We start from the raw sequence: 60335 nt of genomic DNA, 5'->3' as shown, positions 1-60335 counted from the left end.
CGGTCAGTCAGTCTTGTGTCTAGTTTGGTCCTAGGGGTATGTGCTTTCTTTGTTTTTTACTTGTTTTTCATGTTTGTCTATGTGCGTTTTGTTCGTCTATGTGCGTTTTGTCTGTCTATATGCGTGTCGTCTCTTACAAATGTTACTGAGGTATCTTGTTCTTCGAAGGCTGATCCCCTTTTTAGAACATATATAAGCCAACGATTGTGAGTCCAAGCTTCTAAGGAGGATACAAGACCACAATTTAGCTTAAGAAACAAGCAGTTCGTCTGAAACGAACTGCAACAAAGGGAAAGTCCGATCCACGCGATAAAACTCGCCGAATTAGGACAAGGGAAAGTCCGATCCACGCGATAAAACTCGCCGAACTAGGACAAGGGAAAGTCCGATCCACGCGATAAAACTCGCCGAATTAGGACAAGGGAAAGTCCGATCCCCAAATTAGGACAAGGGAAAGTCCGATCCGAGCGATAAAACTCGCCAAATTAGGACACAAGCTTAGTCCGGTCAAAGAAATTTACTTCATAAGACCAAAGACGAGTCCGGTCAAAGAAGTTTACTTCATAAGACCAAAGACGAGTCCGGTCAAAGAAGTTTATTTCATAAGACCGAGGACCAAGTCCGGTCAAAGAAGTTTACTTCATAAGACCAAAGACGAGTCCGATCAAAGGAGCTCACTTCATAAGACCGAGGACGAGTCCGGTCAAAGAAGTTTACTTCATAAGACCGAGGACGAGCACGATGAAATTTTTTCGCTGAGCTGTAAATACGCAGTGATAGAAGCGAAATGAAGATTTCATTTATTAAAACTTGTTCGGCATACAACTCCGCTGCCCTACGAGAAGGCGTTACGCTATTACAAAGGACTATTCTACTGTTCCTGGTTGCTAAAGTTGAGCCATCTATTCACAAAATCCTCGTGAAGCCGAGTTCGGGCGTTCCGGGCAGCTGAAGAATAAGCAGGTCGACGAGATGCTCTGATCGACCTACCGCCTCTTCCTTGAGTCCGGGAAGTACTGGCACCTCGGCGGCGAAGAGTCTCTTCACGAAGCATTTGTTGATCTTGCTCACTCATAATCACAGCTCCTCTACGAACTTCAGTCCGTCCTTGTCTTGACGTTTCCGGTTGCTCCTGAGTTCGTTGCTGATTTGGAGTAGGATTTTGAGCAAGTGGATCAGAGGTTTGAGCTGGAGTATGAGCATCTATTGGCGGGAAATGCCTAAGGAATCTCTCGATTGAAGGACGCCGGGAAAGAACGATGTCGTACCGAGAAGCCCAGCGCCGCAATGATTTCACAACTTGTTGGCAAGCCGAGCTCTCCAGCGCATTGTTCCTCCGGAGTACGTGATATTCCTCCCACAGTTCGTCAACTCGTTCCTGAACTTCAGAGATGGTCATTCCCCCGCGCCTGCTGATGAAATCCTCATACGCAGTCCTCTCAGCGACGGCAGTGTTCAGCTCGGCCTCCAGATCTTTCTTTTCGGACTCTAAGTCCTTATTGTCGGCCTCCAGCTTCACTAAACAAGCCAAGAGTTCGTCATTCTTCATCTGGTCAGCTATGGCTTTTTTCTCAGCTTCGTCTAAAGCGGAAGAGTACAGCCGCTTCCAGTGAAGTACCTCCAGCTCCTTAAGAGTTAAGAATACAAAGCAGCTATGTCAGTTCGGCATTTCAGTTTACTGAGCAGGTAGTAAACCACAACAGGAGTAAAAGAGAGTACGAAAAGCTATACGAAGACACAAGTGCAGAAAGAAGAATTTTTTCATTCATAAGAAAAAAATTTTACACAAGGAGGGCTTCAAGGCCATTTTACAAGAAGGAAGAAACTAAACTAAGAGAAGGGAGACGAAATCATACTCCGCCAGCTTCGTCTCCGGCTCCTCGGTGAGGTTCAGCTTCCTTCTCCTTGTCTGCCTCAGCTTCAGCCTCGGCCTCCCTGCTCCCCCCAGCCTGCTCGGTGCCCCCATCACCGATCAGCAGCACCTCTTGCTCGGCCTGCCTGTCTCCGGTCTGCTGATCAAGCTGCTCGGTCTCACCCTCTCCGTGGAAAATTGGAGCGGGTGAAACTGGCCCTAAGGAGGCAAAGATAGCCTCCATATTCTCGTCCCGGTTAGCTCGGCAACTACGAACTCGGTCAGCAGAAAGCAGGACCGAGGACGAAGCAAGCTCCTCAAGGAGCGGCAGACTCTGGAGACGAGCTGCTATCTCTCGGCCGTACAGCGGCAGGACGACTTCGGGCCCCTGCTCGGCATTATCGGTCATCAGTTTCAGCAGATCACCGACAAAGGCCGAAAATTGATTGCTCAGAAAGAGTTTCTCCGCGAAAGCACGGAGTACCTCCCCTTGGGCAACCACGGCGGCAGCATCCCTCCGTTTCGTCTGCTCTCGCTGGATGACGAGCTGGTTTTTGGCAAACTGGGCTTCATCCTGGGCCGAGATCCTAGCAGCTCTGGCCTTCTCAAAGTCTACCTTAGCCTGTTCGGCCTGGTGACGAGCAGCCGCCAACTTCCTCTGCATCTCAGCATAATCGTTGGACGCTTTGGAGAGTTCAACGGCGACGAGCTTGGAGAGCATATCGTTCCTCTGAAAATGGAAAAAGGAAAAAGTCAACCGAGGGGCCACAAAAAATACAGGAAAAAAGCAAGGCCAGAAAATCAAGAAGAGAATTCACCTCGGCGAAGTCCGTGGGCCATAAAAAGGGTTCACAGATATGTTCCGAAGGAGGCGCCAAGACCACGTCTTTCTCCGGCGCTCTTGGGGGCTTCTGGGTCTTCCCCTTCCTATTTGCCGAAGTCGACTCCGACTTCTTTGGATCCGAAGAGGTCTTTTGCCTCTTCGGATTCTTCTCGGCATCAGACGCCGAGCTGGTGGTTTTCGGCCTCTCCGGTTCCTTAGATTCGGAGGATTTGCGACTAATCTTGTTCAGCAAGTTCACTGCCAAAAAGCAAGAAAACAAGGTTAGTTTTCGTCGTCAAGGCAGTAATGCATAAAAAAGAATTCCTCACCCTCAGTCTCTTCGTCCGAAGACGAGGAGTCGAACACGAAGTCGCCCTTGACGAGCTCAGACTCCAGGTACTGCTTCCTAATCATAGGAATCTTATTGAGCTCGCCCTCGAGCTCGTCCAACGGTTCTAACCGAGGATGAGGAATCACGGACTTCGGCCCTCTCCAGGGAAAGCCCGGAGCCGCTGTCCTATTATAAAAAAAGAAGCGATGTTGCCACTTTGGCCACTTGGTTTTGCAGAAGGCCCTAAAAGGCTGTAAAGGGATCAAGTAAAACCAAGATCCTTTCCTCTTAAACTGGAAGAAATTAAGGATTGCCCTCAGAGACAGATCCTTATCTAGCCTACGCAGTTCGGCAGCAAAGGCCGATAAGTGCCTCCAAGAGTTCGGAGTCACCTGACCTAAAGGGAGTTGAAAAAAATCTAGCAGCTCTACAAAGGCAGGGGGAAGAGGGAAACGAAGCCCGCATTCCAAGCCGGCTTCATAAACGGTGGCGTAACCCTCCGGCGGCGAGTCAGCCCTATGAAGGTCGTCGGGAATCGCAACCTTCCCCCCAGGAAAAAAATATTTTTCGTGTAAGGATATCACAGTATCCTTACTCAAGATGCTGTGAAAATACTCTACGGTCTTCTCCCCGGATTCTTTCCGGCTAGAAGACCCCTTACCCCCTTTCCTACTGCTACCTGACTCAGAAGAAGAAGAAGAAGACATGGTTCTTACTCTTTAAAAGTCTGAAGAAATTCTGAAGAAATTCTTGAAAGTGGAAGGAAATTTTTACGCAAAAGAGAGAGAATGCAGAAGAAGCAATAGCAAAAGTGTTCAAATGATGAAGAAAGGACGTATTTATCAGATTCGGAGAAGATTTCAAAATCATCGCACCGTTTCGAATCCCACATTTTCAGGATTCAACGGCCGGATTTTACTGTCGCATTTAATGCAGTCACGCGCAAGGCACGTCCCCTGACGTCAGCCTCCCCCGTACCTTTATCCAGAATGCCGAAGTGACTCGCTTCGCCGAAGTGATTCACTTCGCTTTTCGGGGGGGGTAGTGATGGGGTACGTACTAAACAAGCCCAATAGCAGTGACGGCCCATCAGCCCAAAGCCCAAGGAAGAGTATCAGTTCGGCATTACCAAAGAGTTCGGCCCCAGCCTACAGCTCGGTAAAAGCCAACCAATCAGTTCGGCATTACCAAAGAGTTCGGCCCCAGCCTACAGCTCGGTAAAAGCCGACCAATCAAGCTCTACTCTCAGATCGGCAAAAGCTGCTCGGCAATAGTTCAGAAGTTCGGTCTCAGTATTCGACCGAACTGGGAGATAGTGGACTCATGCAGAACCTCCACGACCTCCACTACACGATCTATTTAGTGGTGTCAACTCATGCAGGATAGCGGACCAAACAAAGAGATAGTGGACCCATGCAGGATCTCATGACCTCCACGACATCCACTACCTAGTTAGTGGTGATGCAAGCCACGACCTAGTTAGTGGTGATGCAAGCCACGATCTTAGTTCAATGTATAAATAGAACTTAGATCAGATAGAGGAGGGGCTCTAGACATCAAATAACATATAGCAAGTCTGTATTTGTAAGCTGTAAACCAGATCAAGCAATACAATCTTGCCCTCCTTTCTTCCCGTGGACGTAGATTTACTTCAGTAAATCGAACCACGTAATTCCTTGTGTCGTGATCTATATTCATTACCTGCATTTACTACCATCAAAAATTCGCCCAACCATCAAAAATTCGCCCAACCATCAATTATCATAATTTATCGTGTGACTTTGCTTATTCGGAAAAAAACTAAGTTGTATTTTTCGTAATACGTAATTTGCTTTTTTAGTAAAGACAATACTATTGGGTTTAGGGTTTATGGTAAATTACAATCACGTCGCATGACTTCAATAATAATAAATTAATAATAATAACCACAACACCACCACCAATAATAATAATAATAATTTAGTACTTATATGTCTTTCACCGAGTCCCAAAAATTATAAAATATAAAATTGGCATTATTTTGAAATAATTAAATGCTTTACTTCTCCATTCTAGATAAATAAGAAAACGATTTATAGGGGATTCATGTGCATTATATTTGACTACTTCAGTTTATTGAATATTTGAAGTGGACAGTTGGATTCTTTTTATTGATTTTCATAATCTTATCCCTCATTTTCACACCACAATTAATTCGTGTCACGCATCGCCCATTTACATTTTAGCATACGAAAAATAAAAAGAACAATGAAAGTATGCTTATATGAGCAATAAGAATTGACTTAAGCTTGAGTCAATTGGCCTTCATACGAGATTTCCATTTTAATAGTCGTACTATTATTTTTCATTTTGCTCTTTCTAGTTTCAATAACGGTATTCCCATCATTAATGAAATACTTATTCAAAATATAGAATCAATCTCGCCTCATTTTCTATAATTATGATTAAGTAAACCGTAACAATATGTTTGACCACTAAATTTTAATCAAGAAACATTACGAATTTGGATCACGGTGCTAGATCGTCTCCTTCATAACCACGCAACTCGTATGACCCGCTTGTATGAAACGAGGGTCCTCGGTCTTAAGCACGAGACCACAAGCATAATTACCCAAATAGGAACAGAGAATTCAAAAAGTCTACGCACAAGGTCGTCCTTCATGTGCCCCATTTGCACTTCACACCAATCAACTTCATGTTAGGCAGTATACGTTGGGGGCGGTCCGGGCCGGGTCGGGCCACATGTCCTAATATTAAGTATTTCACTCAAAATTCCATTAATAAACTTAGATCATGATTAATATCGTTTCCAAAAAAAAATGAACTTAAAAACCATATACCGTATATATAATTGTGAATTGTAATCTATAGAATCAAGTATTAAATACAACAAGAAATTAAATTTTCAATACATGCTGTATAACAAACTTTGATTGACGAATAAAAATTGAACTAAGATTCAAGAAATTGAAATTGATTATATAAAAGTAAAAATGCATGAGAAATTTAAAATGATTCTCACAAATTACCGTGTGACTAAGTCACGAATTCTATTCTAACTAACGCTATTTAAATCGAGTTTATCATAAATAGAATTTTACTATAGCTTTCATACATAATATTATTGTATGACATGAAGCTCATCCAAAATCCATGATAAAAATCGTTATTTTAATACGTGTATTATAAGCAAAAGTTTATTGCAATATAATGAATCATAATTAAATTTTATAGCCAAAAGTGATTTTCTTTGAAATAGATTAGCCCTACATATACATTTGCGATTATAATACGCTATATGTCCTAAATTTAATGAGACAGTAATATTTCTGGCGCTATAAGTTGAAAGAAAATAAAATATGAGATAAAATAAAGAATTGATTTTAGGAAAAAAAAATGACAAATAAAAAAACAAATTGATTAACATAAGATGACAGAAGTAATAACAACTGAAATAACACCGCGTGTGTGAATTGATCTAATAGTAGAATTATTTATATTTGATACTAAAAAATATTAATTCGAATCCACTTTGATGCGATCTTTAAATATCTCGCCAAAATAAGTGGGGAAATGAATTTCAAAGGCCAGTAAAACACAAATACTTCACTATCATAAGACAAAAGGTCATAATCACAAAGACAATTAAGATGGCCCATTGCATTACCTTAGCCACCAACTACTTATCAAGTCTCAAGCAGCAACCAAGAAACTTCTCTCCCCATAACAAGAAGCTCACCAAAAAAACACACACACACACACACAAAGTATTAATATACCAATGCCCCTTGCACAAACTCTATGATCATGGCTGATAACTACAACAACACAAACATCTTCGGCTCCGGGCACTCCTCAGCACTTGCTCGTGGCCACGAGCCCGGCTTTGAGGCCTCGGATTTTTCCAACATTGATGATTGGTTTGATAATGTTTCCGCGGACTTTTCCTCATTTTCTCATCTAATGGGCTACATGCCTAGCCAGCACGAGGCTGAATCCGGGGACACGAGCTACACGAGTAGCTTCTCCGGGGATGCTACGATCAACGGTGAGCAAATTAAGCAAGATTTTACATTTATAGCATCAAATATTTTTATCACATTAATGTTGTTTGATGAATTTTGTTGTGTGTTTTGTTTATCAGGAGAGATTGGGAGAGAGAGGGAGAGGAAAGGGAGAGGAGAGAAAGTTGCTTTCAAGACTAAATCAGAAATTGAGGTATTAAATGATGGGTACAAATGGAGAAAGTATGGCAAGAAGATGGTCAAAAATAGCCCTAATCCAAGGTAGGTTTATAAATATGTGCACATATATTAGGATAGTAATTCAATGATTAAAAGACTGAAAATGATTCTCATTTCTCATTTACATAAGCATTCTCATTTGAACTATTTCTTTTATATAGGAAATAGTTCAAACAAGAACCTTAAATATTATTGTGATAATGAATAACTATTTTTGGCTGTTCAATTATGAGGATCTACGAAGAACTCGCATGCAATTTTTAGGGTTGAAGTCACATTAATATAATTAATTTTATAGAATGTGGTGTTCTCATGAAAAATGTGATTTTTACGATATCTAAAAGAAATTCGGACTCTTATTATTGTGCAGGAATTACTATAAATGCTGGGTAGAAGGATGTCCGGTGAAGAAGAGAGTGGAGAGGGACAAAGAAGATCGACGATACGTTGTGACAACCTACGAGGGAATCCACAATCATGAAGGTCCAACAATTTAGGATTGTATCAATCAATCTAACTTTTATTTTTCATGAAATTTATGTTGAATCCAAGTTAGATTTTTTTTAAAGCTTTATCACCTGCAGCTCAGAAAAGGCAGCATAAACTAAGTAGATAAAAGCAGGATATTTTGCTTTTTTCATATGCTACCATTGTACTACTTGTACTTAATTAGCATTTGATATACTCATTAATGAAATAAAATACGAGATCGATCAAGTTTCAGTGGTAAATTAATCTTTGTAGTAGACCTATTATGTAAATACTCCTTGACTTAATTTATTATTGCATCTTATACTCCATTCATCTGTTAATAAACGTTCTACTTTATGTGCGTTTAAGTTTTAAGAAATATGAATGAAAATAAATGGAAAATTTTGTAAAATAGAAAATAACTTTTTTGGACAAGTTAATGAATTGTGCCACCTATTAATTACATAAAAATGAAAGGAAAATGAGATATGTAATGACGATTGAAATGGAAAAATGAGTTAGTTAATAATGAGAAATATATAAGAAATAAAGCAAACTCATTGAATTGGATGAGATTATGATAGACCTAGAATATATATTTTTCATTGTTATCAATTATATATATAGGAGACCAGGTCATACATACCATATAAGTATAAGAACATTTTATTCAGTATATAAATAAGAGACGTGCCATTTAAAAACAATAACTTATACTCCATATCTGGTGTGTTCTATATTGGTTGTATAAAATATTGGTGTGGAATTTATACGCCAAATGAATTCTCTTTTATATATATATATATATATATATTTAATTTTGTATTTAATATTGGAGTTTAAAATTGGTGCTTTTGTTTAAATACTCATTTACTCAGACTAATGGTCTAAGAAATGAATTCTAGTTATTCATGTTCTTCTAATGTAATCAAATAACTGAAATAAGCTCGAAATATAAGTAGTTAATTACTTTTAATCATGAAAGATAAACACATTCAAATGTATCTGTTTACTAAAAGAGTCAAGTGTCAAATGGAATGTTGACAATTGGTGGGGAGGATAGCTTTGGACGTGGCAACATAAACTTCACAAGTCTATGTATGCACTATTCAAATACGACGTTTCAAACTTAATAGGAGTGAGACAAAATTGATAATTCAAATAGGTATTATCTCTATTATTTAACTTCTTGTGATTAACTATAAATTTATAAATTATTTGAATGAGAATAACTAGAGTTGTATGTAAATATATAAGTGTAATACGTTTCTTGTTTACTGTAATTAAAAACTACAAAGCTCAATTTACCATTTTATGTATAAATGAATGAATAAAAGAGCAAATCATCATTAATTATATTAGTAATAAATTTAAGGTATTAGAATCAAATTAAATGCATGTAAAACACTACATGGATAGACCACAACGTCGCTCATGAATGGTATTCGCGTAAGGTTTGTAGCATACCATTTCTCACATACGGGTCTTGTGGCCGGGGATTGCTTTCTCTGTATATAGCACAAAAGTATCGTAGCTCCCAGATTACTCGAATTCGCAAATCAACAACACAAAAGTAACGTGGACTAAACTACAACGATGCTCATGAATGGAAACTACTCTTTTTTCCCTTGCTTAAAACATTTGATATTAAGAATCAAGAATGCTGCTAATGCTATAAGCTCAAGTCAAATGTAACATCAGAAATCTTGTGTCACCAGAAACAGTTCTTGGGCGGTAATGAGATGTCACAATGCATACATCAGTTTTAAGTCAGAGCCAGTTAATTTTGTCCGAGCTCGATCTAACTGCAATTGTTCTTCCTGGCCGGGATCTTCAGCTGCAAAATGTGGAGATCATTGTAGCAGATGTTAGTTTGCACATTTGGAATGGAAGCTTCATATGATAGTATTTTCCATTGAAATTTCGAGATACAAAATCCTACCCAATTTGAGTACAAATGACCAGTTTTCGATCAAATGAGTTTCATATCTATTGATCTCAAACAGTATATGCAGAAGTATCATGATCTTCTTAAAAAGATATCTGGGTGGAAGAATCTATTTCAGGTATAACCAGTTTAAAGAACATTCTGACATCCTCAAAAAAATTTCGTTGAATTTCTTTCGCAAATACTAGACTAATAATGTAGGATGTCAATGATGATGACTGGATATCACTAGATACTTCTTCACCTGAATCTACTCCTAATACTTTCAGGGGATTTTCCGATCATATAATTCTTTAAAGCAAATTTCTACATTTGAATTTTCTTTCATTTGCTTTTTCACTGCATTAAGTGATTCTATCGTGCAGGACGACTGTCTATAGTTTCTATGCCCTTGCCAACCAAATCTAAGGGATTCTGAAGTAAATCTAACAGAAGGCTTTACTTGCAGCGAAGAATGCTGAAGAGAATGGTTAGGTACTCGAGTTTGATAAAACCAATAATGAATCAACTTATGGCAAAAGATCTATCGAAGAACATTCTTCACTGCCATTGCAAAACTATTTGTCTGCAGTAACGGAGAAGAATGAGTGGTCAAGAAGAAATAGAAGAGCTACAGGGCGAAAGATTCATTTTCAGACTACAATAAAAGAATCAATGTAGCAGATGATGTAATTTTCCATGCAACGTGACAATATTCTCGTCTTCTACGATAATTAGTGTTGTGCGTAAAATGAGAAGATTATGTGACTTTTTTACATAGTTTTCACTTCTCTTTTCATCCTAATCTCCGAAAGAGATGGCAGCAGTAAGACGAAAAAAGTTACAAGTAACGAAATTATGATCGTCACAATGTATGAATAGAAGCACTTAAACAGCCTTGATCACAAATTTAACCTTTACAAATAAGAATCAGGGCCAAGAACATAACAATCTAACATCTTGAATCTATCATCTTGAATAACAAATCCCTTCTAATACCACTTAACTTTTTGTCAGCTTATTCGAATAAGATTAAAATCCAATTTTCCCATTTCTTCAGCAAGAAAACTCCCATATAACACCAGCAAACATGGCTCCAAACACCAGCCAACTCCTCTCTCTACGAAGATTTGATACCTAGATTGTCTTTGAAGTCTCAAAAGAATAAAGTGGTGTGAATTCAATGAGATGCTCCTACGTTCAACTAGAATTTGCTACCTAGAATGCTACTACAATCGAACTTTACAACTAAATATTCCTTTCTTATAAAAGATATAACTTGAATCCAACTCATTTTCAAGGCTCACGATCTCAAAATCACACAAAGCAGGTCTACGCTAAATAACAACTTTTAAAGCTACAAGGAAATCCAGCATTCACATTATCACGTATAACTCGAATCAAACTCACTTTCAAGGCTCACGGTCTCAAAAACACACAAAGCAAGTATACGATAAATAACAATTTCTAAACACTACACAATCAGTTCTAATCAATGATCTAATCCACAAAAGCTACAAACAAGATCCAGCATTCACCTCAGTAGGAAATAAAATCACTAAGAAACACCAGTTTTGCTCTTGAATTCAGCCTGATCAGTCAAATCCAACACCACATCAGCTTCCAAGAACCTACTTAGATGCTTATTATCCAAATGTTGCTGTAAAAAATATATAATTTACAAATTAAATTTTTAAAAAAATACATTTACTCTACTCCATCGACCATCACAGACTTCACAATTTCACTCCAAAATAATTGAATTCTTTCTGAAAATTAAAAGCTTACAGATAAACACTGCCTGTATTTCTCCCACTCAGAAATGCACCCTTCTTTCTCCCACTGCCCTTTCAGGAATTTCTCCGAATACCATCTGTGCACAAGATGTTGGAACCAAATTAGGTCAACAAAACCCTCAGCAGCTAAACAATTCCAAATTTTCTGAAATTCAATCGTATCAAATGAAAAATCGAATATGGCAGCGAGAGAAAGATTGGATTTTTACCGGTTGAAGCAGTTGTGATACGCAGTTCTGAGATGGGCACAGGGTGTAGTTGCTGAAGAAGAAGAGCGATTACTGTCTCTCAAAATCCCCATTTTACTATATTACAGCTTTATAATTTTATTATTACATCAACATCTTTGAACTGGTAAAAATAAATGTTCTTAGAAAATTGCTTTATTATTCTAATCATGTTTTTGTTAATCTTTACTTTTCTGCATTTTTTTGTGCGGCTTATATATTGGGCCGAAGCATATTTGAAGCCTGACCAACGTGTGATCCGACCCGACCCGACTGAGCCGATTGATATCAATGCTTGAAAATAGTACTCCATCCGTCCCATAAAAGTTGAGTCACTTCATTCTGTGCACTCGTTTTAAAAAAATCATAATAAATAGTGGATAAATAGTAAAATAAATTTAAAAATAATGTAGATAAGACTTTTATCTACGTTATTCTCGATTTTACTTTACTATTTATCCATTCTAACTATTTATTACGATTTTTTCAAAACGAGTGCAAAAAATGAAGTGATTCAACTTTTATGGGACAGAGGGAGTAGTATATGAAAAACAAATTATAATTGGGTTATATGATAATTGATCGAATCTCTTTAGACCTAGTGGTGGATTGGGGGGGGGGGGGCAGAAGGGGTCGGTCGCCCCCTCCGTGCAACTATTTTCCCCTTATCGGGAAGTAAAATTACCATGTCCGCCCCCTCCGTTTGCCTCCAGCGTTGCCCTAAACAACGAAAAAATAGTCATGTCCGTACTAAATCAAGCTAATACTATATATTTCGCCCCCTCCATTTCCGGATCCTGGATCCGCCACTGTTTAGACCTATAGATAAGAATTCAATATAAGGGCATGAAATTAATTGATTGAGATCATTAAGTATTTATTTCCATATAGCTTTTCCATATTGCCTAACAAAAACTTCATTTTCGATTATTAATTATTTTTTGCTAAAGCCAAAAAGTGTCTTTTTCGAAGCAAAATGAACAAAATAGAAAACCACGTGGCGCTAGCAGTAGCTCACACGACACATCCGACAAATAAAAAAAATACTATAATCTTAAAAACGATAAAACAGTAATTTATATGATTCTATATTTTAGTAACTAAAAAACTACTATTAATTAAATGGAACCTTGCATCATTTTCTCATATTCCATAATATGAATCAAAAGAATATGTTTAGTGGTTTTTTTTGTTCTCAGTTATTACAAAAATGTTTAAGCAAAATTGTACAGGCATATCACCATTAACTACCATAAAATTAAACAATATCATATAATTATATAAAAAATGATTTCATTTGTTCAAAAACATTACAATTATGTGCAATCCTAAATTTTTATTGTCGTGGAACTTAATTTTAGCATACATACAATTCCTGGGGATTATTTGCAACAAAATAATCCTCATATTATAAAATAATTGTATAAAAATAATTGTATTTATATCTGTATATATTGGCTTTGTCACAAGCAAACTCCAAGTTCTTTCACAAGCAAAACTGAAACAATTTGTGGAACTCAACAATGGCGGAGCAGAATCAGAATTGCTCTCAATTCAGAGGGCAGCCGCGTCTCCCTAAATTCGCAATCCCTAAGCGGTACGATCTCAAACTCAAGCCCGATCTCGCCGCCTGCAAATTCGCCGGCGCCGTTCAAGTCTCCGTTGACGTTGTTTCTGATACTAAATTCCTCGTGCTTAATGCCGCCGAACTCTCCGTCAGCGCCAACTCCGTCACCTTCGCGTCTGCGAATAAGGTATCTCTGCATAGATTGGACCGAAATCGTTTATTTTTTGTTTTTTTGCTAATTTCAGTGTTTTCATTTCTGTCTGGGAATATATTTATCTTGAATCGAAATCAACTGCATTACGAATATGATGAAATTGATAAATGGATAAGTATAAATGAAATCGATGCGAATAATTGTACTAAAAGTTTTTTAAAGGTTTTTTTGGTGTGTGATTTAGTGGAATTCATTTTAACTGTATGATCCCGTAAGGTGTTGCTACTTGCTAGGGGAAAGTTGGAAGAGAATCGAAAGAATTCTTCAATTTTTCATACAGTCGGTCATTATATGGAGTAACTTATTCGAGCGTTAAATTGTCTCTAAAATATGATATAGTTTGGATTTAAGATCTGATCATTTGGTTTTCATAGTGGTGGAACTTTTCCTTAGGCTTCTCCTGCATAAAAATTTTCATCTTGGACGGGTTAAAAGTTAGTTTTGTTGCTCGAAATGCCAGGTTTTGGAGCATGTGAAAGTGGACTTATTCGAGGAGGATGAGATTTTGGTTCTGGAGTTCAAGGAGAGTTTGCCGATTGGTGTTGGGGTTCTGAGTTTGGAGTTCGAGGGTACTCTAAACGATAGGATGAAAGGATTTTACAGAAGGTAATGCACCTTTTACATATACTCCTATATGTTAGTTATACACTTATACGGAATTCATGATTTCTACATACGTAATTATACAGACAATTCTGAGAGTGTGTTTATAAATTACATATTTGGGCTGATTTTTTTGTCATTATTATGTTTTGATATCTTTAATTCGTATAGGGAGAAATCATAATTTCTCACTGTCTACTGCTCTGCATTATGCTTTTGGATGCATAATGTCGGTTTCATGAAGTGTAGATAACAATATGACGTCTTTCTGCAGCACCTATGAGCATAATGGTGAGAAGAAGAACATGGCTGTGACGCAGTTCGAGCCTGCTGATGCTAGACGGTGCTTTCCCTGCTGGGACGAGCCTGCTTGCAAGGTATTTTTAGTAGCATCTCAATCCTCATTCTTCATCCCCTATTAACGTTGTTCCTGTGAGTTGTGCACTCTAAGGGCCACCAATTTTTTTCAACCTTATAGGCATTGTTATTGATGGGGTAATGAAGTTAGTTTAAAATTATCTAATTCTTTGATCACAGTTATACTTCATTAACATAATAATCTTATCGTCCAGTTTTCTAGTTCAAGTGGTATGTTGTATCGTAGCTATCTTATCAGCATATGTATGCACCTTTGGCAGAATGTGTCATGTAATTGTGGAAATTAAACCAATTTATTTTATCTTTCTAAAAACTTTTGAATTCCCCATACATGCTCAGGCTACTTTCAAGATTACATTAGAAGTTCCATCAGACTTGGTAGCTCTTTCCAACATGCCAATCACTGAAGAAAAGCAAAATGAGAATCTCAAGACCGTCTACTATCAAGAATCACCAATCATGTCAACATATTTGGTGGCAGTTGTAGTTGGCCTGTTTGACTATGTCGAAGCTAATACACCTGATGGTACGTTTGCAATCTCATTTTATCACAGTAAGATTTAATATTTAGCTACGTTCTCTTGATGATGCAGTACCATGTTTACAGGAATCAACGTCAAAGTGTATTGTCAGGTCGGCAAGACAAGTCAAGGAAAATTTGCTCTCGATGTTGCTGTCCAAACCCTAGGTCTTTACAAACAGTATGTAGTGTGCATTATAAGCTATATCCGCCATCCTAAAATTTTCAAATGGGGTGGACGTAATGTATCTTGGCTGTTGCCTGTTCCATATCATGGCTGTTCTGATGAGATGTGCTATTATTGTTAGGTTTCTTATAATTATTTCTATGGGTCTCACAATTTTGTGAATTTGTTGACTTAGATCTTAATATTACATGTGATTCAGGTACTTTGCCGTGCCATATTCCCTTCCTAAATTGGACATGATTGCAATCCCTGATTTTGCTGCTGGAGCGATGGAGAACTATGGTCTTGTTACATACCGTGAAACAGCTTTGCTTTATGATGAAAAGCACTCTGCAGCTGCAAACAAACAGAGGGTAAAATGAGTTGGATGAGAATAGACGATAATGCCTTGTTTTGTCATATCTTCATCGGGCCTCAACCCTTTTTATTTTAACCCAATGGGCTAATATCAGAACCATACTAAATAGCATATCATGTGAATTTTTGCAACTATCACTGAAATCGTCCTAGGTAAATGTATACTTAGTGTACTAATGAGCTGCTGGGCTCGTATTTAGGTGGCAACTGTTGTAGCTCACGAACTAGCACACCAGTGGTTTGGCAATCTGGTGACTATGGAATGGTGGACTCATTTATGGCTGAACGAGGGATTCGCTACATGGGTATTATTATCCTTTCAAGTTTAAATCCTTATTTTTATGGAGAAAGGTACCATAAAGTTCTTAATTTTTTTAATTATTGGAATTCAGGTAAGCTATCTAGCTGCTGATAGCTTGTTCCCAGAGTGGAAAATTTGGACTCAGTTTCTTGATGAATGTACCGAGGGACTTCGGCTGGATGGGCTTGCTGAATCTCACCCTATTGAGGTTAGCAGCAAGCACTGACTCTTTTTTTTCTTCTATTCAAATGCTTGTTTTGAAATATAAAGATCCAGGGGACAATGCTCATGAAAAACTAGAGATATAGTTAGAATTATTTGTTTTAATGATGATGCATATATTGAATCTCCAGTTTGTTTGCAATCTCATTTCAGGTGGAAATCAATCATGCAAGTGAAATAGATGAAATTTTTGATGCAATCAGCTACAGGAAGGGTGCATCTGTCATTAGAATGTTGCAGACCTATCTTGGTCCCGAACGTTTTCAGGTTGATGATTTGGTCATGTGCAGCTGGGAATGTCAATATATAATATTTGCTCTTCAAAATTCCATCTGATCAATAATACATCTTATCTCGTTTCGTTGTTCTTTTCTGACATCTTCTAGAGAGGACTTGCGTCTTACGTTAAAAGATACGCTTGCTCAAATGCAAAGACAGAAGATCTATGGTCAGCTCTTGAGGAAGAATCTGGTGAGCCTGTAAACAAGCTGATGAACTCATGGACAAAACAGGTCGGTTATCCTGTCATCTCAGTGAAGCTCAAGGACCAGAGCTTGGAGTTCGATCAGGTTATTTGAATCCCACTTTCCTTTTCATGATGGGTTATTTTTAGCTCTTGGATATTCTAAATCCTGTTTATCTCGTGCTTTTGGACAGTCCCGATTTTTGTTTACTGGTTCTCATGGCGATGGAGAATGGGTTGTCCCAATAACTTTGTGCTGTGGCTCTTATGATGCTCGTAAAAATTTCTTGCTACAAGCCAAAAGTGAGACTCTTGATGTCAAGGACTTTTTGAGTGCCTCAGGTTCATCAGGGCGCCCCTGGATCAAAGTTAATGTCGAGCAGACTGGTTTTTACCGGGTGAAATATGACGAAGACCTATCGTCTGGACTAAGGAATGCAATAGAGAGGAAGAACTTGTCAACATGCGACAGAAATGGTAAATTTGATTTGTTATCTTATTTTACAGGTCGGGAAAATATTTGAATTCACTTTATATCTTGACCAGGGATATTGGATGACTATTATTCGTTGTCCATGTCATGCGAGCAATCAATGACCTCTTTACTTGCTTTGATGAGTGCCTACCGGGAAGAGCCCGAGTATATTGTCCTATCTAACTTGATCAGTGTAATGTTCTCTTTGTTTCCAGAATTTAGTAACCTTTTGGCAAATTGTTCCTACTCGTGGATTACTTTGTCGTTTTGACCTTTACATAATTTTCTTGGTTCCACAGGTAGCTTCCAAGGTAGCAAAAATTGTTGCTGATTCCTCGCCTGAATTGGTTGGTGATGTCAAATTGTTCTTCATCAATCTTTTCCAGAACTCCGCAGAGTATGTTATTCATGATTTTCTCTTCTTTTCAATACGATGTCTGATGGGTTGGTTGTACTGTATATGGGCTCATGTAAACTCATATCCCATGTGCTCGAACTACTCCTTTGCTATTCAAGTGTCCTTCATTGAGACACAACGGATGGTGTTTTTGTCCCCATTCTCATGTTTCTGTAGATATAAAGAGTCGACACACCACCACTTTTCTATCTTACGGTCCTTTATATTATCTCTCTTTTATCGAACTATTAAACAATGTAGCTGGTTCAAATGTAGAAATATTAGATTTTGGTGCTATTTCATTTCTTTTACAGGAGACTTGGCTGGGATCCTAAACCACTGGAGAGCCACCTTGATAGCATGTTGAGAGGAGAACTTCTCGTGGCATTGGCTTTATTCGGGCACAAGGCAACTTTAGACGAAGCAAATAAGCGCTTCCGCATATTTTTGGAAGATAGAAATTCACCCGTTCTTCCTCCTGATTTGAGAAGGGTTATAACGAAAAACTTCAAACTCTATCCAAATCCATATCTCTGAGTGCCTTTTTTTGCTAACAGAACCTTCCCATTTTCTGTTTCCAGGCAGTATATGTTGCTGTAATGCAAGGTGTGAACAAATCGAACAGATCTGGCTACGAGTCTCTTCTCAAGATTTACAGAGAAACCGACCTCAGCCAGGAGAAAACGCGAATTCTAGGTACAGTTTCATCATTTGAGCAATTTTGACATTCACAGGTGCTTACGTTATCCTATCTTTCTTGAAGGCTCGCTAGGTACTTGCCGGGACCCTGAAATCATACAAGAATTCCTCGACTTCTTGTTATCTTCAGAGGTACTAATATTCATGTCACTGAAATCAAAATTCTTAATTGCTTCCTTCAACACATTTTTTCCTAACAATAGCGGCCGTTCCTTTTATAACACAGGTGAGGAGCCAAGATGTCGTATTTGGGCTGTCGGTCAGCAGTGAATCTCGTGAGATAGCATGGAACTGGTTGAAAGTAAGCCTATTTCCTCGTTTTGCTCATAAGTAAGCTCGTTTCCAGGCCACCTCCGTTGATTGGTAGACTCATCTTGTTTGCAGGCCAAGTGGGATCATCTCACCAAAACCTATGGCGCCGGATTCCTCATAACTCGCTTCATCAGTGCCATTGTGTCACCGGTAAGTGCTCATCTCCTACACTCTCATCTAGTCTTAAGCAGTCGGGGGTTCTCACGTGCCACGTTCTCCCTTTTAGTTTTCATCATATGAAAAGGCGGCCGAAGCGCAGGAGTTCTTCAGCAGCCGGATGAAGCCATACATCGCGAGGACGTTGAAGCAGAGCATCGAACGCGTCCACATCAACGCAACCTGGGTTAAAAGCATTCGGAATGACAAGAATCTCCCACACGCTGTCAAGGAGCTTGCATACAGGAAATACTGATTTCATCTTGTGCTTTGTTTGGATTCTGCTGATGTTTAAATATGTCATTTATGAAAAAAATTATGCATATTATCGGATTCTCTCTTTCAAACACACTACAGTTATATGACTTTGACTTCTTGGGCAGTGGCTGGTTTGGCACTGTGTTTAATGTTTATTCGACTCTCTCTCACATAGTACATTTTTTTTTTGCATACCGAATTTCGATATACTATCGTATCCAAAATTGACTATATAAAAGTTTCGGTATGCCGTTTTATCGTAATCTTATTTCCTATCGTAATCTTTTTTCGTATCGTTATGCATATTTGGTATCAAATTATTGGTGTATCGCAATATATAGGAATGCATATTGTTATTGTACAGTAATCTTCTAGTACGATATATCGAAAATCACTGTATATTGAGATTTTGTTAATTTTTGTTATTTTTTGTATACAGTTTATATAGTACTGATATTTCAGTATATTAAATATTTTTCCAACCTTATATGAGATCCCTCTTATTTGGCAGAAACTATGGTACTTGTGATTTTCCAATGTTTTGTCAACTTGCTCCAAAAAATTCTCATAAAATTAAAAGAATCTATATGTCTAGAAAATAGTTAATGTACACAAAGATTTATTTAAGCGACTCAACAGAAGATGTAACATTATTAAATTAGCTCAATTGATTGGTTGTACTTAGAAAATGACTTAACAGAATACATAAAAAAAGTTGTAATAATTTTTTCAGATTTGATATAGATCTGCTATATCATAAGCAATTACTCAGTTCAATAAAACATTTCATTCATTCTATAATACACACTCTATAATACACACTATGATCGATACAATAGCCTGCAAACCACACAGAACCTTAAGTCTGAAGGCGCGTGGGTTCCAAAACCCTAATCCGAATACTACTACTAAATAAACTTTACATTATAATTGCACAAATCTATAGCCCATAATTAAAACATATGGGCGAAATAAATCACTTTTTTTGTCACATTATTTAATTTAAGGAAAAAAAATAAAAAGGTTAAAAGAAGAAATTATCTTTATTCTAGGACTAGGTCTTGTTCTTGATCTTTCTTTGAGTCTTCAAGTCTACTACAATAACGGAGATGTTGTCCTTGCTGCCCTTCTGCATCGCCCGGTTCGAGAGGTACTCTGCGGCCGCCTGAGCCGCGGGGTCGATCGCCTCGCCCCGTTCCAACGGGAGGGAGGCGCTGTTGTGCTTGTGCCACAGTAGTATCCTTTTACGCGCTAGATCACATGCCTCGTCGTTTGTCATGACATCCCAAAGGCCGTCGCTGGCCAGGACGAGGCAGTCATCCTCCTTCGTCCGTGGAACGAACATCACTTCGGGATCGGGGATGATCCAGGGCTTCAGATACCGGTCTCCTGCACGCGGGGAAATGGACGTTCGCGCAAATGAGAGGGGAAACTATGGAATGACGGTAGGAATGAAATGGAATGCGAAAGCGTACCAATAGACCTCGACATTGCAAGGACACCAAAGACGCGATGGCCGTTCCATTGTATGACCTTCCCTCCCGATGCTTCGATGCGTGCGTACTCGTCTTCCCGATTAGGCTGCAAGATACGAGGAAACAGAGTTAGGGGCACGTTAGACGGACTTTAAAAACATAAGGGCGGTTACTTTGTGGTCGACGGAAAGGGCCATGGCTTCTTTGCCACGGTAGAGCACGGCCCTCGAGTCGCCAGAGTTGGCCACTATTATATGAGAAGAGCACACTAGTGCAACGATGGCCGTGGACCCCACGGTCTCGGGTGCGAGGGGCTCGAGGCTGGCCTTCCCTCCGACCTCATCGTCGACCTTGAGAAAACATCTAGTGAAAGCTCTCCTCCACTTCTCTTCACAGCTAGCATTATCATCAAGGTTGTTTATCATCACATCCAACTCTTCATTCAAAGCAAGATGCAGACGATCACGGCAGTAGTTAGCTACCTGTAAACACGACATAATCATATATCTCGAACGCGTTGCAACAACGCTGCGTGATCAAAAAACACGAAAAAGACATCAACCTGAGAGCCTCCATGACCGTCGTACACTCCAAAGAAGTGGCCCGTCAGATGGCTCAAGCACGTCGTCATCCCTCCTCCATCCTCACTGGTCAGCAACCGGATCGGGATTTTCAGCAAACGAGGCAGAGCTGCGACTGCATCTTCCATCTCCGGTCGCCTACCACAAACAGAGGTGAGACCCCAAAGAGGCACACAATCCACTTCAAAGATACTCCGGCCTCCCCTCCCGCTCGGCCCTTTCTCCAACCGAACATCAGCCTTGGACGCTTTAGAGACGGCAACATCAGCAGCCCCTTCCGCGGATACAGATGGAGAATCGCCTAAAACTGCATCATCACCACTCGGATTTCTCGAAACAAGTATTCTCGAAGCAAGTTCCCTCTCAACCTCCAAGAAGTTGGCCTCAAACGCCAAGAAATCGTCCCCACACAGACTGCTAGCATCACTCACCACCGACAACGAGCAGGAGCTATCAGGCATCGCATCACCCTCCAACGAAGACAACCCATCCTCCTCACTGTCGCGGACCACAACATCCCGAGCCAGCCAGAAGCTCTCGTCCTCAGACGTCGTAGCCACCAGAGACGAAGACCCCTCGCTCCTCACCTCCCCCGACCCCAACGCCACCGAGAAACTAACATCACTCCCCGAGTCACCAAAGCTGCAATCATCATTGTCACCATCCACAGAGTTGCCCAAACTCTTCATCTCAGCATCCGTAGCCGCCTCTTCCTCCATACTCTTCGGGTAGTCAAGAGTGCAATTACCTAAACTAAATGGCACCGAGACCGCCCCACGCCTCCCCTCCATCGAGATCACTATCTATATACGAAAGGTTTCCCCGCAGCCCATCTACTACCACATCACCTGTCATTGTTAAATTAACTCACCACCCCCCCAACAGAAAGCAAAATCTACCATTTAAGATCAAGAATCCATTGCCCATGATCCAAACTAAACCAAAGAAAGCTTATAATTAGAAATTACTTCCTAGATCTGCCATGCTAAAAATGAATACCATCACCATCACTGAAAAAGGAAGTCTCCACACATAGAAAGGTGAAGTACAATACTCACTCTAATAATCCAATTCCTTCAAATATTCACTTAATTAAACTATTCCTAACTTCACCAAATACAATACATGAAGAAGCAAGAAAGGGGAAATCCATCTTCACCAAGATCCATTCTTACTCAAACAGTCAACTGAAGCAAAACAAGTCAAAAAATTGACAATAAGAAAACAAATCAAGATTGGGAATTTATGACAATATTTGAGCTGAATTAAAGCAGGGAAGCAACAAAATGGTTGATGAGAGAGAGGGGGGGGGGGGGAGTTTGAAGAATCACAGGAAAACCCTGAGTAAAAAGGCAAACTTTTTTTTCTCAACAAGAAGACTTTGAGTAACCTGGATCTGAGGCAATCTATGTCAACCCTTTATTCAAATCTTGAGCTACTTTATTTAGTCTAACTCTCCCTTTCAACCATTAATTACTTTACTTGCTCAAGAAATTGGTAACACCGATAAATAAAATATTAGTAACAGCAAGAAAATGAAAATTAGAAAGTGAAAGGTAACTACAACAACTACCTGCTTTCTTACTGTTGTTGTTTCCCTCCTTTCACCATCTGTTGACAAATCAAGAACCCAGACAAAAGAATTGTGGGTTCTCCAAATTTTGAAACATATCATAGTAAAAATTTAATCTCTTTCATAGTTCAGGAGTTTATAGTGGAATCCCGGCAAAGTTAGTGGGTGGGGTGGGATTTGGAAAAATTATTAAAGCAAAAAGGAATGAAACAGTAGTTAATTATTACTACTATCTGAGTAAACAAAGAAATGTTGAAGAGGAGATGACAGATGTCCAATCCAGATTTGCATATTAAAGCATCTCCACCAATTCAGTTATTGGTGAGTGTACTTCATTTTTCAACTCTCGTGTTTTTTTTAAGAATTTAGATCTTGAAATTGACTGCAGTGAAAAATACACTAAGCGGGTATTTGGTTTTCATGTTCTTGTTTAAATTAACAAAAACCAAAATTGATTATGTGAAGTTTGAAATTCAGTTTGATCATCATTATTCATAGACAGCACTACTAATTTGGAATATATTTTTCGACACTATAGATTGCATTTTTATAGTAGTACACTAGTACTGATTTGGAATATATTTTCGACACTCTATGTTGCAAATTTATTGGTTGCAATTTAAAAGTAGTAGTACTAACTTGGAATGTGTTTTCGACACTCTATGTTGCAAATTTATTGGTTGCAATTTATTTGGAATATAATTATTAATCAACACTATTCATTAACTTTGAAGATTTATTACACACACCAAAATGTAACTCCAAAACTTTGAAATAAAAGCGAATCCATATTAAAATATTAAATTAGTTTCGTGCAACCAAAAAAAACAGTATAAAATTTGGTCGAATCTTTTTCCAAATTTTCTTTAAAAAAATAGACAAAAAAATCATAAAGTTTAAATTTATTTATATTTATTAAATTGTGAGTATATACGTGAAAGTGCATTTAATATGATATCCGAAAAATTACACGTGGGTGTCACCACCAATGGATTAAGTGATACTCCATCTCTTATTTCTAAATAAAAAATGTTAATTGGTTGAAAAATATTAAAAATATATTATACTTATTATACTGTATTTTTTTCATGAGATAATTAAAAACAAATTCATTTTTTATTTCACATTCTAATGAAAATTGGATGCAAAGCACCGTGATATAGTGAATCCCTATCTTAAAAATTAGCTCCAATTTAATAAATTCGTTTGAAATAGTCCTTGATAAGAAGAACCTTACAAAGTTAGACATTGAATATTGATATTTTACACGCAAATAGAAGTCATAAATTGAAATAAATTCTGGATAAGATACGAATTGTTGTTGGGATTTAGTCACGTGTAGAATGTAAATTGTGTACTCCATTTTTTCCAACTAATATTTAAAAAAGCTTTTTGACATTTGAAAAAAGTATAGGACAAACAGTGAGTGAACTTCTAACTTTTTTATTCTATGATTGGGTTAAATCAAGTAAAGATTGGCGTGCTTTGATTTTGATTGCTTCTCTACTCATTCACCACAATGCTTTTACCATGTGACACATCCTACTAAACTTTTTCCTACCTCATTATAATGGTTTGGAGTTGAATTTTTTAATAGTAGTAACAACAATTAGCTCTAAATTCATTATTTGTTTTAACCAATCTTTAATGCAATAGCAAATTTAGGTGGGATCAAGTGGTCAATCAATTTCACAAGGATTGAAAAATTACATTAAATTCGGTATTTAGAGTTGTTGTCAACTCACAGTGGGGTCTGCCTCGGCCTGAACCCTTGGGGCTTGAGTTCATTTCTATTATTTGATAACCATATGTTGTCGGCAATATTGGTAGATGTATCATGTTTGTCTTCTGACACTGACAAAGACCTTCTTCATTGTGTATGGTCCGATGAATTTGGTTTCATAACTATGTCGTTAATTTTGAGTTAGCGTGTGTTTATAATTTGATATATCGATCATTAATCACCTTCGATTAAATAAGCTTATTGATCCCTAGTCGTTAATGAATCTTTATTCTATCATAGCTTGTTTTAAGTGTTGTTTAGTAAAACTCACTAACTAAAGTAGTTCAAATTATAAGATGGTCAATCTAATTATCAATTGTAACTTACCATATTAATTACATGTATTTTTCCAAAACTTAATTTACTGAATAAAATCTGTACAAGTTGATATGTCTCTACGTATGAGTCATATGACATGATTGATTGGACATAAATTTTATACGTTATTAAATGTCGAGTCGTGGACACTATCAAGTTCAAAATAAAAAATACTCCCTCCGTCCCTGAAAATTTGTCCCAACTTTCCTTTTTCGTCCGTCCCCCAAAATTTGTCCCATTTCACTTTTACCATTTTTGGTAGTGGACCCCACATTCCACTAACTCATTCCTACTCACATTTTATTATAAAACTAATATATAAAAGTCAAGCCCACATTCCACTAACTTTTTCAATCCACTTTCCATTACATTCCTTAAAACCCGTGCCCGGTCAAACCGGGACGAATTTTGGGGGACGGAGGTAGTAATGTATTGCTTTATGAAATTAACTGAATTTAAGAGACATGTAACGCCAAACATATTTTTGTCTTACGTCTAATATTTATTGAGAAATTAAACAAAAGTAGAATGAGATAAATAAATTGACTTCTGTGTCTATAATTTGCCAATCGTTTGGAGGAAAAATATTACTACTACGTTGAACTGTATTTCATTTTTTCAGAATAAAGTCAAAATCTTTAACTATTTGATAATCGTCGGAAAATCATAAATTTATTAAAATTTTGTCTGTCTTCCAATTTTAAAAACTAACAAAATTATATGTGGACGTAACTGTTGACGAGTTGAAGAATGCCGCATATTCATGATGATGTCGTTTACTTAAAAATATCAACAATATATTAACATATGCGGATGTGATCAATATTTTTAATATGGGATAAATACGAATGAATTCAAATGTTAAGATCTTGTATTAATTTATAAATATATGAAGTGACCAAAATATAAAGTAAATACTCCCTTTGTTTTCAATTAGGAGCTCTGTTTTTCTATTTTAGTCGTCCACGAATATAAGTCATGATTCATTTTAACTATAAATAGTAACATGTTTCACATTTACTAATTCATTTCACTCACATTTCAATTAATTAATATCCACAAATGAAATTCATATTTTATTAACTTTTTCAGATATTTATCTTAAAAACCATGTTCAAAAGAAATAATACTCTTAATGATGGACAAGGGAGTATATATTTTGGTCCAATCTATCTCAATCACTTACTACATTGGCCCATTAAAATATTTGAATATGTGTCTCACTTGTGTATATTAGTTTTAAATAAAATGTGAGTGGAATGAGTTAGTGGAATGCGAGATCTTATTACCATTTATGGTAAAAGTGAACCGAGACTTCTATTCGCGGACGAACTAAAATGAAAAAATGGAATCCTATTCGCGGACAGAGAGAGTACTACATCTATGGAGATGTTGATCGTAAGCCTAATAAAATCTAATGTTTTGAAAGAAGCCCGAATTTCCAAATTTAGAAAATAAAAATCAAATTTATTTTAAAGCATGATTCCAAGCCAATCTCCCTGGAGATTCTCAAAATGGGTAATAATTATTTAAAAATCACAAAAATTTGTTAAATTCTATATTAGTTAATCTCATAATTTCATGAAATTCCAGTTGACCAAAAAACATAATTTTATATAGAGATAAGATAATTGATAAAATCACGATTTAAAAATCAATAACCAAATACAAATTTCAAAGCCCAAATTCTTGTGGTGTAGAGCCCAAGCTAATTGGGCCTATCGAAATCCATATAAAGGAGTTCCCTTCAATCGTTTTCTCGCTCTTCGTCACTCTTCTGTCATCAATCTCACTTCCCTTTATTTCTATCTGCAAAACCCTAACCCTACGCCGGATCTCTCGCCTTCTCTCTCCCCCTTTTCCGCCTTATTTCCTCCGCATAGATCGCTAATGGCGAGCTCAACTGAGCCGACAGCTCTGAAGAGAGAGGAAGAGGAGGAGGACGATTCGAAGCCGTCGGCGGAGGACGAGGATACCGGAGCTCAGATTGCTCCGATCGTTAAACTCCAGGAAGTTGCCGTTACAACAGGCGAAGAGAATGAAGATGTTCTCGTCGATTTGTGAGTATTCTTAACTATGGAGTTGAGTTCAGATATGTTTAGTGGAATTTGTGATTCGAGGTGGTCCGATGTTTTGGTTTTGTTATTCACTGTTTAGAATTAGGATGTGAGTAATCCGATTCAAAATTTGGATCGAAGTATAATGTCATCTGCGCGATTAGCTGAACATTTGTTGTTTGATAGTTGGTTGATGCAGTGAATGGAGGTTTTATATTGTGCATTTGATGGAATGGATGTGCGATCATACAGTGTGATAAGATTTAGGATAAAGTGAATTGATAAATGTGATGATTCATTCTGTCAACTTGTTGTTCCTTGCAATTGATGTTTTTGATCTAGGATTTGGATGAATCTGTGTTAATGATTCATAGCACAGCTGGAATTTCACTCTATTTTTACTGTGGTTTTTTTCTTGTGCTTAAAAGAATTGATGCGGTAGAATGTGTTTATGGGTGTTTCTGGCAATTCCGATTGTATTATGAAGTTAGCATTATTTGATAATAAATTGTTTGTTTGTTGGTAGGAAAGCAAAGTTGTATAGATTCGACAAGGAAGCTAACCAATGGAAAGAGAGGGGAGTAGGGATGGTGAAGCTACTCAAGCACAAAGAGACCAGCAAAATTAGGCTTGTTATGAGGCAGAACAAGACTCTCAAGATCTGTGCAAACCATCTAGGTTAGCAAAAAACTTTTTTTCTTCATGAATTTTTGTGTGAAGCTTGTTTCTTTGTTTAAAATTTAATTGATAAAAAAGGATATCAGGAATTAGTATTGGTGTGAGATTCTACATGTCAGACTGAAATATACCTTTTCCATTTTAATTGCAGTACAGCCCACAATGACAATACAAGAGCATCAGGGGAATGACAAGTCCTGTGTGTGGCATGCCGCTGATTTTTCAGATGGAGAGCTAAAGCAGGAGACATTCTGTATTCGTTTTGCCTCAGTGGAGAGTAAGTCGTTCTACCTTTTATTGCCGACATGGCTGTTTTTCCCCTCTTAAATGCCAGTATGCACTTTGATCTTTGATTTGTGTTACTCTCTAACCACTTACCCTGCAGATGAATGTATTGTAGTTTCATACATGTTCATTTGATATAGGCTTAGTTATATTTAAATGGTGTTTTGGTTTGTGTAATGTCTTTACTATACTGTCTTGTTAAATGCATACCTAAACTTACTACTTAAAACTGCTTTCCATATAAAATTATGAATATGCTATCCTCATTAATATGGTTAGAACTTGAACCATGGTGAAATGATATTTCGTGACTTGTATTGATTGTTGTGTTATTTGGAAATGCCATTTAGATTTATTCTTGTTCTACATGTTGAATAACTTGCTCCATTGATATGGTTGTTAGTCATTTGTCTTCTCTCATTAGAATTAGTTCATACTGCCTTCGTCCCAAGTTAATTGAGTCACTTCTTAGGATGTGAGAATTAATAATAGTGTTTAGTGAGTTAAATGTCGAGAGAATAAAGTAGGAGACATTGAAGTATGAATTTTTGCTATTAGATGAAATGTATTACTTATATTGGGTCGCCCCAATAAAGAAGACGAATAACTTACTTTGGGACGGAGGGAGTAGCTTTTAAGCAGATGTTAACTCTACAAGATTTTCTTCTCCCACTGTACTACGTTTTGAAGTAACTTCTGATATGCATTTTGTGTTTTTGTATTTGTTCAGACTGCAAATCATTCAAAGACAAGATTGAAGAAATCACAGAGTCTCTGTCAAAGGTCAGTGTAGAAAGTGCAAAAGAAGCTGATGCAGCAACCAATCTTATTGAAAAGTTGAGCTTTGAAGAAAAAGCCAAAGAAGAAGAGCCGGCGCCCAAGGAAGAGAAGAAGGATGAGAGTGAAAAAAAAGAGGAAAAATCTAGCGATGACAAGAAGTAAGGGAACAAAACATTGCAATGTTGTCGTCCGGGTTTTTGTTGGCGTGGTTGAGAAAACAATGATAGATCGAGTGAGTGAGGAAAATCCAAGGATCAGAACAGTACTAAAATCATGAAAACTAGTTTGTGGTTTTTTCGTTATGTTGGTTTGTTTGCTGGTGTCAATTGATGTGTGTTTATAGTTTTTAAGTTTGTGTCATCTTTGTTGGTATATCGGTTGTGTATTGCGAAACATTTACAGGGTACTTTACCATTGCCGCCTATATTTTGAACATGCCTTTGAATGCTTCGGCCTTTGTTATTTTATGTGCTTATTTATGAGTGACGGTCTGATTTTAAAATCTAATCTTCAATTAATTAGAGCAATCTGTATTTCCTCCGCATTCAATATGGTAGATGTGGAATTATATATTTTGTGGTCAATGATATTGATAACAAAATAGTACTACTAGTATATTTCCTCTTCTTATATTCTAAAATCATATACTATTAATTTACAATTTTTTATTTCGCCTCTGTATAAAAAATGACTTTCAAGGATACTGAAACGACATCATTATACTAAAAAAATGGGCTTTCAAGAAGGCTTATTATATAAGGGGCGTGAGGTGGATAAAAAACGAAAAGACAAAAAAAGCCCATATTTTATAACTGAAATAGGATATTTGTTCCGAAACATTTGAAAGATACCAACACACAATAATACAAAGACAAGATCACAACACAGAAAAAATAGTTTTGTCAACACTGAATCAGGCAACATACACCCTTGATAGCTCACTCGCCTTCATGCTGTGAAAGCTTTTCTACAGGCGCCGTGACTGGAATGTGGAGGTGATGTGAAACCTAGTTTGAGGAGAAATGGTTAAAGACCGTTCGCCAAAACAACATTGTACACAACGTCAGATGATGTATTCCTCGGGTCTACGCTTGAATGGATATGGTGTATACATTTACAAAGCGTATGCTGGGCCTGGGCTGTTCAAGACTGCAGCTTGACCTTTGAGCATAAATACGAAATAACTGGCCGATTCAGATTTGGGGGTAAATCAGGCAGTGCCAAGCAAGTTCAAGTAAGAGAATTCCCCGCCCATTCTCTTTGTCTTCGCTTTTCCTTTGCCTGCATTTTGTTAAATTTCTCTTTCCCTTTCTCCAAAAGAGGGTCATGCACTACATAATCATTGGGATCGTTGCTCCGCGACATATTATTCTGCAGAACAAAGAAAAACTTCACGTCAAGAATCTAAGGGACGATAACAAACATATATTTCTGTAAGAGGATCAGGAAATTCATAGTAAGGCTTTGAATTTCATGCAATGACACATGAGAAACTTGGACAGGAAAATTTATCATCAATTACCTTGCCAGGCTCAGGAGCAAACTTTAGCTCAACCCCCATCCATCCAGACACATCTTCATCCTTGGCACCAGCATCATCACCATTCGATCCTTTGAATTTGGTTGAGAAAGCAGACTTAAAGTTCTCGAGTTTGGCTAGGACCTAATGCACATGAATACGCAAAACTATTAAAATTACCAAGCTATGGAATTAAGCAAAGCAGATGAAAAGGAATAGCACAAGAGCTTAGAGAACAAAAATATTATGTGCTCCAGTGGTTTTATTTAGATCACTACTGCTACCGTGCTACATTGTTGAATCATTAGACAGTTCTAATATAACTATAGCACATCATCCAGCTTGGATATTATGGCAATTTTATCTGTCATACCATCAAATTTTGGGTCCTTTTCGTACTTTGCATTTTTTTCACTTCTCCCCTCATATACAAACAGTACAGATCCATACTGTCCTTAGGCAGATTCCAGTAACGCAAAATAAACCTCATAAAACAAAAAGAATTTAGAACATACATCTTCTTCATGTCCTTGACGCCTGCGCTTTTTCTGCTTGTGCAGCTGTCTCGATCGTTCTGCTTCTCCAAGCAACTGTAAATCTGCATCTGCATTATCCAAGCGCTCAGCCCTAGCTTCAGAGCCTACTCCTTTTTTCTTAATTGACAACTTATCTGCTTTTGGCTTTTCATCATGTTCATCAACTCTGGACCTGGCAAGTGCAGGTCAAAAGTCTTAGGGCCGCGATCCTCATTAAGTTCACCAGGTCACAAAAAATGAAAAGAAAACATTACATGCAGCTACTTGTCGAGTTACACTAAGTATTCAATCAAATTATCCTTGTCAGTGAGAATGGCAAATATAGCCAATGGAGCAAACAGGTTTGTTAAAGAGATGCGAAGGAAAGGGAAAAGGTTGAATTCCCTTATCAGCGATTTTCAGCACTGACGAGACCGACCAAATAAGCCCTTTACAAATTGGCATAAAAATATTAGGTAAAATTTTCAACAGTGGTAGCAAGAGAAAATGGATAATCCAGTGATACATATCCATCAGCAGTGACGAAGCCAGGATTTCTACGTTGGGGGGCACAAATCGCCGCTAATAGTTGTAGGGTATTCAAGTCATTTTAACATATGTGGGATATTTTCTTGTCGGTGCACAATGATTATCGTTAAAAGTGACGTCGATATCGGTAGATCACACTAAAATTCAATGTATATGACAAGAAATTGAATCAATGTAAAATGAACTTGGACAGTAAGAGTGTGTATAATAATAGAATAGATTTTTGTGAGTGTTTATGTGAAAAAACTTAATTAAAATGACAAAGAAAATAGATAACAAGAAAAAGCGCATACTTTTTTGGAGCGAGATCATTTGGAATAAGGAAACAATTTTGAAATAACTAAAAAGTACTAGTACTAGTACTAAACTTGACTATATAATTAAATTGAAATGAAGAAAATCGCACGATTTTTGAACGAAGACAACTTGGAATAAGGAAGTAAAACAAATAAAAGAATCAGCACATATTTTTTGGAGTAAGATAATTTATGTTGAGAGAGCAATTCTTAAATAATTATAAAGAACTATACTAAGCTAAGATGAAATGGAGAAAAAATGCATGTCTTTTTGTACTAAGACAATTTGGAATTAAGAAGTAAAACAGAAAATATTAAAAAGAACTAAACTAAAGTGAAATAAAAGTAAATTAACTAAATTAGAAGAACAGGATGCATTTCAAAACAAATGAGAGAGCCAAGGAATCAATCCTAGAGCTATTAGAGTGTAGAAATTGATGCAGCAATACTTAGTGGAAAAATAAAATGGGAGGGTGGAGCCAGGTTCGATCCTAGAACTACTGGAGGGTAGACCACCACACCAACCATCTAAGCTAGATAACTGGATATTAATGTATGCATCATATATAATATATATATAGTAACAGTTAGAATAGCTGAGGGGCCCATGGGCCCCCCAGGCCCCAACGTGGCTTCGTCCCTGTCCATCAGATAATGCTATCTGACCTTTTCACATCCACTCAAAGGACCTCGACTGGGAAAAGAAAAATATACGCTAAACATATAACAATCATACCTAGATGCAGGTGGAGATGTTGCATGCTTCTGAGAAGCCGTACGCTCTGCTGATGCAAAAAAGATGAGTTTAAATATTCAAGTCCAGTCAAGTAACCAAACTATGACTAATCAGATACTATCAAAAAATTCACTCACCATTGCGCAAGTCTTTCTTAGTTGGCTTGTCTCCTATCTCCTGCCTTTTTCTTAGTATCTGCTGACGCATTCGTGCATCGAAGCTGAGCTCATCTTCGTCGCTATGATCAGGAGAGTCAGAAGTTCCAGCACCTAAATCTTCTTTTTTCTGTTTCTTTGCAAGAGCTTCCCTCACCATTAACTGTGATTCCCTTGATTTCTGCTCTTCAGCTGAGTTCTGCAAAAGATAAATTGCACCAGATTTGCATGGATTAAATTATTGTAATTGAGAATGCTGCATGTGCACTTGAATCTCCATGATAAAAATATGAAACATCCAACATAAGTATCCCAAAGGCAGAGAAATGAGTACAAAGTATTAAGAAATAAATTAGATTCGCTAACCAGAAGACTGAGAAGCCCTCCATTCAAGATTTGGCATTGCACTACAGTTAGCTAATATGAATATATGATAATGCTCTAAATCACTAAAGTTAACAATTTGGTGCACGTTTAACATTTAAATTCGTACCCTCCGGATCTTATATTCTCAAGCACTGAAAAGACAATTATTGGCAGCACAAAGCTTGGAGAAATACTTAATTCAAAGATTCTACCAACACTATAACATCATTACCAAATCTTTTTCAAGGCCATCTTTTAGGAGCCGAGGATCATTCAAAACATCATGACTACTTTTTATTCTAGGATTGGCAGCTAAAAGTTCCTTCTCCTCTTCTTCAGCTTCGTCCCCAAATGAAAGCAAGCTCAGTTTTCTGTACAATAGATCATATAAAACATATGATATTACAACTTACAGAGTAGAAAAGGAACTGAGAGCATTATTATGTTCCTCATTGAGGATCAATAAACCTACTTGATAGCCTTCTGCTTTGGCTCTTTCTTTTCAGATAGTAGTGAAGACTTTGTAGAGATTACCCTTGGGACCATGTCATCAAATGGATTCCATAGCACCTGAAGCAGAGTTGCCAAAAAATTACGTAACTGAACAAAGTCACATAATTAAACAAAGAAGCTTCACCAGGACAAACTAATACCTCAGCAGAAAGAATCTTAGGAAGAGGGTCCAGCGGCCTATCATTTTTATCACACTCTACTTCACTTAAGGTTAACAGGTTATATATTGAATCTCCAGTTATCTGTTAAAAAACAATCGGATTAACTGGTAATGCAAGATGGTAAGTATCAGAATGTGAGTAATACATGAAGGGGCATACATTACCTTCCCAAAAATTGTATGCTTCTTGTCAAGCCAGTCACAACGATCTAATGTTATAAAGAACTGGCTGCCATTTGAATTGGGTGTGTCAGGCTTATTTGCACATGCAACCAAACCCCTGTGCTTAAATCGTAGACGAGAATGAAACTCATCTGAAAACCCACCACCATAAATACTCTCACCGCCTGTCACATAAAATATGCATACTTGTCAATTCATTTCAAAGCATAAGGTCACAAAAACATTCGGATCAAAGAGCCACACATCATGTCAAATAAATCATGTTTCTCGGCTTCTATCTCAAAAGCCATACTATAACAAATAACAAGACGCTGGGGAACACATATTTAACGCCATGTTATCAAATAACTTCCAGGAGAACAAACAATACAGCGCACAAAAAGTGAGTTGCATATACAGTATACTGTGTACTCCTAATTCATACCGTATCCCTGATACCGAAGTTCTCAATAAGCCAACCACTCAAAAAATAAAAAGGTAAAAACAACCAAGTCCAGAACGTATCCATACGCCATTCCTACGTTGCTTAAAGATTGCTAATGTCCCACAAGCAACATTGAAGCACCGACAAGCACTGCAAGTCTGCAATATGCATAAACTAGCATACCTAAGTCCTGAGTTCAAACAAAGTGCACACTGATATATTCACATTAAAACTTCCAACAACTACCAATCGTTCTCTTCCCTGTCCATACCAAATTTAAACAACATATTCCAGTTCAGAACTCCACACAAACAGTTAATATACAAAACTAGCATATCCAAACTCCGAGTTCAAACAAAACGCACTCTTAACACCGTTACCTGCCCCATCATTCCCTTCCATCTCCATCACCAAATTCAAACAACGCATTTCGGCTCATAATATCAAAAAAAAAACCGAACTAATTTGTACCTTCTCCAGTTCCGGTGGGATCACCTCCTTGAATAAGAAACGACTTGATCACGCGGTGAAAAATAGTGTTGTCGTAGTATCCATCGAGGCACAGCTGCACGAAGTTGCGGACGGCCTTCGGCGCCTCCTTTGGCCACAGCTCGATGTCAAGGGGCCCCTTCGACGTCGTCAATATCACCTTCCCTTTCGTAGGCGGTTCCAACACGTACACCGTCGACATTGTTGGTTAGTTCCCAACTGAACTATCAATGGTAGAATTTCTCCGATTCAATTGGCATCAGCGGTGTGCTGAATTTGTGATTGGAACCCCCCTTTTCTAGGGTTCAAATTGGGGAGGCTTATATCAGAAATTGAAATTCTGGTTCGAAGCGACGGCGCTCCGGGAAGTTTTGGGTTATTGCATGACTACCCCTCAATAAGTTGATAATTTTAATTCTCCCCGTATTTTTCTCTTAATCTTCTTCTATATAAGTTTTCATTTGCTTATTTTACTCCATTTATTTTATAGCTTTAGTTGTTTTTTATTTTATAGCTTTAGTTGTTTCAAAAAGTCATGAAATTTGATCAAATTTTAGTTCGTATGCAATTTTAAAAATCAGTCAAAATAAGTATGAAATTTGGAACTTTTCACAATTATCCCACGATGAAAAGTCATATTGCTTTCATGCAATATACTATGTTTTCCCTCAAATGATGTTGTTTTCTATGATATATATAGATGATATTGTTTAATTCATAAGCAATGTGTTTGCATGCGATCTTTCGGTACCATATCAACTTCGATTTCATCAAGAAAATTGGTTATGAGATAATTGCGAACAAATTGAAATTTTACATTTGAAAAAAAGTGAGTCCTTCACAAAGAACTTGGAGAATCACATAACCTAAGGACATTATAATTTCAAATTGATTTTGCCAATTAGATATAGGTGTTCTTAGGTTATAATTATAAAATAAATAAAACATGCTACTTCGTTGCATTGGAATATCGATATTCCTTTCTTCGGATTAAAGAGAAAAAAAAAGGAAGATTCCAAATTCTAAAAAGAAAAGCATATATACAAAGAAAGGTACTTCCTCCGTCCCATAATAAATGACACACTTGGGTAAAGGCATGGGATTTTAGGAGATGTTATTTTGTGTGTTAAGTGGAGAGAGAAAATAGTACTTTATATTAATGTGAGAGAAAACTTTTATCAAAAAAGGAAATGTGACCTCTTTTATGGAGCAAACTAAAAAGGAAAGTGTGACATCTATTATGGGACGGAGAGAATAGTATAAAGTGAAGAAAAAAAGCTTGGATAACATATCTGGATAATGACATTTTTTTTAATATATAATACAGTACATTTCAAAAAATGAATATACATTTTGAAGGTTATTTGTATGTAAATTATTATACTCTTGTTGATTTCTGATTTTGCATATAAACACTAAAATTTAACTGTAAATTAATAAATTACTCCTATTATTTTGTTCTAGTTTTGTAACTGGTCAAGATTTAAGTGATAAAATGGCTTGATCACTTATTTATGGGACAGCCCCGAACGTCAACAAAAACGACGTAACATTTAATTTGCTATATTTCCTTCTATTGCGTTCTGTTTTTCATTCTCTCCCTTGCATCTCATTCTCTTTTGCTATAAACCTCAAATGAACAAATAAAATTATTTAATTTAGTATAATATGATGTCGTTTTATTGCCTCAAATGTGATATTATATTTCGATAATACTATGTGAGCATCTTGAATAAATCTATAATTTGATAATTTACATAATTTTTAAAAATCAGTATACAAAACTAGAATATAATGTAACTTCAAAATTTTAAAATAATAGTACTAGTACATAATACTCCTTACTCATACTAGCTATCTATAAATATACACACTTCCTAGCCTCCACATACCAAGATAACTCGAACACACTTCAACTCTAGCAACAAAATTGAGGGAGAAAAGGAAACCTTCAATAATTCTTGCTCCCATGGAAATAAAAATGTCGATTTTTATTCTCTCGATTTTGCTTCTAGCTTCAAAATCTGAAGGTCAGAATAACATCGCCCCATCAAGTTCATCATGCATTAGCCACTGCGACACTTGCCCCGTCGTATGCTCGCCGCCACATTCGCCAAAACACCACCACTCGCCACCGGCTCATCCTTTGCCCGATGAGGGCGATGAGAGTGCTCGGGCACCTCCAGCTGAGCCAACCATGGTGCAGCAGAATTTTTCCAACCCTTACTACTACTTCTACACATCAAAAGCTGCAATTGGAGCTTTTCAACCTCGTCAAGGCTTTCATATTTTTGTGTTGTCATGTTTTTGTTTTATGTTGTAAATCACTTGAATTTGTGTTGAGGAAAATGTTTCATGGAAATAAAAGCTACTAGTATTTTCTTCTTCCACTCGTTCTCTTCCCATGGCCCTTTGAAAATTAGACGGAAATAGATCATAAAGTTTGAATTTATTTGTCGTTTTTGGGGTTAAACTGGATATGGTTGCATGAAAATTATAATTGGACGTAATTGCCTATGAGTTAAACGATGTCATCGATTCATAAAGAAAACGGCGACGTTTGGAAAATGTCAACAAGTGAACATGTAAGCGAGCTATTTTTTTCCTTGTTGGATAATTGCAAATAAATCCAAACTTTATATACTATTCCGAGTAAATTTTAAGCTGCGGGACAGACCATAATTTGATCAAATTTAATGATTTTGCAGTCATTTCCACAAATAAACAAAAAAAAACTAACCATAGTACCCCATTCGTCATAACTAAGTCGAATCGTATTCTTTTTTAGGACGTTCCAACAAAGTTGAGTCATTTTTTTGATAAAAAATACAACATCCAATCACATTTACTTTATTTAATCACCTACTTTACTCTACTCTCTATCATCTCTCCTACTTTTTTCTCTCTTCTATTTATTTTGTTTTCATTTCATATTCAACACAATTTCTTAATCTCCATGCCCTTTTGTACTACCAACTTAGTTGGGACGAAGGAACTAATTTTTTTTCAAGGACTAAAACACAATTTCACAAACATTGCAAGACAAAGCTACCTTTTCTATAAATTGCAAAAACACCCCTATACTCTTGAAAATATAATGCAGGCATAGAAATCTCACTAAAAATCAGATAAAATCTCACTTTCCAGATCTCTAAAATACTCCGATCAAATTCAGGGCTTTAAGAATGACGGCAATGGCGTCGCCTGAGTCTTCGGCGAACGGCGATGTATCGGCGGAGATGTCGAATCTCCTCCCCCTCGCCTCCGCCGCGCAGCAGCCTTATGTCTCCGAGCTCCTCTCCTTCACTCTCGATCGTCTCCATAAGGTATTCGTCTGGCCATGCTTGATTCGTGTCTTCGGATTCAGAAATTTTCGGTAGTGATTGTGATAGTTTTGTCGAAGGAACCGGAATTGCTCAGAGTAGATGCGGAGAGGATACGGCGGCAGATGCAGGAGGTGGCGGTAGGGAACTACCGCGCATTCATAGCGGCGGCGGATGCGTTGCTCGAGATCCGCGAGGAGGTTTCTTCGATTGACAAGCATCTCGAGTCTCTGGTAATTGTGGTTTTCGTTTTTATAATCTGATCCGATCTCAGAGTTATTGAGCTGGCATTGCAGCTATTGCCACTGCGAACTGTAAATTATAAGCTGTTGGGCAGATATGGAGTGAAAATGGAGAATAAGATAGCAAGTATGCTGTAAATTGTATGATTTGAGGTTGAATTAGCTCTGTTACTAATTAAAGGAAAACATGGAGTACCTAGAAATCTTAGGAGCCAAATGCCAAGACGTGTATAATTGACGGATTTCTCGTCTAGTTTTTGTGGATCATGTATGGAGGATAAAGTCTTTTACTAGGTAGAGTTCATAAGCATGTTAATATGTTGGAGCAGTTAGCTATGAAAGGTTGTGCCTGGATGAAAGTTTAGGATGCATATACTAGGATAGTTTAAGCCTAAATGTCACATTTATTGCACGCATACAAGCTACATGTTGTTGACGATGATCATGCTATTTTAATATGAGCTGAACTTGGGAGATCTTTCTAGACCAAGTTGAAGTAGTATTAATTTTTCCCTGCTGGATGTAATACAAAGAATGCAGCATAGGTTTTGATGTGTGTTGTTTATCAACGAGTGTTTGTTACTCTTGTAAACTGCCTATCTTTTTACCTTTAGGAAATTTATAGGGGTAAGTTATAGGCCATTGTATTAATATAGTGGAACGACTGATAACTGGAGTGGGTCTAGTTGATTTTTTCATTGTGCCAGTTTCCTTGTTACGAGTCATCATGCTTTTACTGAGGTCCGTAGATGTTTAAACTTTTTGCAGATAGCTGAAATTCCAAAACTAACATCCGGCTGCACTGAGTTTGTTGATTCGGCTGAAAATATATTGGAAAAAAGGAAGATGAACCAAACGTTACTAGCAAACCAGAGCACTTTGCTTGACTTACTCGAAATACCTCAACTCATGGATACTTAAGCACCTGTACTTATTTGTCAGCATTTTAAATTATCCAATACTTTATGCTGTCTGTTAGACATGTCTTAATATTTTCTCAGAGTATGATTAGCTAGCATTGTGATACAGATGCGTGAGGAATGGAAATTTTGACGAAGCTCTTGACTTAGAAACTTTTGTCGCAAAGCTTACTACAATGCACCCAAAGTGAGTTTTTTGTACAATTCTAATAGAAGAATGCAGTCCTTTCATCTGTTAGCTTGCTTGATGCATTTATTAAGGCACCATTTTTGTTTTCTCTTGAAAAAGAATTCCTGTGATTCAGGCTCTAGCCACAGAAGTTCGGCAGACCACTCAGTCTCTTCTTTCACAGCTTCTTCAGAAACTTAGGTCTAATATTCAGGTATTATATCTTGTTTTAGATTAAGTTGATTCAGTGCAAATACTAAAGTTAAATATTCAGTTCTGAAGTGATTAAACTTTGCTCTTTATATTGTTTGTAGTTGCCAGAATGCTTGCGCATAATTGGATATTTACGTCGAATAGGAGTTTTCAGTGAATATGAAATGCGCCTACAGGTAGTCTTTTATGAAATCACTGTCCCATGTGGAATGGATTTTACTAAATTTTGGTGGTTTTAGTCACTGTTAAATAAAATATTCAAGGCGTGAGTTCTGATCCATGATGCCTGGTGTTCAGTTTTTAAGATGCCGTGAAGCCTGGCTTACTGGAATACTTGATGATTTAGACCAGAGAAATCCTTATGAATATTTGAAGGGGATGGTTAATTGTCACAGAATGCACCTTTTTGATGTTGTCAATCAATATCGAGCCATCTTTGCTGATCACACATCAGTGAGTGAAGAAAATTATGATGGTGGGCTTCTCTTTGATTGGGCCATGCATCAGATTACCACGCATCTGAAGACTCTTAAAGTTATGCTTCCAAAGATCGGTGAAGGTGGATCCTTGTCAAATATACTGGATCAGTGCATGGTGAGAACCATTGGTAAATCACTGATGCTGTATTTATGCTCCTAAATTATTAGTATGTTTTATTTATTTTTTTCATGGTTCTCTGCAGTATTGTGCCATGGGCCTTGGATGGGTTGGTTTAGATTTTCGAGGGCTGCTTCCCCCGCTATTTGAAGAGTAATATTTTTTGCCCTTTACAAATCTATCTGAGACTGACATTGGGCTAGCTAGCTCTTAACTTGATTTGTTCATCTTAGCAGAGCAGTTCTTAATTTATTTTCAAAGAATATGAGTAGTGCTGTTGAGAATTTTCAGGTATGATCTTCAAACAGACGATGCCATGTTTTCAGTTACAATGCAATTATGCTTTTTTTTCTCATTAGGCATATGATTTGGATGCCTATATATATGACATATATGTTTTGCTTTATCCAGTTGGTGTTGGATTCTCATCGTTGGGTCCCGTTGCCAGCAGTTGGCTTTCCTGCCAATAGTCTTACTGACGAAAGTCACGATGATGTTACTCCTCCGTCAAGTCTTATGGAACATCCACCTCTTGCTGTTTTCATCAACGGTGAGCTCCAAATCGAAATCCTGTTTGATGTGTTCTGGCATCATGGCATTTTGGTGTTTACTGTATTTCTTCGTGTGGTGGCTGCAGGCGTATCTGCAGCAATGAACGAACTACGCCCTTGCGCTCCAGTAAGTTTGAAACACGTGCTCGCTCAACAACTAGTCAAGGATCTGCAGGCCGTTTCCAATACCCTACTTAGATACCGCACAACCAAAATCCTCAAAGACAACGAATCCCAACTTTTCCTCAAACTTTGCCAAGCATTCATCGAGGTGACTAATCTGTCGATTTACATACAGTATTATCTCGAACCTTCACTTGACGATGCTGGCTCCGTTCAGGTCGCTTTCCCACATTGCGCGACTTGCTTTGGCCGCTGCTACCCCGGTGGAGCTGCTCTGATCACAGACGCCAAAAACTTGTTCGACGGCATCAGCCGCCTGTTAGCAACGTCACCCTCCAGAGAATTACCGAAACCAGTCAAGAACCAGAACGCATCGGAAAACGGCAATGGCCACATGGTCGAAAACGGGGTCCGCCACAGTATCGAGCGGACGGGAAGCTCCAGCCAAGACGAGAAGGAACCGAATCGTGTCGGCTCAGATAAGGAAGTCGAGGCAGCGGCGTATACTACAAGTGAAGAAACTCAACAACCACCCGTATTATCATGAAAAAAATAGTTACTCTTTTCATTGTAATTATAAACATTTCAACGACTTTTCTTTTATTATAGTGTGAGGAATTGGAGTTAAAAAAATAAATTCTTAATTTTGAGCCTGCTTGTATTAGGTTGAGGTTAATTCTTTTTGTAATACGTTGTTACACAATTAAAGCGAGAGGTGTTGTAATAATTTTGATGCTATAACGGAACCTAATTTTATATTGTAATATGAGTAGAATGAGTAATAGTAGAATGTAAATATAATTACCATGGAATATGTACTTCTTAAAGTGAAATGAGAATATTAGAGACGAGTAATATTGGGCGAACCAATTAATAACACGTGTAATTGCGGAAGAGTATTACTCCCTCCGTATTCAAAAAATAGAAACATTTGAAACGACACGAGTTTTAATGTACAATTGGTAAATTAAGTGAGAATAATTGGTAAAATAAGAGGGAAGAAAAGAAAAATGAGTAAAATAAGAGAGAAGAAAAGAAAAAGCAGTTGTACAATTGGTAAAATAAGTGAGAATAATTGGTAAAATAAGTGGGAAGAAAAGAAAAATGAGTAAAATAAGAGAGAAGAAAAGAAAAAGTAGTGAAAGTAGAGTTAGTGGACTGTATGGTTCATGTCCTAAAATAAAAAGATTCTAAAGCTTCTATTTTAAGGAACGATTCAAAATAGAAATAGTTGCTATTTTTAAAAAATGGAGGGAGTAGTTTACGCCCTCAAATTTAGCTACAAAAATAATTGTCACTGAAATATGTAAAACGAGACATAAATCAATTTTCGTAAAATTAAAAGGATTAAACAACATTACGTTGAGAAAATTCTCAGAAAACGCTGAAAATTAGGGAGACGAAACACGATTAATCCAAATAAAAATTTACTACTATAAAAATTAAATTAAAATTGTTAGATATAAACATAATTAAAAAGACTTCGTAGAGTGAATTTTTCGACTCTCGTCGTCTTAAGTAGACTCCTCTCCAGTAGATTTGTGTACAATTTTTTCAAATTAATCCTAAAAAAAAGCCGCCATCTGCTCTTCACTGCATAAATTTGTGATAATAGCTGCGAAACCTATTTGATTGCAATCTTCTTCTGTTAATTCACAAAAGGTCCGTTTTCTCGATCTTGTTCAATGCTGTTGCCGATTGGTTTTGTTTTCCAGTATTTAATTAGCTCGTGCCCGCGCGCGCACACTCCAATTTAGGTGGAATTGTTTGAACTTTTGAATATTCGCATGCTCTAAGCTGAAGTTTGTACTCATTTTTATGGATGCTGCGTATATTTTATCACTTGGACATGTTTTAGTTGTAGATTTGTGTTTTGATTATATGGAGATTTGGCAATTTTTGCACTTGCTAGAGCATTGATTTGTTGTGTTAGTTTACTGATGAATTGGAGCTGATTCCTTGTAATGCCTTCATTATTAGTTCAATGGAGTTATGGAAGATTGTAACTAGATTCATGTGTCAGGAGGTTGTTGAGCCGTATGGATTATGATGCCTCTGTTTAATGATTTTTTCTTGTAATGCCTTGGATTGGATCTGTTTTTAGTTGTGTTCTATTTTCTGTAGTTGAGTAGGGAATAGTGATGGCAGCCACACCGAGCTCTGGAGTAAGTGTTAGTGAGAATCAACAAACACAGCATTCGAAAATTCAAATATATGCACCTTCCAATGATGAAGTATCGGCTTTCTGGAGAGGTTGGTCTCTAATTTCTCGTTTAGTTGAGGTTTGCGTCTTGATTAAGCCGGAATTATTTGTTGGCAGATAAGTACGAAAAAGATGCCAATAAATACTGGGATATCTTTTATAAACACCACCAGGACAAGGCAAGTCTTTAGTAATACCAATGCAATTTCATGAGCTTAAGAAGAATAATACTTGTGTTTGTTGTTTTATCATGTATGAGTCTTCGCCATTGTTTCCAACAAAGATTACTAATTTCGGGCTCTCCAAAACGTATAAATTGGATACACGATCGCTCGTCTGCAGTGTTTGAATGAGCAAGAAACGAAAAACTGATCATTACTCGCACTTCCTTTAAGGTGCTTCGCTTGTGATAGTTGATACTAGGTTTTTGGTTTTCATGCTCTGTAGTTCTTTAAGGATCGTCATTATTTGGGCAAGGAATGGGGACACCACTTTTCTGTAAGTACAAATGATAGTGGTTTGGTTCCGTTGAATGAAATTGTAGGCTGTAATTAGTTTGTTTCGTTCGTTTTTGCAGGGAGAAGGAAGAACAGTGGTTCTGGAGGTATATCTTCTCAATTTACTAGTTTGATTTGAATTTATTACTCGTATCCGATGTTAATACCAGACCAGTGTGGTTTTTCTTGTGAGGTTTTTGATTAATAATTTTGGATGGTTGCCTACCAGGTTGGTTGTGGAGCTGGAAACACTATCTTTCCTCTGCTTGCGACATATCCAGATTTATTTGTACATGCTTGCGATTTTTCGCCCCGTGCTGTGAATCTGGTGAAGGTAAGATCTTGAGAGAATGACAGCATAAATTTCGGCTTCTAATACTCTCTTCCGTGGCATGGTTCACCATTTGCAATTGCCAACAAACTTCTGTAGACTGCAGAGCAAGATATTCAATTAATCCATCTTCTGCCTCTCAAATTGATTGATTGTTTATAACTCGTAATTTTCCAATGTCATTCTAGACGCACAAGGAGTTCACAGAGGCCAAAGTCAATGCATTTGTTTGTGATCTTACTGCTAATGATCTATGTGCCCATGTTGCTCCTTCCTCGGTGGACATTGTGACAATGGTAATAGTTACTTTTGATCTTTCTCGATCTTGGGTTGCACCCACAATCAAAGCAGATTCACTTATTTTGTTTACATGCTGCTGTATAATTTGCACACTGACTAACTTTTTAAGCAGATATTCGTTTTGTCTGCAGTTTCCCCGGAAAAGATGCCAGCAATGTTGCAAAATATCAGAAAAGTTCTCAAGGCGAGTACTCAATTTATATATTGTCTGTGACTGGGGAAGTCTTGTGCTTAATTTCTCTAACAACACATATTTTCAATGTGCAGCCAAATGGGCGTATACTATTTCGTGATTATGCTACTGGTGATCTTGCTCAGGTGGGGACTAGTCCAAATGTGCTAAGTAGTTTTGGAGTCTAGTTGATATTTTCAACCATAGATAGAAGTCGATTTTATCGTATGACTAGTGCTGCAATGTTCTTAACAGCATATTATGGCAATATTGACAGGAACGGTTCACTGGAAAGGAACAGAAGATTAGTGAGAACTTCTATGTTAGGGGTGATGGCACTGTGAGTTTCTATTCGTTTGGATTAATTCTTCTCAAGGTTCTACGAATAACATCGATTTCTCATATATATAATCTACTCTGGTGCCAGAGAGCTTTCTACTTCTCAGACGAGTTCTTGGAAAATCTTTTGAAAGGAAACGAGTTCAGCATGGAAGAACACGTCTTGTGTTGTAAGCAAGTGGAAAATAGATCAAGAGAGATAGTAATGAATCGGTGAGTCTTATTCATTTTTTTGGGAATTCCTTGCTAGAAAAGCATGTGTTCGTGTTATATTACAAGTTTACAACATCAAATTACAGGCGGTGGGTGCAAGCTGTGTTTCGCCCAGCTGAGACCAACGGTATTTGTGCTGGAGATGCTCCGGCCCAAGCTGGCCAAATACAACGAGAATGTGATAAACGTGAAGATGGTATCCAGGCGACTGAAATTGATATGTCGGAGGGGATGGCTGTGGAAATGTTTGGCGTCTCACCTTCCATTAAAGAGGTACTGGACCACCCCTACCTTCTTTAACTCGCAGGTATGTCTTTCATAATTGCATGATCGAATCCGAATGATTATTCCTTTTTCTCGTAGAGTCATGAGGTGTCCGTACACGACTATACTTTCAAGATAAATGTGCTCTCGGGAGAGTTTCAGCACACCTGCGCATCAACCGGCTTGATGCTATGGGAATCAGCAAGGCTGATGGCATCCGTCCTTGCCACGAATCAGAATATCGTTGCAGGGAAACGAGTTCTCGAACTCGGATCCGGATGCGGAGGGATCTGTCCCATGATAGCTGCTGCATCGGCTGATCTTGTAGTTGCCACAGATGGGGACACTAAAGCAATTGATCTGTTGAAAGAAAATGTAGCATCAAATCTCAAATCATCACCACCATCTTTGCATATCAAGAAACTCGAGTGGGGGAATCGAGAAGATATACAGGCGATCAAGCAACTGAACAAGGAGGGTTTCGACGTCATAATCGGGACGGATGTGACGTACGTCTCTCAGGCGATCATACCGTTATTTTCTACCACCAGAGAGCTGATTTCAACCAGCAGCAGATGCTCAGGAAATAACAAACAGCCTCCTGCTCTCATCCTCTGCCATGTTTTCCGTCAAGTCGACAAGCCGTCTATACTCTCGGCAGCATCTCAGTGTGGCTTCGAGCTCGCTGATAGGTGGTCCGACAAGACCCCTAGCAGCTCGGTACAAGGCATAATTGGAACGTGGTTCAACACGAGCCCGTACCGTATTCCATCTGCGGCACTTAATATCATGCTCTTTCACCTTGCATAGAGGATTATGTGATTCAAACGTACTAAATATAGTGTTGTTATTTTATATTGCGATGAATTAACCATTTTTGTGTACAATTTTGAAACTTCATTTTGGTTGTAATTTAAATTCAAGACACACACACATTGTGTTTTTAATTATAGGTCGAATTACTTTGCCGTTCTTGAGCAATATACTTCTTCTGTCCAATTAAAAATGAAACATTTTTTTTGGGAAACAATTTTTTTGGGTTATCTCATTAAAAATGAAACGTTTCTTCAAATGGAACAACATAATCTTTACTTTTTTATTTCTCTTACTTTATTCTCTTCTCATTCACTCAAAAACAACACTACATAAAATCTCGTGCTGAAAAACTTTCATTTCTAATGGAACGGACGGAGTATAAGGTTTTAAAGTAGAAGTAGAAGGGATTTTTGTTCTCATAATTATTACTACTATTTTGGATAGCTAAAATCAGAAAATGTTTGAGATAATTCAAAGTTTAGAACTACACCAATTCAAAATAAGTAATCAGTTAATTTAAGTGTATTTTGTGTTATGAAGATACAAAAACAGTTATAGTACTATTTTCATATCAAAGTGCATCTGCTAAACTAGGGTTTCGTATATTATTAATCAACATTTCAAATTTGTACGAAAAGAAATAATTATTGAATTTCTAATGCAATAAAGTCCTGGAGAAAACAAAACCAACTTTGATGCAATACAATGAACTTTTGACTAAAATTCATGAAAATTTGAAAAAAAATCAATTAAAGAATTCCAAAGTGTAACTAAAGCAGTGGTCCAAACTCTGAAAAATGAATGTAGCCTCTAGTGCTGAACTCCCATTATCATAGAGATCATATGCTAATCTTATTTGAACACTTTGCTAATAATTAATAAATATAAGTACACAATTATTGCTAATTGATCTCAGCAAATAAAGGGCTTTATTTTCTTTTGTGATGAACAAGGGTTTCCTATCATCCTTAACACAAATTAACAGTATTATTTTAATCAAGCATTAATTAGCAGCAGTTTATAACAGTAACAGATATGATTATCTTGCAAACTAAAACATATTTAAACAAATAATTATAGTGTACTAAATGAAAAAGAATAAGGAATCCATAAATTCATCATCTCAAATTACAATCTATCATGATACAACAAAAAACGAGCTAATTATATATGGAAACAAAGACTATATACAATTTGACAATGTATTTAGAAACTTGATAGTTCAAATAAAATAACCTAAGCTAGGTAGTCCCTTTTGGGTCGAAATAAGGTTGTCCATTCAGATTCTTCAATATCCATTAGAATATGATAAAAGAAGTTCTTCCATTTGATGGCAAAATAAAAAATTCAAGAGCATCAGTTGAATCTCTTCTTTAATCGGCTGCTGCAAGTTTTTCCTTGTCACAAAGAACAACACACATAATTACTAAACCCTAAACTTTTTCTGAACACCAACATGAAAGAGAAAGAGACAACTTTAATATCAATTTCATCCACATATGGTGGAGACTGAATTCAAAGTTTAAATTAGTGCAAATGAGCCCCTACTCTTAAAACAAAATTCAAGTGAAAATGACTGATTTTTATTTTAAAAATATGACAAACATGACTGAGACTTGATGAGATCTTGAGATTAAATTTTTGTTTTTTAACCTAAGTGCAGAAAAAATAGAAAAATTCAACAAGGTAGAAGTAGAATAAGATGGCAACATCTCACCAGCTCCCATCATAGAAAATTAGTCAAAATTTTCTGCTGCAAGAAATGGGCACAAGCAAGCAATTGTGATTGATATAAATATATTATTAAATTCAAGATATCTACAAAAGAAAAAAGAGCATAAATATTGATCAACACAAACATCATGGCTAAAAACCAGTAGAGTAGATCAAAAATCTCCTTGAAAGTCAATTAGGGCTTTTTTCCCCAAAAAAAGTGAAAAAACTCAAATCTTCAAAACCCTAAATCAAGATTTGGAAAAAAAAGCCCTAATCAGCCTGTCAGTAACCCTATTGCTACAAAATACCTTAAAAAATTACAATAAAAAAAAGAAAACAAAACCCTTCTACCTAATCAAGAAAATTATCCACATAGGGAGAACAAACACACATATTCATAAATGACTCCATATAGATATAGACATAGTGTGTGTGTGTGTGTGAGAGAGAGAGAGAGAGGGTGGGGTGACAGCAAGAGAGTGAGCACACATAGCTTCAAGCATGAACAATTCATGCAAGAAAAACACCATTTGTGCTCACTCTCTTCTGTCACCTCCCTTACCCTTATTGAATAGATTCCATTCACCAAATCAAAACTCCAATCAATTTCTTGAAAGAAAAAAACCCTCAAACTCAGCTAGCAATTGCATAAGGAGTATAATTTAGTATGGAAAAAGAGAGAAGAGATTTTTGGGTGTGAGGGAAAATGGTGCAGTATAGTTGGGATTATATAGGAGAGCAAAGTTGTAACGGTTCACATCAGCAATGACCTTTGGAATAAATGTGGGTTTATCTTTTTATGGGCCTCTCCCATTATTTTATTGCTGTAGAAACCCCAGGTGTCATATTTCACACACACTATTAGTAATGTGCGTGTTATCACCTTCCCAAACAAGAATATATGCATATCTATGTATGTGTGTGTGTGTGTGTGTCACTTATCTTGTTTTTCGATGCTATATTAGGTGAAATGTATCCGCTGTTTTTATAGTAGTGGCGGAGTCAAAATTTTCACATTATAATGCCAAATAGTAGTATTTCACATTTTTTCAAGCAATGTTTCTTTTTAAATCTATATAAACTATATTTTGACTATACTCTTTTTGAAATGATATAGTCATAGGATTAAAGCTCTCAAATCTAGCTAATTAAACATTTTTTAAATAATAATAGTAACATAAAATTACTAAAATATTCTTATTGGGCCTCACTCCACCGTGTAGCTCCGCCTCTGGTTACTTGTATCGAATATATAACGAAAATGGCACCGGCAAATCGAACCCTAATCTTTGATTACTTTGTTAATAAGTAACATTTCATAAATACAACATGAAGTAAGTGCTGTATTTTTTGGGAAATGATATCAAACTTTGTATACTACATAGGCAAATTAGTTACTACTGATTAAGAATATAAAGAGAAATTATTTTGTGACATGTAATTTTAGTGATATGAGAAATTATAATGAAGGAAGAGAAATTGGATCAGAAGCCACAATTCTTGTTACACATACCAATGCTTCTTGTAATTCTAAATGTTTTACCAGCCAATGCAGATGGTGGCCTTCTGCATCTATAAATCAGACCTAATTAAATAAAAGTATGAATTGTTCAATTCAAGATTGAAACCAATATTTATTTCTTGTCTACGTGATAGGGTGGTCAACTCTGCGCGTGAATTTTGAAATCTGTTCGGATTTATTTATTTATTAATTTGTGTATAGTAGTCACGACAAATTAATTATACAATACTGCCATAAATTGTCACTCAAAGATAAGGATCCCAACATATCTCTACAGACTACATCATCTTCATGCCAGTCATTTTATTTATTTCTAATTATTTGGATACTAAACTATATTACTCCATATACATGGCATTCGTATTAATTATTGAGAGATGTATTTAAGTTTTACTCCCTCCGTCCCAATATAATTGAGTAAAAACTTTTCGGCATGGGATTTAAGGAAATAGGATTTTGTTAGTAAAGTGAAAAGTGAATAAAATAAGAGAGTTAATAAAGTAGAGAGAAAAAGTAAGACAAAGAATACCAAAAGAGTAAATGACTCATTTATCTTAGGACGTCCCAAAAAGGAATGTGAGTAGCTTATCTTGGGACGGGGAGTATTTAATTTCGAGTTACTTCATTTTAATTAGTCCTCATAGCACTTATTTACGTCGATTTTTATACACTTTAAATAACAAAAGATATCTATATTTCTGTTTACAATATTTGATGTATATCATATATGTATATATAGGTACTATAGTTGAAAGACTGTTAATTAAGTTCATTTGAACACACGTGATATATATATCCAAGACTTATCAATATCTACTTCTCTTGCATGTATCTTCATTCATGGGTCATGGATGGTTATCCAAAACATAGCATATGAGAACTTTATATATATTATGACAGTATTCCCATAATCATATTCAATGAATCGAATTGTGTCGATGTATTTGTGAATGTAACAAAATTTTACTATTACACACATCAATAAGATAATTTACAATTTTTATGAAAATTATTTGGTGCCATTGATATCATATAACTACTACTCGTATTGAACAATTTGTGTGATATAATGATCAAATGAAAATCATAATTTTAAATAAGAACTAAGAACCAATATGTATGTCATAGCATTTCGAAATCTAATAATTATAGTATAGTACATTAGTACTTAATAAGGACTCGTGGATATTGTTCCTTTATTTCAGCAACATGATTTGTTTTATTTTGGCGATTCCAAATCAATTAATGATTAATCATTATGAAAACTATTTTACTTAAAATTTTAAATTAAATGTAAGTTTGTATAGATTCTAATGGAATTCTAATTTCATGAAATTATTTTTATTATGAGTTTTGATGATATTAATTGAATGTTGATATCGTAATATGCATCGTTACTTTGAAAAAAATGGTTTGTTGTTAATATTCGAAACCACTATTGGAATGACGTCTAGTGGAGAAAGGGATATGCCATATGAATGATCCGATTAATTAAACCATTCCTAAACCATATCTCTTACTGAAATGTAAAGAATATATAAGTCCATCCACTCAAATTAAAGAGTTTTTTCAAAACACGTATCAATATATAATTATAGTAGCTATCTACAGCTAGGAACAAAAGAAGGGTATAAGTGTTAGACTTTGATTAAAAACAAATGTAAACAATATGAAACTCTAGAAGATAGATTGATTCTCTCTCCCAAGAGCATCCGCAGCGGTAAAAGAACGACGTCCGTCCGTGCCAGCGGCGCGGCGGAACGCTGCTCGCCGCTGCTCTTAGTTAAGAGCACGTCCGTGCCAGCGAGCAGTTGACGTGGTGACAGCTCCTGATTGGCCAACGGCAAATCCGTTGGAATTTTTTTTTTAAAAATCAGATTTTAATTAAAAAATCCGATTTAAAATAAAAAATATATTTTCCCACTTCCCAAAAAATTATATCCGTTTTCTCCCCACTTTTAATTTATTTTTCAATTTTTTTCCCCAAAAATACACATTTTCATCTATAAATACCCCCACTTCCACACAAAAAATTTCACACCACACTACACAATTCTCATTTAAATTCTCTCATTTCCATTCTTACAATTCTCAATCTTTCTTTCACTCTTAATAAAAAAATGTCCGGCTCCGGTGATCACCCCTCCGGCTCCCACGGTTGGAACCACGAATGGTTCGGTTCACAACCATTTCCTAGTCCGGAAACAGAATTTTCGGCCCCTCCTCAAACCCAAAGTTCGCAAGCTCCGAGTGGCTACCGGTCTTACCCGGCCGACGACCAAGATGCCCCCGATGGGCAATACGAGTGGGCACCCGAACCACCCGAACCTAGAGCGGGAGGGAGCGGCATCTCTCAAACTCCTACTCTTCCTACTCGTGGTGTCCGCACCTCGTACACTCCGGGGGAGATGGAGCAATTATTCAAAGCGTTTTTGTCTATCTCCGAAGATCCAGAGATTGGCACGAACCAATCCGGGGACCATTTTTGGTGGCGCATCTGTCGCCGGTATAATGAAAACCGGTCGGCTGGAACAATCGAGCGCAACGAGAGTATGGTGCGCAATGCCATATACAGAGCAAACGAAGAAATTTAAAAGTTCCAGGGGTATTACCTCTAGGAAGAGCGGTCGGCGGGGAGCGGCCGAAGCGAGGTCGACATCATCAGTGCCGCGTTGGTGACCTACCAATCCCAACACTACAAACCGTTCAAGTACCTCAATGTTTGGCAAGAGGTGCGTGGGCATCTGAAGTATAGGGGAGGCGTAACATCCTCATCTAGATCCTCCGGCAAACGGTCGAGGTCGGTATCCCTATCCGACATCGGCTCCGATGAGGTGTCCACCCAGTTCTCCGGAGCTAACTTGTGTAGCCCCGACGCCGGCCCGAGTTGTTCCCAACGCCGGCCGCAAGGAAGGAAGAAGTCGACGGCCAACCGTCGTCGCGCCGCGACTCCATCCGCCCCCGCTCCCTCTCCGTTTGTGCCACCTCAACCCCCCACCAACTCATTGTGGGGGGTTTTGGCCCAACTCAATTTGGCTGATAGGTCAAATATGACCCCCGAGCAACTTCGATCGCATGTGGCAATGATACGGGTCTCCAAAGAACATTAGGGGTAGAGCCGGATGAATAGTCTTTCACGGGGGTATTTTAGCCTTTAATTATGTAATTTTTATTTTTTATGTGTTTAATTATGTAATTTTAATATTTAGGATTTTAATTATGTCATTTTTAATTTTTAAAATTTTAATTATGTAATTTTTAATTTTTTTGTAATTTTTAATATTATTTCAGGTATTTTTTATGTATTTTAATTTTGTGGAAATGTTTTTATTTAAATTGAATAATAGAATGGTGGGACCCTTGAGCTCGTCCTTGCGGAAGAGCACGAATGTGAGTGTTGTACTCTTGCTTAAGAGCAGGAGTAAAAAATAATAAAAGTGGGTCCGGGCCCACATCCGTACTTGTTGACAAGGGCACAGATAGGGATGCTGTAAGTCCTAAGTCTCCTCTTTCCCTCTCCTTTGAATGTGGATTGAACATTTCCACAAAATGGGATCCCACTTTTTCAGTTGCCCTAAAATTCCATTTTTAGTGATTGATGATGTCAATATTATTACATTTTATTTTTATTCTCTTTTTGGTTGATAAAAGAGGTCGGTATTTTCTAGATAATTTTTTACTTATTTTATTCGTGAAACTTTATTAATCGATCCTTATGCATGACGTCATTGTATAATTTCTATAGTGGAATTTCACGTTTTCTGAATTTGTTTAATGACCGCTCACTTAATTGTGAGTATTTCACATTTTAATAATATTCGAATTGGTTGAAATCTCATGAGTATCGGAATTCATTGAATAATTTTTATAATAATGTTATACACTAGATATATAGACGGGTGAGATTTAATAGTCCAATTTTGTGTTCCTCACATCAAGCATCATTTTCATTTTTTCCATAATTTTTACTAGTATTTTTTTTCTTTAATTTCAATTTTATATGCTTTCAGTTTGAATTTTGTACAGCTTGTTATCAATAGTTTGCCGCACCAAATTAGGATATGGAGTATAATAATTTGTATAGAATTTATTTACTGGATAAAAGTTGATTATTTGGAGTAGGGTATATATTTTTTAAAATTTTCAAATAAATATTAACTATGATGTATTATATTATTATAATTTTTTTATTTTTATAAAAAAAATATAAAAACAATTAATTTAGGGCTAGGACATAATCCCATCCCATAAATAAATACCAATAAGGTTTAGGATAAATAAAGCACATGATTTTTTTGTGAAGTTGGACTTTAACTTTATGAAAAGAGAGATGAATAAGTAATAAGTTTAACAATAAATAAATAAATAAAGTGACTATTAATGAAGCGGCGATGAACAAATCGTAGATCGACAGGCCTTGAATGGTATACCACCATGCGTAGATCTCTAAAGCAGCTTAAAGTATATATGCTTTTCATTAATTCATTAATTAATTAATTAGATACCTTATTTTAATAATAAATTATTGATGAAAGAATATGTTCCAAATCATCTATACAAAAGGCATGTAGTGCAGGGTGGTATCCCCCCACCCACAGAAAACCCCCATGGGGGAATCCATAATAACATGATATAATTGGTTGGTTCAATAATCCCAATAAAATTATTAAAATATGCCCATCTTCTTGATTATGGACGGCCATATTGATTTGTTTGTTATATCTCTAAAATTTTCTTATAGATAAAGAAAATTCTTTGTCTTAGTTAATTGTGTCTCGTGTTCGATAGTATATCAAATATGGAACTATTATAAAAATCAATCCAATTTCTTACAGGCATAAACAAGGGCCCAACCAGTAAGTCAATGGGCAAAACCTGAAAGATGATTCAAAAGAGTTCTAATCAATGACACGATACAACAAAACAAAATCTAAACAATATCCCATCGATAAATCTAAACAATATCCCATCGATAAATAAAAAGTTTAATCAACGCCAATAACATCATCTAAAGCTGACAATAACAAACGAATAAAGAAAGATCAAGCGGGATTAAAACCACGATTACAAGCAAAAAAAGAAGGCTTCACAAAGGGCATAAGCTAGGTAGGTTGCTAGTTAGATTAGACATGAAGGTGGGTTTAGTTAGGGTTCGATTATCTAACAATACATCCATGTGATTAAAGAAGTTGATCATTGGCACACGTAGGATTAAATTAATGGATTATTGTACTTTAATTTGGAATAGAATTTGGTGGTGCAATGATGCTATATAGTGGAAACTTAGGGCATTAATTAATTGTAATTAAGTATAGGTTTAAGAGGCTTTCCTTATTTGGAATGAATTTAATCAATGAGGTGGCATACAACTTGCCTCTTCTAGAATCCTCTTCAAGTGTATTTCTTGATTTTAAGTGATGTCGCATCATAATTTTCTTGATGATTATCATATTATCTTTGGGAACTCTAGCTATCATGATCATTTAATAGATAAGCCACCACTTTACTGTGGAATACATTATACTACGTGTTATACATTTATCTGCATTATTCTTAATATTTTTATTCTTTCAAAATTGAAAATATGATGCTATAACTTCATTTCAAGCCAATGACTGAATGCATGTAGGCTCGTGTGGGATAATTGTTATGGACTCTAATGTTTTACATTAGTTATAAAATGTAATTGGCGTGGGGTATATATATATATATATATATATAGTGCCATTATTCACAAATCCACTCTTAAAGACCGAACCATCGAACCATACTAAATTAGGGTTTTTAGATCTAGTTTTTTATGGATGAAAGACACAAATTTATCTATTATTTTCGCCTTCATCACGAGCTTATTTTAATTCATCCGAAGGTAAATAAGTCATACTAACATGTTACGAAGATTTAACTTCATTCCAGTAGGTTTTTACTTCATTCCAGTACGTAAATGCGGTTTCGCCGTCGCGTGCCGTTCTTTCTCTCTACAATATCTATCACCACCGCCACAACGCTGATATGGTGTAATAAACTGTTACGGACTCAATTCCCACATCGGTTGTGAGAACAACTGATGTGGGGTATATAGACTAAAATGGGCTCTCTCTCCTAACAGGCTAGTCTTTTGGGATGAGTTCTCCTGTTTTGGTCTGTATCAATTGGTGCTTTCATTGAGAGCCCAAACGGCTCGGAGTGGTGGTCGGGCAACGAACTCGCCGTGACCAACGAGTGCGTTTGGGACCGCTCGGAGTGGTGACCCACGGAGTGGTGGCCGGGCAAAGAATCCGCCGTGACCAACGTGGCCGTGACCAACGAGAACTCGGAGTGGTGGCCCACGGAGTGGTGGCCTGGCAAAGAACCAGCCGTGACCAACGTGGCCGTGACCAACGAGGACGTTGGCCCTTAAAGGAGGGTCGAATGTTACGGACTCAATTCCCACATCGGTTGTGAGAACAACTGATGTGGGGTATATAGACTAAAATGAGATCTCTCTCCTAACAGGCTAGTCTTTTGGGATGAGTTCTCCTGTTTGGTCTCTATTATTATATTATCATATCTTTTCTATATCGTTATTATCTTATTCACCAAGTTAGGTTATTCATAGGAGTATTATAAATAGGACTATTGTTATTCTCATTATTCAATCAATGAAATCATAATTATTGTCTTTTATCTTTATTTAGTTTTTCCGTTTAGAATTTCCGATTGTCGACAGAGCACGGTTTCTCTGCGACTTTCTTTATCTTTTTCACTTGATAAGGGTCTTTCCCTTATCAACTGGTGCTTTCATCGCGATCTCACCATCATGACTTCCAACGATGAAATCTATCTATCTTACCTATGTGACCAGATATTGGTTGCCTGCAACAGAATACACAAGAAGCTGGACAAGTATGACGAGTTTCTCTCATCGAATACAACTCCGGTGATTTCCTACCACGAACAACCTTCTTGGCATGTTGCAACTGATGTCGTGAAGCCTCCGGTGATTTCCTACCACGAACAACCTTCTTGGCATGTTGCAACTGATGTCGTGCAGCCGCGACCTCCACCAGACCCGCCTAACGGACAGCCGTGGAACTACGTCCAGCCCAGTCCCGACCAGCAAGTCCCGACCTATGGTCTCCTGTCGGTGTATGATCCTGAGCTTTACCGCCACCAGTTCAACCCTCCCGCAGCCCCGCAGCCGCCCTACACCTACACGAATTCGTACGCTCTGTTGCGAAGTCCTTATGCCGGACCTCAGAATCTACCGGTGCCTCCATACAAGCCGGACAGAGACCAATTGCACCACGGCCACCAGCCCATCGCCTATCAACAGCCACCGCTGACAGCAGCCGCCGCCGCAAACCTACCCCACCAAAACTACCAGCCCGTTGGACAGCAGCACTGCACCGGGAAGCCCCCACTCGGCTGGCCACAACCACCCTCGCAACACTCACCGTCCTGCTGGTGTCCACCGACAGCCACGCCGCTGCCCACTGCTGTTGTCCCGATCTCAACCCCTGCCAATGGGTTTGTTGAAATCCAACATTTGCCGCGTCCGCCGCAGCATGCCCAATTTCAGATTTTCGCTGAACCTATCTCCGATTCCAGTGATGTAGAGATGCCGATCGTGGAAGAGGTTCGGACAGAAGAATTGCCTCCGATTGAGGTGATAGACGAGGAGGATGGCTCCATTGAGGATGGATTTGATTATTCCACCGAGAAGATTCTTAATTCTTCTGCTGGTTTTTGTGGAGTTGAAAAGGCTGAGAAGGAGACGAAACCCAGTCAGGATCACAAGCGCGAGGATGAACAAGTTCTAGGGCAGTTTGAGTGCTCGATGCAACTGAATGCTTTTCCAATCAAGGTTCTTCAAGGTAAGGTTGATTTGGGTAATTACATGAGGTACAATGCATCAATGGAATTATTGAGTGATTCATCACATGTTAAGAATGTTGCAAATATGAATCATCGATTAACATCACTCGATGCCGATGCCCGGTTGATTCCTCCGCAATATGACACTCTATGCTTGAGGATTCATGGACGCATTCACAAGATTTTAGAACTAAATTATCATGTCCATAAGGGTCATCCCTTTGTGATTTTTGATGGGGATGATGCAGGGAGACTCTCAACTATTCGGTGTATGTTTGACCCAGGAGGATTCCTCGATGCTCATCGTTGCTTCATGGGTCCCACCTTGAGGACAATGTGGATTTCAACCGTGGGGGAGTTGATACGTGAATATCTCCAATAATATCTCCAAATCTCTCTTATTTAGTTTAGTATTGATTTAGCATATCTTTTCATATTTATTAGGATTATTTTCTTGTTCCTTAAGTTAGGGTATCCACTATTATAAATAGTGGACATTGTTATTCTTTTGAATCATTCAATCAAGAAATAAACTACTTCCTCTCAATCTCTCTATTCTTCTCTCTCTCTCGTCCGCACCTTCCCCCAAACTCTAGTTCTTGCGAAATCGTGAAGTTGAGGAACTTCTTCCTTAACAAGTGGTGCTTTCATTGAGAGCCCAAACGGCTCGGAGTGGTGGCCGGGCAACGAACTCGCCGTGACCAACGAGTGCGTTTGGGACCGCTCGGAGTGGTGACCCACGGAGTGGTGGCCGGGCAAAGAATCCGCCGTGACCAACGTGGCCGTGACCAACGAGAACTCGGAGTGGTGGCCCACGGAGTGGTGGCCTGGCAAAGAACCAGCCGTGACCAACGTGGCCGTGACCAACGAGGACGTTGGCCCTTAAAGGAGGGTCGAATGTTACGGACTCAATTCCTACATCGGTTGTGAGAACAACTGATGTGTGGTATATAGACTAAAATGAGATCTCTCTCCTAACAGGCTAGTCTTTTGGGATGAGTTCTCCTGTTTGGTCTGTATCATAAACACATGGAATGATGTAATAAATTATTGGAATGAAGTATGTGTAGAAGCATTTGAAGTCCTACTTGAATGAAGTAAAAACCTTATCCAATGAAGTAATAGCGTTTCTGAATGAAGTAATAAATGCACTTGAATAAATTGCATTTTTTAATGTAAATAAAGTAAAAACTCAGGTCAATGAATTCAAATGAAACATATGTTGAATCATTTCAAAACCTACTGGAAGAAAGTAAAAACATGTTGTAGTTTCAAGGTATTACGTACGGAATGAAGTAATAAACCTATACAATGAAGTAAAACGAGCTTGTAATGAAGACTGAAAAATTTACACAGCAGCACATCTCATCAAAAAAACTAGATCTAATGGCCCAGATTTGGTCTCTAGTTCGGTCTTTAAAATTGGTTCGACATTGATCACAACTCTCTCTGTCTATATATATATATATTAAATGGAGTCTCTTGACATGATTTTATATGTTTGATTTGTATAATTTGTGTTTTCATTGAGAGTCCCAACGACTTGGAGTAGTCATCTAGCAAATGAACCAATTGTGACCAATGAAGAGGTTTGGAAGCTGACTCAGAGTGGTGGTTTATCAAAGGAACCAACGTCAACAAGGACTCAAAGTAGTGACAACTAATCTAACAAAGGGATCGATCATTCATGACCAACAAGGACGTTAGCCCTGAAGGAGGGTTGCATCGTTACAAACTCTTTGTCTCGTGATGGTTGTGAGGAACAATTGGTGTGAGATTTATAGATCAAATAAACACTCTTTCATAATAACACGCTGATCCTTTTGGTATGTATCATTTGACAAGCACTGCCATCGATCTACGAGTTCCAAATCCACCCAAACGCGCAACGACTTCATCCAACGTGACCCACTTTAATCCAATGTGATCGCACTTCTGTCTGACATTCGACGAACATTATCTAGATTCATCATTGATTTCAAAGTACACAATTATACACAATCCAATATAAAAACCTAGATGTAACTTGTATACTACGAATTATTGATAGACATTCATCAAAAATGGCAAACGAAATAAACAAAAAGATGATTGGTGGGATCCAAATAATTTTAGGGATAGGAATCTTTTCATATATAGATAAGGAAAAATAATGTACTCTTTTTATTGGTCTAAAGGTGTTGGTCACATTTCACGTTTCATTCTTCACCTTTCACTTTCAGCGATGAGAGAATGTCTTTGCGTGGTACGTTGATGCACTCATCACCTCCACGTGGCAGCATCACACTCCTTTTTCCTAGTGGCTGCAGCCCATCCACTAGATCGCTCTTTATTTTAATCAACATTTCAATAATGAATAAAGCTAGGTGGCCAAATTATGGCCAGCCATAAATTAATTAAATAACAAAAAAATTAATTTTTTTTCAAATTTTTGGTTTAATACTACTTGATTTTACTTTTATATCATCTTCATTATATGTTGCTCAACATGTTAGTGTTGCTCTTTCGTAGTTTTTGCTCAACTTATTACTAATGTCATTTCTTGATTGTTGCTCAACGTATACAGTAATTCGTGATATTAATGTGTTTTACGTAATGGAATTCAAAGATAAGTATCAACTCACAAGTCCATTCACGCATATATAAGTTTATATCGGTAATTCTAATTTTTTTTATACATGTAAATGAACTAAATTAACTCTTTATGGCCGGCCACATTATGACCATTTAGCATCACTCTTCAATAATAGTACTCCTTCATCCCTATGTAGCTGAATCGTATTCCTTTTTGGGTTGTCCTACTATAATTGAGTCATTTCCTCTTTTTGGCAAAAAGTACTTTAGTCTCTCTTCATCTCTCTACATTTTTCATTTATATTTTATTCTCCTTTTATTTAACTCATTTAATACAATTTTTCTTAAATCACGCGCCGAAAAAGAAATGTCTCTGCTACAGAGGGACGGAGGGAGTAATATAATAAAAGGACAATAGTAATATGTCAATTATAAGTTTTGATCAAATTTGGACCTATTATAAATTATAAAATCAAAATATTAAGTCATGATCGTTATAAATTTTTCTTAATTTTAACACCCTTTATACAAAACAATAGTATCTTTTAGTAATACTATCTAATATGTTTTTGCAAGAAAGTATCTTTTCAAGATTTTATTAAACATGGCTTACATTTTAATAAAATAATGGTATTTTGAGCATTAATAAAAGACACTAGTATCGTTTTATGCACGGATGAGAATCGAGAAAAATTATAACTTTGTGGTTTAATATTCTATTTTAAACCTTATGGAACCAACGAAATTTGGTCAGGCTTCGTGCTTTAAATAACTATTGTCCCTAAAATAAAGTGGTGGGTGCCATTGAAGTGTGACATTGGGACTAAAGTTATAAGGATCTATAACAAAGTCTTACTCGAGATCGTCTTACTTTTTTATGGATCGAGATTTAGATACGAATTTGTGTAAGATTATTTCAGTAGGGACAAATTTAGTTTTGGATTAAAAAATTTATTTTAAAGGAATAAATAATTTCATGCAATCAAACTACGAGTCTAAATTAATTTTATGGAATTTAAGTATAAGTTCAAAACTATGATTCCAATTTTCATTTTATACCATATAAGAATGGGACTCGAAGGACCCATTACACAAGAATGTTAATTCTCCAAATATAATATGGGCCTTGAGTGGGCCATGAAATTTGGTCCTTCATCATAATAGTACTATTGATTAAA

General features: G+C 37.1%; 8 protein-coding genes and 1 long non-coding RNA gene across 10 annotated transcripts; 5 read left to right on the top strand and 4 right to left on the bottom strand.

Moving 5' to 3' along the window:
* Window positions 1–6711: 6711 nt before the first annotated feature.
* Window positions 6712–7981, top strand: LOC121783751 (probable WRKY transcription factor 50). Its single transcript, XM_042181920.1, has 3 exons — window positions 6712–7054; window positions 7151–7292; window positions 7621–7981. The coding sequence occupies exons 1-3, from the start codon at window positions 6808–6810 to the stop codon at window positions 7745–7747; spliced, it is 516 nt and encodes a 171-aa protein (XP_042037854.1). The 5' UTR covers window positions 6712–6807; the 3' UTR covers window positions 7748–7981.
* A 1253-nt stretch (window positions 7982–9234) lies between these two features.
* On the bottom strand, window positions 9235–11854 carry LOC121785109 (uncharacterized protein At4g33100-like). Its single transcript, XM_042183471.1, has 4 exons — window positions 11654–11854; window positions 11437–11521; window positions 11187–11308; window positions 9235–9558 (listed from the first exon to the last, which is right to left on the bottom strand). Exons 1-3 carry the CDS (start codon window positions 11743–11745, stop codon window positions 11207–11209), a joined length of 279 nt encoding a protein of 92 aa, XP_042039405.1. The 5' UTR covers window positions 11746–11854; the 3' UTR covers window positions 9235–9558; window positions 11187–11206.
* A 1281-nt stretch (window positions 11855–13135) lies between these two features.
* Window positions 13136–18950, top strand: LOC121785107 (aminopeptidase M1-like). The gene is made up of 19 exons (XM_042183468.1): window positions 13136–13425; window positions 13913–14058; window positions 14330–14432; window positions 14773–14959; window positions 15041–15134; window positions 15340–15493; window positions 15698–15802; window positions 15890–16006; window positions 16174–16287; window positions 16407–16589; window positions 16678–16960; window positions 17030–17151; window positions 17258–17355; window positions 17670–17847; window positions 17937–18051; window positions 18119–18186; window positions 18281–18355; window positions 18439–18516; window positions 18593–18950. The coding sequence occupies exons 1-19, from the start codon at window positions 13195–13197 to the stop codon at window positions 18776–18778; spliced, it is 2637 nt and encodes an 878-aa protein (XP_042039402.1). The 5' UTR covers window positions 13136–13194; the 3' UTR covers window positions 18779–18950.
* A 594-nt stretch (window positions 18951–19544) lies between these two features.
* Window positions 19545–22633, bottom strand: LOC121785108 (protein phosphatase 2C 50-like). The gene is made up of 4 exons (XM_042183470.1): window positions 20818–22633; window positions 20429–20737; window positions 20256–20361; window positions 19545–20169 (listed from the first exon to the last, which is right to left on the bottom strand). The coding sequence occupies exons 1-4, from the start codon at window positions 21625–21627 to the stop codon at window positions 19835–19837; spliced, it is 1560 nt and encodes a 519-aa protein (XP_042039404.1). The 5' UTR covers window positions 21628–22633; the 3' UTR covers window positions 19545–19834.
* Window positions 22634–26279: 3646 nt separating this feature from the next.
* Window positions 26280–28745, top strand: LOC121785380 (ran-binding protein 1 homolog c-like). Its single transcript, XM_042183786.1, has 4 exons — window positions 26280–26570; window positions 27094–27245; window positions 27397–27522; window positions 28261–28745. Exons 1-4 carry the CDS (start codon window positions 26401–26403, stop codon window positions 28470–28472), a joined length of 660 nt encoding a protein of 219 aa, XP_042039720.1. The 5' UTR covers window positions 26280–26400; the 3' UTR covers window positions 28473–28745.
* A 351-nt stretch (window positions 28746–29096) lies between these two features.
* On the bottom strand, window positions 29097–34590 carry LOC121783643 (peptidyl-prolyl cis-trans isomerase CYP57-like). 2 transcript variants are annotated; one of them, XM_042181780.1, is made up of 10 exons: window positions 34198–34590; window positions 33285–33466; window positions 33100–33201; window positions 32919–33016; window positions 32679–32817; window positions 32063–32279; window positions 31926–31974; window positions 30345–30537; window positions 29833–29973; window positions 29097–29681 (listed from the first exon to the last, which is right to left on the bottom strand). In XM_042181780.1, the coding sequence occupies exons 1-10, from the start codon at window positions 34415–34417 to the stop codon at window positions 29541–29543; spliced, it is 1482 nt and encodes a 493-aa protein (XP_042037714.1). In that variant the 5' UTR covers window positions 34418–34590; the 3' UTR covers window positions 29097–29540. The 2 variants fall into 2 exon arrangements, with proteins under 2 accessions (XP_042037714.1, XP_042037715.1); XM_042181781.1 differs by having other exon boundaries at window positions 31926–31971; window positions 34198–34587.
* Window positions 34591–37349: 2759 nt separating this feature from the next.
* On the top strand, window positions 37350–41117 carry LOC121785365 (conserved oligomeric Golgi complex subunit 8-like). The gene is made up of 12 exons (XM_042183762.1): window positions 37350–37541; window positions 37619–37771; window positions 38549–38697; window positions 38810–38887; window positions 38990–39083; window positions 39184–39258; window positions 39380–39676; window positions 39765–39832; window positions 39916–39970; window positions 40091–40229; window positions 40317–40501; window positions 40571–41117. The coding sequence occupies exons 1-12, from the start codon at window positions 37401–37403 to the stop codon at window positions 40898–40900; spliced, it is 1764 nt and encodes a 587-aa protein (XP_042039696.1). The 5' UTR covers window positions 37350–37400; the 3' UTR covers window positions 40901–41117.
* A 726-nt stretch (window positions 41118–41843) lies between these two features.
* On the top strand, window positions 41844–45601 carry LOC121785120. Its single transcript, XM_042183485.1, has 13 exons — window positions 41844–42015; window positions 42478–42606; window positions 42674–42735; window positions 43004–43054; window positions 43134–43160; window positions 43283–43387; window positions 43573–43680; window positions 43797–43868; window positions 43952–44002; window positions 44134–44196; window positions 44284–44408; window positions 44495–44681; window positions 44772–45601. The coding sequence occupies exons 2-13, from the start codon at window positions 42495–42497 to the stop codon at window positions 45480–45482; spliced, it is 1674 nt and encodes a 557-aa protein (XP_042039419.1). The 5' UTR covers window positions 41844–42015; window positions 42478–42494; the 3' UTR covers window positions 45483–45601.
* A 976-nt stretch (window positions 45602–46577) lies between these two features.
* LOC121784007 lies at window positions 46578–47918 on the bottom strand. The gene is made up of 2 exons (XR_006046689.1): window positions 47206–47918; window positions 46578–46885 (listed from the first exon to the last, which is right to left on the bottom strand). It is a non-coding gene; the product is annotated as an uncharacterized LOC121784007 (long non-coding RNA).
* Window positions 47919–60335: the final 12417 nt, after the last annotated feature.

The sequence above is a fragment of the Salvia splendens genome, chromosome 21, assembly GCF_004379255.2.
Source record: "Salvia splendens isolate huo1 chromosome 21, SspV2, whole genome shotgun sequence".
Classification (NCBI taxonomy): domain Eukaryota; kingdom Viridiplantae; phylum Streptophyta; class Magnoliopsida; order Lamiales; family Lamiaceae; genus Salvia; species Salvia splendens.
Note: the sequence above shows the minus strand (reverse complement) of the source record. Positions and strands in the feature narration are given on the sequence as shown.

Bases quoted from the DNA above. Each gene is read 5' to 3' on its own strand.
- LOC121783643 (XM_042181780.1), bottom strand. From the start codon at position 34,417: ATGTCGACGGTGTACGTGTTGGAACCGCCTACGAAAGGGAAGGTGATA. The intron at 32,818-32,918 runs GTAGGTTTATTG...TCTATTGTACAG, and splicing joins CCAAAGCAGAAGGCTATCAA to AAAACTGAGCTTGCTTTCAT. The intron at 30,538-31,925 runs GTATGATTGTTA...TGCACTTGCCAG, and splicing joins ACATCTCCACCTGCATCTAG to GTCCAGAGTTGATGAACATG.
- LOC121785365 (XM_042183762.1), top strand. From the start codon at position 37,401: ATGACGGCAATGGCGTCGCCTGAGTCTTCGGCGAACGGCGATGTATCG. The intron at 39,259-39,379 runs GTAGTCTTTTAT...CCTGGTGTTCAG, and splicing joins AATATGAAATGCGCCTACAG to TTTTTAAGATGCCGTGAAGC. The intron at 40,230-40,316 runs GTGAGCTCCAAA...TGGTGGCTGCAG, and splicing joins TCTTGCTGTTTTCATCAACG to GCGTATCTGCAGCAATGAAC.
- LOC121785109 (XM_042183471.1), bottom strand. From the start codon at position 11,745: ATGGGGATTTTGAGAGACAGTAATCGCTCTTCTTCTTCAGCAACTACA. The intron at 11,522-11,653 runs GTAAAAATCCAA...TCTTGTGCACAG, and splicing joins TATCACAACTGCTTCAACCG to ATGGTATTCGGAGAAATTCC. The intron at 11,309-11,436 runs GTAAGCTTTTAA...TATTTTTTACAG, and splicing joins AATACAGGCAGTGTTTATCT to CAACATTTGGATAATAAGCA.
- LOC121785108 (XM_042183470.1), bottom strand. From the start codon at position 21,627: ATGGAGGGGAGGCGTGGGGCGGTCTCGGTGCCATTTAGTTTAGGTAAT. The intron at 20,738-20,817 runs GTTGATGTCTTT...TCGTGTTTACAG, and splicing joins ACGGTCATGGAGGCTCTCAG to GTAGCTAACTACTGCCGTGA. The intron at 20,170-20,255 runs GTACGCTTTCGC...CCCCGCGTGCAG, and splicing joins TGCAATGTCGAGGTCTATTG to GAGACCGGTATCTGAAGCCC.
- LOC121785120 (XM_042183485.1), top strand. From the start codon at position 42,495: ATGGCAGCCACACCGAGCTCTGGAGTAAGTGTTAGTGAGAATCAACAA. The intron at 43,161-43,282 runs GTATATCTTCTC...GTTGCCTACCAG, and splicing joins GAAGAACAGTGGTTCTGGAG to GTTGGTTGTGGAGCTGGAAA. The intron at 44,003-44,133 runs GTGGGGACTAGT...CAATATTGACAG, and splicing joins CTACTGGTGATCTTGCTCAG to GAACGGTTCACTGGAAAGGA.
- LOC121783751 (XM_042181920.1), top strand. From the start codon at position 6,808: ATGATCATGGCTGATAACTACAACAACACAAACATCTTCGGCTCCGGG. The intron at 7,055-7,150 runs GTGAGCAAATTA...TTTGTTTATCAG, and splicing joins CGGGGATGCTACGATCAACG to GAGAGATTGGGAGAGAGAGG. The intron at 7,293-7,620 runs GTAGGTTTATAA...ATTATTGTGCAG, and splicing joins AAAAATAGCCCTAATCCAAG to GAATTACTATAAATGCTGGG.
- LOC121785380 (XM_042183786.1), top strand. From the start codon at position 26,401: ATGGCGAGCTCAACTGAGCCGACAGCTCTGAAGAGAGAGGAAGAGGAG. The intron at 26,571-27,093 runs GTGAGTATTCTT...GTTTGTTGGTAG, and splicing joins GAAGATGTTCTCGTCGATTT to GAAAGCAAAGTTGTATAGAT. The intron at 27,246-27,396 runs GTTAGCAAAAAA...TTTTAATTGCAG, and splicing joins GATCTGTGCAAACCATCTAG to TACAGCCCACAATGACAATA.
- LOC121785107 (XM_042183468.1), top strand. From the start codon at position 13,195: ATGGCGGAGCAGAATCAGAATTGCTCTCAATTCAGAGGGCAGCCGCGT. The intron at 17,848-17,936 runs GTTATAACGAAA...TTCTGTTTCCAG, and splicing joins TTCCTCCTGATTTGAGAAGG to GCAGTATATGTTGCTGTAAT. The intron at 18,517-18,592 runs GTAAGTGCTCAT...TCTCCCTTTTAG, and splicing joins TCAGTGCCATTGTGTCACCG to TTTTCATCATATGAAAAGGC.